Below are 72,089 nucleotides of genomic sequence, written 5' to 3' on the forward strand. Positions count from 1 at the left end.
CACATCACAGGGAGCAGGTCTAGCACCCAGACTGCTGTCACCATAGAGAACAGGCGCCGCAACCCCTGCCCCCGGGCCTGCACCCCCGCGACCCCCGCCACCATTGGGAACAAATACCGCCCCCAGCATTCTATCACCATGGGGAACAGGCCCCGCCCCATAATACCACCATAAAGGCCAGCCCCGCTTAGTCATCACAGGCCCACCCCCAAACTGCTGGGAATAGTCAGTGATTCAGCTGCTTTCATCGTGAAGTTAATTTAAGAATTGGAGTAAAGGGATATTTCAGCACATTGCTCAACTGCTCTCTAAACTGAGTCTGCGTCACGGCGTAAATCGCACTGTTGATGCAGCAACTCATGAGCTGCAGCATGAAGCCCACTTCCTTCAAATAAGCATGTAAATAAACAGACCGATATCCTAAATCAAATATTCGGCCCCAAATTGAATATACCATTAAAACTGCCCATAACAGGATGAAATTTGCCGAGATCACGAACAGTAAAATGATGGATTTCCTTCGACTCTCCATTTCTGGGTCTCTGCGAATCTCCCCACTGCTGTGAGCCCGGAGTCTCCTGCGTCCTCTGTTGCTCACTAAAATGTGTCTGACTGTGGCAGCATTGAGCAGCAGAATCACCACAAATGGAACAATCGGAGTTAGAATGTGATGGAGAAACTGGACTGATGCCCAAACAACAGAGTACCAAACAATGGATGTTACAGAACAAAACCAGGGTTCATTCCACAGCCAATACTGACCAGTTAACATAAAATACCAGGTGATGTTATTTAAACAGCTCAGCACTGTCACTGTTACCAAAACCGCAGCCGCCGTTTTCTCACTGCAATATTTACATTTCAGTTTCTGGCAACAAATGGCCACAAATCGATCAAAGGTAAATGTGACGGTGAACCAGACGGAACAGTCTGTAGCTGCATAAAGCAGGACGGCGTGGATATTACAAACGGATATGGACTGCAGGAACTGGAACTGTTCCTGATAAACAATGGGAATGTGCCTCAATATCAGGTCGAGGATAATGACCAGTAGATCCGCCACTGATATGGCCACCAGGTAGCGAGTAACACATTTGGAGAGACCGCACTTTCCCCGAGAAAGGATCCCAATCGTTAGCAAGTTAACTGTGAGGAAGGGAAATAAACAGAAAAAAATATACATCAGGCTAACAGCAAATTTATCAGTTTGATTGATGACTTATTGAGATTTACAAATATGTTCCTGTATCCCGTGTTGTGAGGAAACGATTGGACCTGAAAAAACGAACTGGAAATGATGCATCAGGTTCGGAGTAAAAAAAAGACAGTTTAAAGCAGTTTGGGGTGTCATTTGTGCATTTGTTATCACATGCAGTCTGTAACTAATTATGGTACCAGTGGCAGGAATTTATGCCGCAGCCAGTGAGTTGAACTCAGTAGAGACTGCGGGAGGCTCGATGGCGGGCCGAAAATATGAAGGGAACCCTGTCTTGGCAATTTGCAGCCCACACCTGGCGCAACTCAGTGGAGCTCGGGAAATTCACTGCCCGGTTTCGTGGCCCGTGTCCCTTAAAGATAAGGATCCAGCCTACAAAAACTGCAGAAACAATCAAGGGGGCAGCAGCTCAGTATCGGCAACACGACCGGGATCAGTGGAACTATGAGTCCTTGACCGGGCCTGGGTGCGGGACCATCTCTTGAGCCCTAACACCAAGTAAGTGTGGCAAAGACACAAGGTCCAGTTAGCTAGTGATGGCTATTGCCTGTCACACACCAGACCTGGGACCTGCACATACGCTGCTGCCCTGAACGCAGGTAAAGATGGCAATGATAGGAGGACCAGTCAGCTAGCGGGGGTCACTACCAGTAATAATCCAGTCCTGGGACCAGGACCATTACTGGAGACTGTGGACCCCAGCTAAGAGTTTTGATGACATCGGGGCCCATCAAGGAGCTGGGCCTGTGCCAGAACTGCTCCCATTCTGGGAACTGTGCCATCGCTGCAATTCATGCTGGATGCTTTGCTGGAGCCCCACACCTCAGGTGAGTGTGGTGGGTGCTTGCGGCCAGTGAGTGACCAGGTCCAAATGCTTTTGAGGCATCAGGCTTGGAAGCATGCCCATTGCAGGAACCCTGCAACTCACGTAAGTGTGTCGAGGACATCGGGGCCAGTCACGGAGCAGGGGACATTGTTGGAACTACATACTTCCTGAGTCAAGGATCATCATTGAGACCCAGACCTCAGGTCAGTGTGGTGGGGCCGCCAGTGTCTGTCAAGCAATTGTGCCTCTGCATGTACCACACCAGGCCTGGCACCAGGACCATCACTGCAGATTGGACACAAGTTAAGCGGGATGTGGCCGGGATCAGTCAGAGACCGGGTACCCTGCTGGAACTGCAGCAGGCCTGGGAGCAGTACCTTAACAGGAGGTTCGACCCCAGATAGGATTGTCAGTCTAGCTGGGATCATTCAGGGACCGCGGCCACTGCCGCTATTCCAGCTGACTAGGACCATTGCTAGAGACCCATAAGCAATGTAAGAGTGGCAGAGTCGCCTGGGCCAGTAAGGAAGTGGGGGCCAAGGCCAGAACGACAGCAGGCCTGGGACCAGACCCATCATTGGATAATTGTCCCCCTGTATTGTGTGCCGGTATGACCACCTCCATATTGAAACAGAGTCCCCTCACACACTACTCCTGGGTTAGATGGAGATAGCAAAAGTGCTCTTGGAAAACCCGGGGTGGGTAGGGCAGAGTCTCCTCCTCCTCCCTTTTTACAGACCTTCACCTCCTGAAGCCTCTGCTCCATTTGTTGGCTATGTTACAGAATCAGAATCACTGTAACTACAGTCCCCATACCTCGTCCAGAGTTGGGTCACCAAATCATCTGTCTGCCCTGAATGTCTGAAGCAGCTCAGATCACAACCACCAGAAAATCATCCACAGCATCTCCACTAACGTTACAATATCAGAAGTAAGTCAAAGGTCCCAGACCTGTAAATTGGATGCCTGGTCCTTTTAAATAACACTAGAGGGGTTTCCTCGTGCTGCTGAATGTATGTTCAGCCGGGAGTGACTAATACAGGCGGTCAGTGGACATGCACAGACCAAGCTTCAAAGACGCACATCAAAGCAGTTGGAATAGCAGTTAGACTTCATATTCCAGAACCCTACATGCTGCTCGAACACACAATGTTCAGCCGCCCTAGAGCACTGAACAGCATGAGACAGTGTGCAGGCCACGATGCAGGTGGCTGGTAGCTCAGCTCGCACCCTTTTACGGATCCAGGCTTGCATAGCATGAGCAATAGTGGTGCCGTGGAACGGAAAATCACGGCCAGGGAGAGATACAGAGGGAAGAAGGAAATTCAGTTTAAATGAGGAAATGGAAATAAACTTGAAGGCAAAAGATTTGCTGCAATATGGGAAATGGACAAATGCAATGGAGGTGTGAGGCCATTGAGAAATTCAAACACAAGAATGAGAATATTAAAATTAAGGTACTGCCAGACAGGGAGCCAATGTAGATCAGTGAGCACAGGGGTGATGGAAGATTGGGATTTCGTGTGCATTGGAATACAGGCAGCAGAGTTCTGGACGGTTTGCAGTTTATGGAGGTTTTTGACTTGGAGGGGTTGCGGGTTATAATTGGCATAAGCAAATGTGGATTTAACGAAAGCATGGATGAGGGTTTATGCAGCAGATGGGCTGAGGCAGAGGTGGAGACGGGTGATATTTCAGAGGTGGTAGTGGGCAGGGTTGGTGATGGAGAGAATATAGAGTTGAACTCAGCTCAGGTTTAAATAGAACACCGAGGTTGCATACAGTCTGGTTCAGCCACAGAAATTGGCCACGGTGGGGTATGTGTTTCACAGAGAGGGGATGGAGTTTGCAATGGAGACAAATGACACTGAGTTCAGTCTTCCAAAAATTTACATTACTGAACAGTATTCCAGTTAAACAGGGTTTGCACATCTCCTAGCTGTAAATTGAGACTTACCATGGACGTAAACAGCAATAAACATGAGGGAGTAAATTACAAGAACAATATTGCAGATTAGTAATGGTTTCGAGAGCGAATAGCTGGAGGATGAGATTCACCTGGAATAACAGCAGCAGCAAGGAGGGCAGAGTTAATTACAGGAGTAGCAATAAAGTAAATATGGTTTATATAATTAATAGCTGTTTCAGGAGTCTTACAAGGGCACCAACAATGGCATGGATGGGCTAGTAAATGCATTGAATAATCTCACATACATATAGGATCCACATTTCTAATGATATCCAGTCATAATACGTCGAGAGATTCCATCCGACACGGGATGGAAAGCCATTCCCACCTGTCGCAGATCAGACCACAGAGACCGGGCCATTCTATCCATCTGATCTGGGATAGTAAAACATGCTGACAAGTCACAGATCAGACAACAGAGACCAGGCCATTCCATCCACCTGATCCAGGATAGAAAATCATTCTCACCTGTCATAGGCCAGACAGCAGAGACCAGGTCATTCAATCCATCTGATCCGGGATAGAATACCATTCTCACCTGTCATAGGTCAGTCAGCAGAGACCCGGCCATTCCATCCATCTGATCCAGGATAGAAAAATATTCTCACTTGTCACGGGTCAGAGAGTAGAGACCAAACCATCCGCATCCCTCAAATCCAAGATAAAAACATTAGTTCCAAATGTGACAAGTAAGACAGCAGAGACAAGGCCATTCCATCCATTCGAACCGGGAAAGAGAACTATTCTCATCTGTCACTGGGCAGACAGCAGAGACCAGGCCATTCCATCCATCTGATCCATGATATAAAATCATTCTCAACTGTCACAGGTCGGACAGAAGAAACCAGGCCATTCCATAAACCCAGTCCAGGATTTAAATAATTCTCACCAGTCATTACGCAGATAGCAGAAACCAGGCCATTCCATCCATCCGATCCAGGATATAAAATCATTCTCACATGTCACTGGTCAGAAAATAAGGGCCAGCCCATTTCACACATCTGATCCGGGAGTGAAAACCATTATCACCTGACACTGGTCAGACAGCAGAGACCAGGCCATTCCAGCCATCCGATCCAGGATATATGATCATTCTCAATTGTCACAGTTCAGACAGCAGAGTTCAAGCTATTCCATCCAATCGAACAGGGATAGATACTATTCTGAGCCGTCACCTGTCCGTCACCTGTCAGACAGCAGTGATCAGTCCATTCCATCCATCTGTTACGTGGTGCGAAAACCATTCTCACCTGCCACAGGTCAGACAGCAGAGACCCGGCCATTCCATGCATCCAATCCGGGACTGAAAACCATTCTTACCTGCCACAGGTCAGACAGCAGAGTCCCGGCCATTCCATACATCCAATCCGGGACCGAAACCCATTCTCACCTGTCAATGGTCATACCACAGTGACCAGGCTATTCGATCCATCTGATCAGGGATAGAGAACCATACTGATTTGTCACAGGTCAGGTAGCAGAGACCAGGCTATTCGATTCATCCGATCAGGGATAGAGAACCATTCTGATTTATCACGGGTCAGATAGCAGAGACCAGGCTGTTCGATCCATCTGATCAGGGATAGAGAACCATTCTGATCTGTCACAGGTCACATAGCAGATATTAGGCTATTCAATCCATCTGATCAGGGATAGAGAACCATTCTGATCTGCCACAGGTCAGATAGCAGAGACCCGGCCATTCCATACATGCGATCCGGGACTGAAAGCCATTCTCAACTGTCACAGGTCAGACAGCAAAGACCATGCCATTGCTTCCATCTCACCTAGGATAGAAAACCATACTCAGCTATCGCAGGTCAGACAGCAAAGACCAGGCCATTCCATGCATCCGATCCAGGACATTAAATCATTCACACCTGTCACTTGTCAGACAGCAGAGAGAAGGCAATTACATTCATCCGATTCGGGATGTAAATGCATTCTCACGTGTCACAGGTCAGATATAAGAGACCAGGCCATTCCACTGATGCAATCCGGGTTAGAAAGTCATTCTCACCTGTCACAGGTCAGACTGGTGAGACCAGGCAATTCCATCCATCCACTCCAGGTTGACATTTATTCTCACCACTCACAGGTCAGAGAGCAGAGACCAGGCCATTCCAGCCATCCGATCCGGGAAAAGGAATATCCTCACCTGTCACTGGTCAGACGGCAGAGACCAGGCCATTCCAGCCAGCCGATCTTGGATGGAAAACTATTCTCACCTGTCTCAGGTCAGACAGCAGAGACCAGGCCATTTCATCGATCGATCCGGGATAGTAAACCATTCCCACCTGTCACAGGTCATCCAGCAGTGACCAGGCCATTCCATCCATCTATCTGGGATAGTAAACAATTCCCACCTGTCTCAGGTCAGACAGCAGAGACCAGGCCATTTCATCGATCGATCCGGGATAGTAAACCATTCCCACCTGTCACAGGTCATCCAGCAGTGACCAGGCCATTCCATCCATCTATCTGGGATAGTAAACAATTCCCACCTGTCACAGGTCAGACAGCAGAGATCAGGCCATTCCATCCATCCGATCTGGGATGCATAACCATTCTCACCTGTCACAGGTCAGACAGCAGCGATCAGGCCATTCCATCCATTCGATTCGGGCTAGACCATCATTCCCTCCTGTCACAGTTCAGAGAGCAGAGGACAGGCCATTTCATCCATCCAATCCAGGAAAAAAAACATTCTTACCTGTCACAGGTCAGACAGCAGAGACCAGGCATTCCAAGCATCCAATCCGGGTAGAAAACTATTCCCATATGTCTCAGGTCAGACAGTAGAGACCAGACCATTCCACCCAGCCGATTCGGAAAAGAAAACACTTCCCACCTATCACAGAGCAGAAAACAGTGACCAGGCCATTCCATCCATCCGATCCAGGATATAAACCATTCTCACCTATCACAGGTCAGATAGCGGAGGCCAGACCAATCCGTCCATCCGATCAGGATTCTGATAGCCATGCACACCTTTCACAGGTCAGACTGTAGAGACCAGGCCATTTTATCCATCCAATCCAGGGTAGAAAAACATTCCCACCTGCAACAGGTCTGACAGCAGAGACCAAGCCGTTCCATAGAAACAGAGAAAATAGGTGCAGGAGTCGGCCATTGGGGCCTTCGATCCTGCTCCGCCATTCATTATGATCATGGCTGATCGTCCAACTCGGTAGCCTGTTCCAGCTTTCGTCCCATACCGTTTGATCACTTAAATCCAAGAGCTATATCTAACCCTTTTTTGAAAACATACAATGTTTTCGCCTCAACTGCTTTCATAGTAGCGAATTCTACAGGCTCACCACTCTCTGGCTGAAGAAATATCTCCTCATCTCAGTCTTGAAAGGTTTACCCCGTATCCTTAGAATATGACCCCTGCATCTGACTCCCCCACTATCGGGAACATCCTTCCTGCCTTGACTACCCTGTCAAGTCCTGTTGGAATTTTATAGCTTTCGATGAAATCCCCCCTCACTCTTTTGAATGCAAGCGAATATAATCCGAACCGACTCAATCTCTCCTCATACGTCAGTCCTGCCATCCCAGGAATCAGTCTGGTAAACCCGATTCTACGACTGTTCTCTAAGTGCTCTGCTATAAAATTTTTGATAATGGACTCTAAAATTTTCCCCACTACCGACGTCAGGCTGACTGGTCTAGAATTCCCTGATTTCTGTCTACCTCCTTTTTAAAATACTGGGGTTGCATTAGCTACCCTCCAATCTATAGGAACTGTCCAAGAGTCAAGAGAATCTTGGAATATGACCACCAATGCATTATCGGCCCTCAATCCCGTCAATTTCCGCAGCACCATTTCTCTACTAATACTGATTTATTTTAGTTCCTCTCTCTCACTAAGCCCTGTGTTCCCCAACATTTTTGGTATGATATTTTTGTCATCCTTTGTGAAGACAGAACCAAAGTATGCATTTAGTTGGTCAGCCATTTCTTTATTCACCATAATAAAGTCCCATGTTGCTGATGGTAAGGGACCTACATTTGTTTTCACCAATCTTTTTTCTCTTCACATACCTATAGAAACTGTTACAGTCAGTTTTTAGGTTCTGCGCAAGCTTGCTCTAGTACTCTATTTTCCCCTTCTTAATCAATCCATTGTTCCTCCTTTGCTGAATTCTAAACTGCTCCCAATCCTCAGGTCTGTTGTTTATCCTGGCAAATTTATATGCCTCTTCCTTGAATCTAATGCTATCTGTAATTTTCCTTGTAAGCCATGATTTGGCTACCTTTCCTGTTTTACTTTTGCGCCAGACAAGTATAAACAATTGTTGCAGTTCATCCATGCTCTCCTTAAATGTTTGCCATTGCCTAACCACCGTCATCCCTTTAAGTGACAATCCGTCATGGCCAACTCGTGCCTCATGCCGTCGTAGTTTCCTTTACTATGATTCGGGACCCTTGTCTCATAATCAAATCTGTCACTCTCCATCTTGATGAAGAATTCTATCATATTATAGTCACTCATCCTGAACGTGTCTCGCACCACTAGATTGTCAATTATTCCTCTTTCATTACACAATACCCAGTCAAGGATGGCCTGTTCTCTGGTTGGTTTCTCAAGGTATTGGTCCGGAAAACCGTCCTGTATATACTCCAAGAATTCCTCCTCTGCGGTACTGTGATTAATTTGATTTGCACAATCTATATGCAAATTAAAGTCACCCATAATTACAGATGTTATTTTATCGTATGCATCCCTAATTTCCTGTTTAATGTCAGTCCCAACATCAGGAGTCTATATAGAATCTCCACTAGCGTTTTTGCCCCTTAATGTTTCTAAGCTCTGCCCATACAGATTCCACACCGTCAGAGCTTATATCTTTCATTACTATTGCGTTAATTTCCTCTTTTACCAGCAATACATCTCCACCATCTTTTGGTTTTGTCTGTGCATCCTAAATACTGAATACCCTTGGATGTTCATTTCTCCTTCCTGGTCACCTTGCAGCCATGTCTCCGTAATCCCAACTATATCATACCCGTTCACATCTATTTCCACGATTAATTCATCCACTTTATTGCTGACGCTCCACGTGTTAATTCTAATTCAGCCGATCCAGGAATGAAAACTATTCTCACCTGTCACAGGTCAGACAGCAGAGACCAGGCCATTCAATCCAACCGATTCAGGATCGAAAACCATTCTCACCTGTCACAGGTCAGGCAGTTGAGACGAGGCCATTCAATCCAACCGATTCAGGCTCGAAAACCATTCTCACCTGTCACAGGTCAGACAGCAGAGACCAGGCCATTCAATCCAACGATTCAGGATCGAAAACCATTCTCACCTGTCACAGGTCAGGCAGCAGAGACCAGGCCATTCCATCCATCCGATCCGGGATAGAAAACCATTCTCACCTGTCACAGGTCAGGCAGCAGAGACGAGACCATTCAATCCAACCGATTCAGGATCGAAAACCATTCTCACCTGTCACAGGTCAGGCAGCAGAGACGAGGCCATTCAATCCAACCGATTCAGGATCGAAAACCATTCTCACCTGTCACAGGTCAGACAGCAGAGACCAGGCCATTCAATCCAACCGATTCAGGATCGAAAACCATTCTCACCTGTCACAGGTCAGACAGCAGAGACGAGGCCATTCAATCCAACCGATTCAGGATCTAAAACCATTCTCACCTGTCACAGGTCAGACAGCAGAGACCAGGCCATTCAATCCAACCGATTCAGGATCGAAAACCATTCTCACCTGTCACAGGTCAGACAGCAGAGACCAGGCCATTCAATCCAACCGATTCAGGATCGAAAACCATTCTCACCTGTCACAGGTCAGACAGCAGAGACCAGGCCATTCAATCCAACCGATTCAGGATCGAAAACCATTCTCACCTGTCACAGGTCAGACAGCAGAGACCAGGCCATTCCATCCATCTGATCCGGGATAGAAAACCATTCTCACCTGTCACAGGTCAGGCAGCAGAGACGAGACCATTCAATCCAACCGATTCAGGATCGAAAACCATTCTCACCTGTCACAGGTCAGGCAGCAGAGACGAGGCCATTCAATCCAACCGATTCAGGATCGAAAACCATTCTCACCTGTCACAGGTCAGACAGCAGAGACCAGGCCATTCAATCCAACCGATTCAGGATCGAAAACCATTCTCACCTGTCACAGGTCAGACAGCAGAGACGAGGCCATTCAATCCAACCGATTCAGGATCTAAAACCATTCTCACCTGTCACAGGTCAGACAGCAGAGACCAGGCCATTCAATCCAACCGATTCAGGATCGAAAACCATTCTCACCTGTCACAGGTCAGACAGCAGAGACGAGGCCATTCAATCCAACCGATTCAGGATCGAAAACCATTCTCACCTGTCACAGGTCAGACAGCAGAGACCAGGCCATTCAATCCAACCGATTCAGGATCGAAAACCATTCTCACCTGTCACAGGTCAGACAGCAGAGACCAGGCCATTCAATCCAACCGATTCAGGATCGAAAACCATTCTCACCTGTCACAGGTCAGACAGCAGAGACCAGGCCATTCCATCCATCTGATCCGTGATAGAAAACCATTCTCACCTGTCACAGATCAGGCAGCAGAGACCAGGCCATTCCATCCATCCGATCCGGGATAGAAAACCATTCTCACCTGTCACAGATCAGGCAGCAGAGACCAGGCCATTCCATCCATCTGATCCAGAACAGAAAAACCTCCTCACCTGTCACAGGTCAGAGAGCAGGAACTAATCCATTCAACACACCCAATCCGGATAGAGTATCATTCTCACCTGTCACAGATCAGATAGCATGGACAACATAGACAGCAGAGACCAGGCCATTCCATCCATTTGATCCTGGATGGAAAACCATTCTCACCTGTCACAGCTGGGATGTCTACATTGTCTATTATGAGTTTGTGTTGTATTTGTACTGTCACTCCTCAATAAACTATTTGTGACTCCTTAACCGTCTTTTGGTCATCTCTGACACTCGTTCAGATCTTAAAATGATGGCGGAGAGAGATCACAGTGGTTGGAACCATCGGCTTGCTTTTCTTGGTTTGCAAGAAATGACAAACTCAGTTAGACATGTGTGATCATAGTTGGGACAGTGCTGGAAACTTGGAGACAGACAGAAAGAATTTACACTTGTTCAAGCATGTGTGATTATTGCTGAGAAAGATAGGAAATGTCGAGATAGCGAGAGTTTACACACGGTAAAACACGTTTCATCATTGCTTGAACGGATAGGAAATATTGAGACAGAGAGAGTTTACACTTGGTCAAACATGCCTGATCATCAGTGGCAATGCCACGGAAATGTCCAGACAAAGAGATAGGGTTTAATTCTTGTCAAACGCTTGTGATAATCACTTAGTACGGGTACGTCTAAAGCCAGAAGTACAATGTTGTAAGTATATCACAGGAAATAGTTGATACAGAACCTGCCTGAGGCAAACATGTGTCCATGGGGTGATGGACATCCGAAGGATTTTAGAGTGTGATGCGAATTACAATTACATTCTTTGTAGAATCTCTGAGGACGTCCAGAAATGCAATTTTAAGTAAAAATATAGACGGAGATAAGTTGGGCTATAGGAAACACTTATGTGACTAACAGGCAAATAATAAAAAAAAACACAAAAAATGGAAGGAACAGGTAGACAAGGCAAAATGAAAAGGGAAGGTTAGCAAGACAGCATTTGCATCATGAACTATCGGTTACTCTGAAAGCAGGAGCCATATGACAGAATACATTACCTGAGAAAATTGGAACAAATACTGGACTAAAACATTGAGTAATAAACAGAAAATACCAGACTAGGTGAAGTGTTGGAAGATGTGAGGAGGGGTTTCGAGAGAATATGACCAATGTCAAAGTCCCGTCTCCACTGAAGCTGAACTGTGCCCCGTGTTTTGATAACATCAAACACCTTCAGATGCAATGAGTCAACAGTGGGTACAAGTGGCCGCTCTCTGCAAACACAAAGCCAGATTTCCCAGTTCTTGTTGGGACAACATATTTCAGGTAAATCACAGCTTCAGCTCTGCCTCCTTACAAGGGCGGCAAGATAACTGGAAAATACCGGTGTGTGCGTAACCCGAGCCTAAACTGCGTGCCAGCCTAAGAACAAGCCTGACATAGATGGAGTCAGTGACCGGCCATCCACAGTCACTGACGGTAAGGGACATGTCACCACCAAAACCACACTTAGATCCCTTACCCCTGTTGCGGCCAGGGCTCTAAAGCAGAAACTGGGAGTGGTGTATATGAGCAGCAGCTCCCTCGATCTCCTACCGAGGTGGGATATTTTTAAAGTCATTTACCAAGAATTAGAAGGTTAAACAGGTTCCCTTGAGTTAAAACAAGAGATGGATCAGATTATTCTGGTCGAGGGCACGATAGAGGATACAGAGACTGACCTGTGGAGGGCACTGGGGGCAGGAAACATTGACGTTCATCAGGTCCTGGCCAATACCAAGCAGGATCTTACCGAGCGCCCGAGTGTCTTCACAGATAGGCTCCATGTCATCTTGAGGCACAATAGCGAGGATGGGGTAAACCATTTTAATTCTCCAGGTTTGAACCCCCTCTTTCTGAGTGCCCTCCAACCATGAGTCAATTTAGCTCTGGTATTGAAATCACCTAAAACACATCTTGTCACCATCTGTGTATCCAATGCGCAACAGCTTGGGAGCATATCAATGCCAATATTCCCTGAGCACGCATCAAACTTAAGGCAGTGGCTGTCCAGGTTCCACTACCCAATCAGAGATCAGTTGACTTAAGTCAATAAGCGTGCCACAGTGTGCTGTTCTAATTCTTACTGCCTCGGCCACTATGCTGCTGCTATAGTTGCGTTGTTGATTGTGATAGTAACAGTGATTCCTGCTATCCCCCAGGCTGGGGCATTGTGCATGTGACTGCTGCAATAGCGGCATTCGTGAGACTGACAGTAACTGTTATTCCTGCTATCCTCCAGACTGGGCCATTGTGCCTGAGATTGCCGCAATAGGGAGATTAGTCAGACTGACAGAAAGTTTGATTCTCGCCATCCTCCAGGCTAGATCACTGTGCCAATGACAGCTGCAATAGGGTATTGGTGAGACTGATAGTAACTGTGATTTCCCCTATCCTCCAGGCTGGGCCACTGTGCCTGTGACTGCTGCAATATGTACATTGGCGATACTGACCGGAACTGTGATTCCCGCTATCCTCCATGCAGGCCCACACTGCCTGCGACTGCTGCCAGAGGCATATTGCTGAGACTGACAGTAACTATCCCGCTATCCTCCAGTTTGAGTCACTGTGCCTGTGAGTGCTGAAATCGAGACATTGACGAGTCTGACAGCAACAGTGATTCTCGCTATGCCCTGGGACTGACGGCTGCCAACACTGTTGAGCAGCGGCAGGAGCGGATGGACGCAGCAATTGAAGTCATGTAGATTAGTAACAGAGGTTTGTAAGTTCCCATAGTGCATCAGATACCCGAGCAAATGGTACAATAACATCAGCGATAAAGGCCCATTAGCTGCTAATTCCCCCATTTTGCTGGTTAGAAAACCGGATGGCAGCTGGTGACTGAATATTGACCAGGACAAACTCAATTCACTCACCCTTGTGTGAACCCGTTTGAAGGAGAGACACCACCATCCTGTTCTCCAGGATGCCCAGCGGCAGGGCTGTATACTCCACCCTTGATATCTCTAATGGTTATTGGAATATCTCAGCAAAACTGGAGAAACAATTTAAATTCTCATTCACTTCTGAGGACAGCGACACCTCTGGACAGGTCTGCCACAAGTGGTTCCAAAATAGCCCACTATTTTCCACAAATGTATGGCCGGGGCCCTTATGAGATTTTCACAGCCTTCCTGCTTGTTGCAATATGCCAATGATCTCTTCGGCATCACCACAGACCGTGTCCACACATTTAATCCTTTTACAGGAACTACTGCAACTACTTTGGGAGCTGGACTAAAATACCATCCACGGAAAACCCAGCTAGTGTAAGATCGTGTCACCTTTCTAACTGTCCAGATTGGATCATCCAGCATCCACCCAGAACAACATCAGATCAAGACCATCCAGTGTCTATCCCTGCCCTCTCAAAGACTGCCCCGTGGCCTATCCTCAAGCTGGTGGGGTATCAGCGGACCCTCATCACGTGTCTGCCCCTGCCCATCTCAAAGACTGACCTCTGTTCTATTCTCAGGCTAGTGAGGTATCAGTGGACCCTAATCGTTCGATTAGCAAAGACTGCTGCCCCTCTTTATGAACTACCTAATGATGATAATGACCAGGTGTAACCCTGTTGGACTGAAGGGAGCATGGAAGCAGTAACACATTTGAAGAAAACTGTCGCCCAGACAACATGTCTTATCACACCTAACCCTGACAAGACATTCCACACGGAGGTGGGGGACGCAGAGACAAGCCTGGCTGCTGTCCTATGTAGGGAAAACCAGTAGAAACTGCTCCCCATTGTCAATGTCTTTAGAATTATGAACTGGGATGGACTGATGTACTCTGTTTGAGAAGGACACTCGTTAACCACGTTCTGGGGAATCACACATTTCACTTACATCAAGGGGTTCAACAGGTGATACTGTCCATTCTATTGTAAACTTTCCCAGTCGGTAGGCAGTAGTAATAGTCTGTCCCTGTCATAGAGTTGTAGAGTCACAGTCATGTCGGCACAGAATGAGACTATTCGGCCAATCGAGTCCATGTGAGCTCTTTGTAGATAAATCCAGGCAGTCTCATTCTCCAGCTCTGTCTCCATATTCCTGCAAGTTTATTTCCCTCAAGTGTTCATACAATATCCTTTCGAAATCATTCATGATCTCTGCTTCTACCAGTCCAGTAGGCAATGATTTCCAGGCCATTCCCACTCGCTGTGTAAAAAAGTGTTTCCCCACATCCCTCTGCATCTCTTGCCCACAACCTTCACTCTGGTCCTTGCACCAATAACGAATGGGAACATCTTTTCCTGTCTACCTTATCCAAACATATCATCATCTTGTATACCTCTATCAAATCTCCCCTCAGTGTCCTTTGCTACAAACACCCACACACAGTGAAACACAATCACTGACTTTCTACCCTCTCTCTTACAAGGCAACATGGCCCTTAATCACAGGGAGGGGCAGTGAACCGTCAGGGGCCAGGCATACGTTCATCCCCTGAGCCTGTGCAGCAGATCGTTCTCTACATCATGGGATTGGCTATGACAGAGCCCGAAGCATTCGGCATCTCTGCGAAAATTCAGAATTATGTTATGTTCCTGCCTTCTGTCCCTTCTTACTTCCCACCTCCCCCTCATCCTGCTGGCTGGAATGATGCACAAGCTACAGATGATGGGAGCATGGACCTCATGCCTTCCATCCCACCATTGTCCCTCACCCCAGCCCTCCCCTTCTGATTTTATTCGTTCCAATGTTAACCTAAAACTGCCAGCTTCGCAGTGACAGCTGCTCCAGGAAACAGAAAGAGAGAGAGATAGCGAGAGAGAGAGAGAGAGAGCGGCAGCACAGCACTGATGGTGAAGCCCCATCACATGGTCTGATGCTCACAGCCACCAGCACAAATACTTACACTGCGTGTACCTTAGAGGCTGGTATCGAGTCGGAATCTGCACGTGGTGAGTCACCGAGCATAAGTGAGCTGCAGCCAGACCAGGGGGAAAGGTTCGTTCATGTGTCAGATCACCAGAGGGCGAAGTCACAAACGAGTTATAATACACAGGACTCAGATGTGAATATTGCTGGAGCAGCATACAGGAGAATGCTGATGGACATGTGCACTGAGATACAGGCCTGTAAGCCTGTCACTGTCAAGAAACATGGAGTAGTCCAGCTCCAATATGGCACACGACATTGCACAAAACTTGAAGCCCATTATTTTCCCTGTGTAAGTGGTCACTAACTCCATGAGAGCAATCGGGGACCCTGCTGTGATGCGGTGTCTTGTGACCATTGTCTTAGCTTCCACTGCAGCACAGGCGGCAGCCACCCAGCGTCTCAGTGCTGCATTGGAAGCACAGACAGTGTTCATGAGATCCATGCTTGATGCCATGCAGAATCAGAATCAACCCGACTGCTGCCATAATGGCTGTTTATCTCAGTGCTCAAAGGGATTTGCTGGCTTTTACAGCTGCCCAGCAATCTGTAATCCAGTAGATTACTAGGATTGTTGAGGTGTCGCTTTGTGGGACTAGCAGCGGCTAACTGGAGCAGGAACCTGCTGTCCTCTCTCTCAGTATGACAGCATTTGTTCTCCCTTCACTGCCATTCCACCAGTCTCCTTGCTGTTACCCAACAGCCAGCCCAAGCTTCTGCAGCCCATGTTTCGGTGGTCCAGTACGGATCCGAGCCCTCAAGGCCCAGCACTGCCCGAGGACGTGCTGCAAGGCCATCTGCAGTCTTCCCAGTAAAAGCCAGCAGCCTTCCACTCGCCATGCTGCAGCCACTGGGCAAAAACTGAGTAGGAACACTACACAAGTTGCGGTAAACCCCAAAACAGGCACGAAGGGGATACACAAGGTTAAATAGTTCAGTTGTGTTTGTATAATTTGAAGTATTGTTGGATAAAGATGTTGATGGAAATGTTTTTGTTGGTGTTTATTTTTTGCAGGATGATGACAAAGGGGACGCTGTGATGGGGCATCTCAGATGGGTATAATGGTGGAGAATGGGGGATCCATGGTTGGAAAGGGAACTTGTCCTCTGGGAACCAGAATCTTAGCAGGGCCTCTTCGCCAGCCTGCATGGGTGGAAGGCATCCAAGAAATATCCTGCCTGCCTCCTCCTCCTCCTCCACAGATGGCTTCCCGATTCCTCGTGGCAATGTCCGTGCTGTCATGATGGTGATGATATGAAGGGGGCAGCATTACATCCTGAACTTGGACACTCGCTCCAGTGTGCACTGAAGGGCTCCCCCCTGGCGGTTCAGACATCGGAAACATTGCTTCATCACATCGATGGTCTGTTCCACGATGTTCCTCGTGGTGTGCTTGATTGTCAGTGGGGCGTGGGTTTGGGTGTGTGGAATTATTAGCCATGGATAGAGAGACATATCCATTGTCTGTGAGGATTCACATTCTGGCTCTCCTCGTTGTCCTGAAGATTATGGGAACAGCTGACTGATTCAGAATGAAGGTGGACATTCACATAGAAACATGGAAAAACATAGGAGCAGGAGTAGGCCATTCGGCCCTTCGAGCCTGCACCGCCATTCAATACGATTATGGCTGATCAACCAAAACTCAGTACCCTGTTCCCGCTTTCTCCCGTATCCCTTGATCCCTTCAGCCCTAGGAGCTGCATCTAACTCTTTCTTGAATATGTTTAATGATTTGACCTCAACTGCTTTCTGTGGTAGAGAATTCCACAAGTTCACCACTTTCTGGGTGAAGATAATCCACCTCCTGTCAGCCCTGATGACTTTCCCTGTATGCTTAGACAGTACCCCTTGGTCCTGGACTTCCCCAATATCCTTCCTGCATCTAATCTGTCCAGTCCTATTAGAATTGTACAGGTTTCTATGAGATCCCCTCATTCTTCTAAACCCTAGCGAATACAAGCTTAATCGACCTCTCTTCACGCGTCAGTCCTTCCATTCCAGGAATCCGTCAGCTGAACCTTCGCTGCACTCATTCCATAGCAAGAATATCCTTCCTCAGATAATATTCGCCAACATGATGTGCAGGACATGGCCAGACACCAGCTGCACATTAATGGAGTGAGAGTTTCTTTTTTCTGTTCCTTAACCTTGCTTCGTTGAAATGGGGGCACCGCAGAGCCACGTACACCATCAGGAATCCCACTATCCTGAAAAAGACACGGGACCTCTCAACCTGCTTCTCTCTGCTGAGGGAGCATTCAGTATAATTCACCACACCCGGCATAGCTGGCCTCTGTCACTTATCGGATACATCAATAATCTGCCTGTTGGGAGATTGAGGCTCAGGCAGAGGAGGGTCAGTAATCAATTGGATAACATTCTTCATCAGGGTTGAAAACACCAAGCTGCAGTAAATGGTCGTTTTCCAGACTGGAGAATGGGAGATGGTGGTTTTCCAAAAGGGTCAGTGTTGGGACCACTGCTTTTTGCCATATATAAATGCCTTGGATTTTGGAATACGGAGTAGGATCTCAAAATTTTCTGATGCTACCAATCCTGGAGGAGTGGTAACAGTAAGGATGATACAAAGCACCTTAAACAGGACATCGATAATCTATCAGAATGGGCAGACAAGTGGCAGATCGAATTTAATACAGACAAGTGTGAGGTGATGCATCTTGGAAGAAGGAATTGGGAGAGGCAATATAGAGTTAATGACACAGTTCAAAAGCGTGTTCAGGAACTGAGGGAGTTGGATGTGCATGTGCATCCATCTTTGAAGGTGACAGGACGTATTGAGAGAGTGGTCAGTAAAGCATGTGGGATCTTGGGCTTCATAAAAGAGGGATTGAGTACAAAATCAGGGAAGTTATTCTGAACATTTATAAAGCTCCTATTAGGCCCCAACTACAGTATTGCGTGCATTTCTGGTCACCAGACTTTCGGATGAATGTAAGGGTCTTTATGAGTGTGCAGAGGAGATTTACGAGAATGACACCAGAGATAGGAATATTTGTTACAACGTTAGGCGAGTAATACTCGGTTTGTTCTCCTTAGAACAAAGGAGATTGAGGGAGATTTGAAAAAATGTTTAAAATTATGTCAGGTTTAGATAAGTTAGACAAGGAAAAATGTATCTCTTAACTAATGGTATTCGGACTGGGGGATACAGATTGAGGATTTTGGGCAAGAGAGGCAAGGGGACTGTGACGAAGTAAATTGGTTTATGCAGCAGTTGGTAATGACCTGTATCACGAATGGATGGAAACCAACTGCAAATTTTATTTTTGTGCACTTGGGTATTATTGTTAGCTGCCATTATAAACAGATTTTGAAAATTATGTTACTGCTGTGTTCAACTTGTTTAGACATAGAAGGGGATGAGATCCCTTCAACAACAGGGGGTTGGACAGTTACTTGAAGAGGTCCAGTCACATGACCTGGAAGCTAGACTTTTTAGCCTGTCTGGTTTTGAAACAGTTTTAATGGGAGTCACTAGCTTGTATAGGAAAGCGGCTACCTGGAAGCTACCCCTGGGGCCTGCCTGCAAAGAGGAAATAAGAATCCACATTCTGCAAAACAGCAACAAAATATGTCTGTTCTCTGGCAGTTTTTCTTCAGCAGAAAAGGGGTGAAATCAGAAACGAAGTTTTCTCATTTTATCTACGAAAGTGCAAGAAGAGGAAATTATAAGAACATAGATTTCATCTGACTGCTACTCCACTCGGCATTTCCAGTTGGTTAATTCCAGCTTTATGTTAGTAAAAAAACGGACTGTAGTTTCAACTGGAACCTTCGTCAGTTTGCAATTAAGTTACTTTTCTACTTGTTAAATGTCCTTAACCTTTCGATGTTTTTACTTTTCCTTGTATGTTTGTGAGCATTTATTGCAAAGTTAATCCCCTCCCGAATGTACGATCATGTGTTAATAAATCCTACATCTATTTTAAACTTTAACAACAGTGTTGTTGCGCGCCTTTAAATGTCAAGCATTACAAACTGAGGGAGAGGCGAAATACATATTGAGGATTTTCCTTATTATTTTTAGAGAAGGGAAAAAATAAGCCACAATCTGCTTGAGAACAGGTTGCTGAACATATAGAGACATGTGTCCTCAAAATTAACTGCATCTGTGTAACACCTGGAACTCGCTGCCCACGAGGATTGTGGAAGTGGAGACAATCAACGACTTCAAAAGGAAATTGGTGGGCATTTGTTGAAATGAAATTGCAGGGCTATGGGGACCGAGTAAGGAAAAGGAACTGACCGCGTAGCTCAGTGGACAGCCGGCATAGATTCGTTGGGCCGAATGGACTCCTTCTGTGCCGTCAGTGACTCTAAGATTCTATGGTGTGTGTGTCACATTCTGCTGTCTAGAAAGATCCAGATACATAGGAGTTCAATCAAACTGTGAACTTAACGGCCACTGACAGTTCCGTCTTTACCCTGGTGTGAAGCTCCAGGTCATGTTACACAGATGATACAGCTCTATGACAACCTCCTATTGAATCAGAGTCACCTCATACACTGCTCCTGGGTTACGTGTAGGTAGTAAACGTGCTCTTGGAAAACCCGGGGTCTGTAGGGCATAGACCCCACCTCCTGCCTCATTACAGAGTTTCCCATCCCTACAGCCTCTGCTTCATTTGTTGGTCATGTTACAGACCCAGAGACACTGTAACTACAGTCCCCAGACCACGTCCAGAATTGGGTCGCCAAATCCTCCGTCCTCCCTGAATGTCTGCACCAGCTCACAACACAACCTCCAGCACCTCCACCAACGTTACAGTAGCAGAAGCAAGTAAAAAGCCCCTCACCTGTACGTTCGATGCCCGGTCCAATTAAATAGCACTGGAGGAGGTTCCTCGTGCTGATGAATGTCTGTTCAGCTGAGAGTGACTAACACAGGCTGTCAGTGGACAAGCACAGACTAAGTTTCAAAGATGTACATCAAAGCTGCTGGAATGGCTTATTGATGTCACTTCAAACCCCTCGCCACACTAAAATCAGATGCTTAATGAACTGAGTCTGGAGCCCTGTCCAGCATAAAGCACTGGAAGTGACCGGCAGCTCAACTCAAACCATTTAATGGATCCAAGCGTCCATGGCCTTGGGCCCGGTGACGCTGTGGAGCTGGAAATTATGGCCAGGATTAGATACAGTGAGAAAGACCATCCGGCCGCACCACCATATGAATTAGGAGCACAAGTAGGCCAATGTGCCGCCGAGTCTGTTGCACCAGCGGCGGCACAGTGGTGCAGTGGTTAGCACCGCAGTCTTACAGCGCCAGGGACGCGGGTTCGATTCTGGGTGCTGCCTGTGCGGAGTTTGCAAGTTCTCCTTGTGTCTGCGTCGGTTTCCTGCGGGTGCACCGGTTTTCTCCCACATGCCAAAGACTTGCAGGTTGATACGTTAACTGCCCCTAGTAGAAGTAGGTGGTAGGGAAATATATAGGGACAGGTGGGGATGTGGTAGGAATATGGGATTAGTGTAGGATTAGTATAAATGGGTGGTTGATGGTCGGCACAGACTTGGTGGGCCGAAGGGCCTGTTTCAGTGCTGTATCTCGAAAACCATTTAATAAGTTCATGGTTATTCTGTTTCTGTCTCGAATTCCACACTGCCATCTACCCCGATAATCTTTGATTCTATTGCCTAACAAGAATCTATCAATCTCGACCTTAAAAATATTCAGTGATCCCGCTCCCATCACCTTCTGAAGCAGAGAATTCCAAATTCGCACAACTCTCTGAGGGAAAAACAAAACCTGGTCGCCTCTGAGCTAAAAGGGCGACCACTAATTTTAAAAAGTACCTTTTCAAACTGTTACTTTTAAAGGGGAATTGCAGAAAAGACTTTCAGGCAAACGCTTTGCAGGGATATGGGAATGGAAAGTGGAATGGGACTAATTGGAGGGGTGAGGCCATGGAGGGATGCAAACACAAGAATGAGAATATTAAAGTTGAGGTCCTGACAGACCGGGAGCCAATGTAGATCAGTGAGCACAGGGGTGAAGGGTGACAAGGATTTGGTGTGAGATAGGATACAGGCAGCAGAGTTCTGGATGTGTTGAGGCTTATGAAGGTTTACAACTGGGAGGGATCGCAGGATAGAATTGGAACAGTTAAGTGTGGATTTAAGAAAGGCATAGATAAGGGTTTATGCAGCAGATGGGCTGAGGCAGAGCTGGAGACGGGTGACATTATAAAGATGATAATAGGCAGGCTTGGTGATTGACAGAATATGGAGATGAACTCAACTGAAGTTTAAATAGAACACAGAGATTGCAAATTGTCTGGTTTAGCCTCAGACATTGGCCAGTAAGTGGTACATGGACATTGGACGGAATTGCTTCTGGAGGTTGATTACACTAGCTCAACTCTTCCCAAAATTAAAATTGCAAGATGATTATTTCAGTGAAACAGGTCTTGCAGATTTCATAGCCGGAAGTAGAGACCTACCAGGGACAGCAACAGCAGCAAAGTTGAGAGACTAAATTACAAGAACTCTGATATAAGGAGGGCAGAACGGTAATGCAGTTAAACATGCTTTATAGAATTAGTAGCTGAATAGCGAGACTTACCAGGGACACCAATAATAGCCAGGGTTGGATAGTAAATGTACTGAATAATCCTCAATGCGAGATACATCCGATAGTCTAATGAGTACCAATCGTAATTTGTAGAAAGAATGTCAAACTCCCAAATGAAATTCCTGCCCATTGTTGTAACATTCCCATCGACTGCTGTCAGATTCTGATCCATTGTTGTAACCTTGCAAACTACTGCTGTCAGATTATGATCTATTCTCTCCCTCTCTCTAGAGCTGCTAAACCCTAATGGTGCCGGGGGTGATCCTGCCGCTGACACTATGTGATAACACATTGAAAGGAGTCCCTGTATTAATAGAAGAGGGGAACCCTCCAGAGGCACAATTAGAGTCCATGGAGATTGGCATTAATTACAGGAACTGAACAAACAACTTCAGTTGATCACTTTCAATCCAACACTTTTTGTACCACAATAAACTAGACCATTTACCCGGTCTGGATGGCATGTCTGAGGGTTGGTGAGGCAAAGGATGGTGCAAAGAGAAGAGGCACTGGCTAGAATCTTTCAATTCTCTTTGGAGTTGGGAGTGATGACAGAGGAGTGGAGTGTTGTAAATGTTAAACTCTGTTTACAAAATTGAGAGATGGGGAAAACACTGTACAGGCTAGTCATTCTGACGTCAGTCGGGAAGAAATTTTGGTAAATGATAGAAATGTAACAGTCTTTGAGCAAGTGAAATATGGGAAGAGGAAAGAAGAACAAGAAGGAAGGTCTGTGATGGGACTTCGAGGAGAGAGATTAAATGGCAAACTGTTATATTTCCAACGTTTACCAGTTCTGATGAAGGGTCACGGAACTGAAACTTAAACTCTGTTTCTCTCTGCACAGATGCGGCCAGACCTGTTCCGTATTTCCAGCACATTCTGTTCTCATTAAGATATATGTATATATTAGATGAAAATAGACTGAACCAGATATCATGCAGAAAGAAATTGAAACTTTCCAGATATAAGTTGCCTAACTGTCACACTGGTGAAAACTGCACAGCGCATTATTTACATTGATTCAATAATGTCCACATCTGCCTACGGATTCTGTTCACAGCAATGTTGGCATTTTAACAATAATGTCTCCCTCTGTTCGTAAATATTGCACAGTTCAATGGTTGCATAAAAGCAGGAATATGCCCCTCTACTTGTGCGTACACAGTTCAATATTTACAGTTTAAGTGATGATGAATGCTGAAGACCGCAAGGCGTAATTTGATGCATTAATATCTCCCTCCATTGATGACTACTGGTTTATACCTCTGTTGTGGAATTCCTCACAGTGCACAGTTACATATGCACAGTGATATCCTCATCATCTTTTGTACTGGGCAGTAATTGGTTATACTTACACCATAATGCCTGCATGCACCTGTAGATTCTAAAGCATAAACTGTGCCAATGGCTCCAACTGATGCAATATGTGCTTTCTCGACTTGGAACTGGACACCCATCCAGTACCTCCAAGCTTCTTCAAGATCAAGAAAAGAAATGCGCACAACACCCAGAGAGTGAAGCATAAACCAACTAGTCTCCCACTAACCGTAAGCTTATAGTTTTCACGAATTGATCTCCTTATGTACAAACTCAATTAGTTGATAATAACTGATCCAAGCCAAAACTCGAATCTATATATTAAATGACCTGTGACTCATCAGCTGAAGACCTCTCCAAAGATAACACATCGGCAATGAAGTACGTAACCGTCGAAACTGATCTGATTTGAGATGGGCTCTCTTCTATCTGTCTTGGATGCGGATCTCTTTCAGGATGATTCCCAAGATTTGGATGCCTCACCACTCCCAGGTGGAGCAAGCGGTACAACCTCCCCATTATTTTCCATTGGTCCATCGTTTCTTTATTTCCACTTCTTCGGCCCTTCAGAAGATGGCGGGCCCGACCAATAACACCAATATGTACCGTCACCCCCTCAGTCTTCAGTGCGCACCAGCTCAGACATTAGCATCTTGCGTGGGAATGGGAGTGAGACGGAGGAGTCAGATCAGGGTGAAGTTTACATCACAGTCGCACAGTACCGACAGCAGTGGAAGGTACAACAGAGGACTGATGTAACTGGAAGGTAAGCCTGGGCCCAAGCATGAATGAAGAGAGCTGGGTAAACAGTTCATTTACCCAGTCCTTAACATAAGGGTATTGCGGTTACACCAGTAGATCATAGATACATGAACTACCAGCCAAGGAACACTGATTCATGGCACAGGTTATGAAGGCAGCCATATGTGCGTTTATAGTGCAAGGATTGAGTTTTCTGTGATCTACTATCGAGCATGCATATACTTAATATATACTTAATATACGTAATGAATACTTAATATCAATGTTCATTCAGGAAGTGGAACCTGACAAAATATCTGCAGAAGCATGGAGAGTAGAGGCAATGGATAAGATAATCATTGAGAGGGAGAGGTACTGGAAAGGTTGGCTAAGCTTAGGTTCGATAAGACACCTGGTCTAGATGATTAGATTCCCAGGCTGGTATTGGAAATGGGGATGGTTGTAATGGAAGGGATTGCTATAATCTTCAATTATTCCCTGCAAATGGGGAAGGGGGAGGTGCCAGATGATTAAAGAGTGGCAAATATAAAGACAGCCATCACAACTACAGGCCAGGTAACTTAACATCAGTGATGGGTAAGGTTTTACAAACAATATCAGGGGGGAAGATCTACACACACTTGGAGAGGTTCTAATTAATTAAGGATAGCCAACAGAAATTTGTAAAATGCAGATTTTACTTGGCTAATTGAATTACTTTTTTTGATTAAAAAACGGAGAACGTTGATGAAGGAAGTGTGGTTGCTGTTGTTTATATGGATTTGAAGAAAACGTTTGCGTTTGATAATGCACCACATAAAGGTTGGTGAACAAAATTGAGGTTCACGGAATAGGAGGGTCAGTGTTCAATTGGACCAAACATTGGCGTCAGGAAAGAAAACACCGACCTCATAGTAAATGATTGTTTTTCAGACTGGAGAGTGGTCGACAGTGATGTTCCCCAAGAGTCAGTGGGGAGCAATATTTTCCTGTTTTGATATATATATTATTCGGATCTTAGAATACAGAGTAGAATCTCAGAATCTGCCTACGGCACCAAACTTGAAGAGATGGTAAATCGTGAGGATGATATGAACCGCATGCAGCAGGACATAGATAGGCTAGCAGAATGGGCAGACAGGTGACAGATGGAATTCAAGACTGACAAGTGTTAGTTGATGCATTTTGGCAGAAGGAATAGGGAGAGTCAATATATACTTAATGACACAGTTCTAAAGAGTAACCTGTGGGTTCATGTGCATCGATCTTTGAAAGTAGCAGAACATATTGAGAGAGTTGTCAGTTAAGCAGATGGGATGTCAGGCTTCCTGAACAGAGGCATTGAGTAAAAAAGCAGGGATGTTATGCTGAACCTTTAGAAAGCTCTTTTTAGGCTCCAACTGGAACATTGTGTCCAATTCTGGTCAGTACACCTCAGGAAGGATGTGACAGTTTTTGAGAGGATGCAGAGGAGATTGACCATTTTGGTTGCAGGGATGGAGGATGTTAGTTATAAGGTCAGGTTGGAAAAGGTGGGCTGTTCTCCTTCGAAAAACGAAATTGAGGGGAGACTATTCGAAATGTATAAGGTTATGACAGGCTTAGATAAGTTAAACAAGGAAAAACTGTCCCCAACAACTAATGGTACAAGGACGAGGGGACACAGATCGAAGGTTTTGGGCAAGAGATACAGGCCAAATATGAATAGGACTTTTTTTTACGCAGTGGGTGGTAATGATCTGGATCCTGCTGGGGCCACTGCTGTTTGTCATTTTTATAAATGACCTGGATGAGGGTGTAGAAGGGTGGGTTAGTAAATTTGCGGATGACACGAAGGTCGGTGGAGTGGTGGATAGAGTCGAAGGGTGTTGTAGGGTACAGAGGGACATAGACAGGCTGCAGAGCTGGGTTGAGAGATGGCAAATGGAGTTTAATGCGGAGACGTGTGAGGTGATTCACTTTGGAAGGAGTAACAGCAATGCAGAGTACTGGGAAGATTCTTGGTAGTGTAGATGAGCAGAGAGATCTTGGTGTCCAGGTACATAAATCCCTGAAAGTTGCTACCCAGGTTAATAGGGCTGTTAAGAAGGCATATGGTGTGTTAGCTTTTATTAGTAGGGGGATCGAGTTTCGGAGCCACGAGGTCATGATGCAGCTGTACAAAACTCTGGTGAGGCCGCACCTTGAGTATTGCGTGCAGTTCTGGTCACCGCATTATAGGAAGGATGTGGAAGCTTTGGAAAGGGTGCAGTGGAGATTTACTAGGATGTTGCCTGGTATGGACGGAAGGTCTTACGAGGAAAGGCTGAGGGACTTGGGGTTGTTTTCTTTAGAGAGAAGGAGGAGGAGAGGTGACTTAATAGAGACATACAATATAATCAGAGGGTTAGATAGGATGGATAGTGAGAGCCTTTTTCCTCGGATGATGATGGCAAACACGAGGGGATATAGCTTTAAGTTGAGGGGTGAAAGATATAGGACAGATGTCAGAGGTAGTTTCTTTACGCAGAGAGTAGTAGGGGCGTGGAACGCCCTGCTTGCAACAGTAGTAGACTCGCCAATTTTAAGGGCATTTAAGTGGTCATTGGATAGACATATGGATGAAAATGGAATAGTGTAGGTCAGATGGTCGGCGCAACATCGAGGGCCAAAGGGCCTGCACTGCGCTGTAATGTTCTAATGTTCTAATCCTGCTTCCCACAAGGGTGGTGGAAGCAAAGGAAATCAATGACTTTAAATTGAAATTGTGCAGCAACGTACAGGAAATAAACTTGCAAGGCTATGGGGATTGAGTGCGAGGAGTGGGAATGACTGGATAGCTCCTGCAGAAGCAACATGGATGCGATGAGCCGATAGACCATCTTTAAACTGCTTCACTCTCTGTGCTACGTTTAATACACTCCTTAAAACCTCCCTCTTTCATCATGCTTTTGGTCATTCGCTCTAATATCTCCTTTGGTCATTTGATCTAAATATCCCCCTTCTTAATGCCACATTTTCGTTGGTGCCGTGGCGCAGTGGTTAGCACCGCAGCCTCACAGCTCCAGCGACCAGGGTTCAATTCTGGGTACTGCCTGTGCGGAGTTTGCACGTTCTCCCTGTGACTGCGTGGATTTCGCAGGGTGCTCCGGTTTCCTCCCACAGCCAAAGACTTGCAGGCTGATAGTTAAATTAGCCATTATAAATTGCTCCTAGTAAAGGTAGGTGGTAGGGTAATTGAGGGAAGGTGGGGATGTGGTGGGAATATGGGATTAATGTAGGATTACCATAAAAGGGTGGTCGATGTTCGGCACAGACTCGGTGGGCTGAGGGACCTGTTTCAGTGCTGTACCTCTAAATAAATAAAATAAAAATAAAAATGCTCCTGTGAAGTGCCTGGGGACATTTTACTACCTTAAAACTACTGTATAAATAAAAGCCAGTGTACTGTGCAATGGCTGCTCCGGACTTGTCTTCTGATGACGCCTGTAATTCCACTGAATTCCAATTTGACATGTGTTAGTTTTTCCCCACTGCCTTGCCCAAGTAAATGTTCTTCATATGGGATCCTTAGAAATGCGTGGTTGCAGGCTGTTCAACTACGTATGGATTTACTGCTCATTTTGCATCTGAAACCCACACATGACCACCTACTGTGCTGCAAGGCTTGTATCACATGATCTGTTTCGCCAGTGTCGAAGATGTGTAAACTGCAAGCTGTTGGTTGTGGGATCAATATGAGGGTATCGCATTTGGGTTGGTGTCTACACCGTGACAGGCATATCACCAGTACCCAGCGACCCCACGTCGGGCATCCACTTCTCCACTTAGAGTACTGTACATGTGCTGAGGGTAGAGAGACGTTGGGGTGGGTTCGGAGCGATGGTTGGGTGGTGGCTGCTGATGCAACTTACTTTGCTTTTAAAAGCCAGGAGCCTGCTTCTTTGTGAGTCAATTGGCTCACAACCGGAGGCCTGGACAGCTTATATCTCTCAGTGCAGTGGCCTTCTGTTCTAGCCTGCTGAGCTTGGGCAGCATCGCAGGGAGGCCAAACTCTGACCCTCTTGGCATCATTTGCTTTGAAAAGTATAGAACGTGGTTCAACTCCACTGTGTGAGCAAACTGTTCACCTCCAGAGTTGGTGTAACTGAACCAATCCAGTAGCTCCTATCAGAATTAGAGCCCAACTCTTGGCCATCATATTTGCTAGAGAGACAATGGTCGTATGCTGCAGCTGGTTTCTGTTCCAGATTCCGGACTGCATTCTGCCATGTTTTCCACTGGTGCCCATTTAGAAAAACAAACTATTATGAGGGATTGGGGATTAAATCGACCAAGTATTTTCAAACCCAAAGCAGCATATCCAAGGTCAACCATATGGAGACCACCGTATGTGCATTCAATGACGACCAGGCCAATGTGACCGATAAGGAAGCATATTTGGCGCTGGACCTGACCTCCAATAGGATGGCAAATGGAGTTTAATGCGGAAAAGGGTGAGGTGATTCACTTTGGAAGGAGTAACAGGAATGCAGAGTACTGGGCTAATGTGAAGATTATTGGTAGTGTAGATGTGCAGAGAGATCTTGGTGTCCAGGTACATAAATCCCTGAAAGTTGCCACCCAGGTTAATAGGGCTGTTAAGAAGGCATATGGTGTGTTAGCTTTCATTAGTAGGGGGATCGAGTTTCGGAGCCACGAGGTCATGCTGCAGCTGTACAAAACTCTGGTGAGACCGCACCTGGAGTATTGCGTGCAGTTCTGGTCACCGCATTATAGGAAGGATGTGGAAGCTTTGGAAAGCGTGCAGTGGAGATTTACTCGGATGTTGCCTGGTATGGAGGGAAGGCCTGACGAGGAAAGGCTGAGGGACTGAGGTTGTTATCGTTAGAGAGAAGGAGGAGGAGAGGTGACTTAATAGAGACATATAAGATAATCAGAGGGTTAGATAGGGTGGATAGTGAGAGTCTTTTTCCACGGATGGTGATGGCAAACACGAGGGGACATAGCTTTAAGTTGAGGGTGATAGATATAGGACAGATGTCAGAGGTAGTTTCTTTACTCAGAGAGTAGTAGGGGCATGGAACGCCCTGCCTGCAACAGTAGTAGACTCGCCAACTTTAAGGGAATTTAACTGGTCATTGGATAGACATATGGATGAAAATGGAATAGTTTAAGTCAGATGGTTTCACAGGTCGGCGCAACATCGAGGGCCGAAGGGCCTGTACTGCGCTGTAATGTTCTATGTTCTGCGTTCTATCTCAAAAACTGGGCCTGAATCCTCCAGTAAGGCATAGGGGATGTGAGATATGGGGAATATGTGACATCAAGAAACGTAAGACATGTGAGGTGTGAAATAAGGGGGATGTGCGATAAGAAGGAAGTGAGTTCAGGGGTTGTGAGATATGGGGGATGTGTGATAAGGGGGATGTGAGATAAGGGGGATGTGTGATCAGGGGGAAGTGAGATAAGGGGGATGTGTGATAAGGGGGCTGTGTAATAAGGGGATGTGAGATAAGGGGGATGTGTGATAAGGGGGATGTGTCATAAGGGGAAGTGAGATATTGGGGATGTGTGATAAGGGGGCTGTGTGATAAGGGAGATGTGAGATAATGGGGATGTGTGATTCGGGGGTTGTGTGTTCAGGGGGTTGTGCGATAAGGGGGATGTCTGATCGGGGGAAGTGTGATAAGGTGGAAGTGAGATAAGGGGGATGTGTGGAAAGCGGGTTGTGTGATAAGGGCGATGTGAGATAAGGGGAATGTGTGACAAAGGGGTTGCGTGTTAAGGGGATGGGAGATAAGGGGATGTGTGTAAGGGGGATGTGTGTAAGGGGGATGTGTGGGATAAGGGGGATGTGTGATAAGGGGGATGTGTGATAAGGGGGTTGTGTGATAAGGGAGATGTGAGATGGGGGTGTGTAATAAGGGGGAAGTGAGATAATGGGGATGTGTGATCCGGGGGTTGTGTGATCAGGGGGATGTGAGATAGTGGGGGTGTCTGATCGGGAGAAGTGTGATAAGGTGGAAGTGAGATAAGGGGGATGTGTGATAAGCGGGTTGTGTGATAAGGGGGATGTGAGATAAGAGGAATGTGTGACAAAGGGGTTGTGTGATAAGGCCTATGTGAGATAAGGGGTATGTGTGGGAAGCGGGATGTGTGATAAGGGGTATGTGAGATAAGGGGAATTTGGGATAAGGGGGATGTGTGATAAGGGGCATGCGAGATAAGGGGGATGTGTGATAAGGGGGTTGTGTGCAAAGGGGGATGTGAGATCAGGGAATTTATAATAAGGTGGATGTGAGATGAGGGGGATGTAAGGTTAGGGGATCTGAAACGCGAGGTAAGACCATCACAAGCAGTCTCAGTCTTCCAATATGCACAAACTGTATGAACTTGAACTCCTTAATCCTCAAATTGAAGTTCGTAATTAGCACTTTCTCTTGCTGGAGACTGACAGAGTAGGTAGACCCGATAACCCAGTACCTGGTGTAGGTTGCTGTGAACAATGAATCAGATTAACCATCTCCAAATGTCTGTTGTCAACTACTTGTATTTATTTAACGCTTTTATATCGAAAAAATGCATCAACATGTTTCACTGAGGTGGAATAAAATGGCTGTCTAATCAAAGGAAATCGTAGATGGGGTCAGGAAAGTTTGCAATTGTGGTGTTTTTTAACAAGAGTATTTATATAGGTGGGTAGAGAGGTGGTGGGTTTAGGGAGGTTGGCAGCTAAGTGAAAGCAAAGTCGACAATGACCTACAATATAAATTAACAGTTCAGCAACATTATAACACTATTGGTACACTCAGATAGACACATGACACAGACTATCAGGTATGAGTGAACTTCCATCTTATCAGAGAGAACAGTCCAGATATGTTGCTTGAATACAATGAGGGGGTCAGACTAAATCTACTCCTGTAACTTAATCCTGCAAGGGCCAAGTTTCTGACAACTTGGCTTTGTTCGATAATTCATCTACACCTAGATGTGATTGCAAAATCTTTCCAACCTGTTTATCTGCGAAAGATTAAATTCAGCTACAAGCTCTCATGTCCCTGTTGCACGGTGGGGTACAGAATGGTGCAGTAACAGGACTTTCTCTTGGAGTCATCTACGGGTACACTTATCAGAGTGACAGCGGGAGATATCTCCGTAACGAGGGAGTCCAGGAATTTGACCCAGCGACATGAAGGACGGCGATACAGTTCCAAGTCAGGATGGTTTAGATTAGAGATACAGCACTGAAACAGGCCCTTCGGCCCACCGAGTCTGTACCGACCATCAACCACCCATTTTTACTAATCCTACACTAATTCCATATTCCTACCAAATCCCCACATGTCCCTATATTTCCCTGCCACCTACCTATACTAGTGACAATTTATAATGGCCAATTTACCTATCAACCTGCAAGTCTTTTGGCATGTGGGAGGAAACCGGAGCACCCGGAGAAAACCCGCGCAGACACAGGGAGAACTTGCAAGCTCCACACAGGCAGTACCCGGAATCGAACCCGGGTCCCTGGAGCTGTGAGGCTGCGGTGCTAACCACTGCGTGACTAGACAGGGATATTGCAGGTGGTGGTGTTCCCATGTATTTGCTGCCCTTGTCCTTCCAGTTGGTAGAGGTCACCGGTTTGGAAGGTGCTGTTTAAGGAGCCTTGGCGCATTGCTGCGGTGCATCATGCAGATGGTACACACTGCTGCCACTGTGTGTCGGTGGTGGAGGGAGTGAATGTTTGTAGATGGTGTGCCAATCAAGCGGGCTGCTTTGTCCAGGAGGTGAGTTACTTGCCTCAGAATTCCAAGCCTCTGACCTACTCTTGCAGCCACGGTATTTATATGGCTACTCCAGTTCAGTTTCCGGTTCATGGTAGCCCCTAGGATGTTGATGGTGGATGATTCAGCGATGGTAATGCCATTGAAAGTCAATGGGAGATGGTTAGATTCTCTCTTGTTGGAGATGGTCATTGCCTGACAGCTGTATGGCCAAAATTTTACTTGCCACTTATCAGCCCAAGCCTGGATATTGTCCAGGTCTTTTTGCATTTCTACACGGACTTCTTCAGTATTTGAGGAGTCACGAATGGTGCTGAACATGCTGCAACCTGATGACTGAAGGAAGGTCATTGATGAAGGAGCTGAAGATGTTTGAGCCTCGGACACTACCCTTTGCTCCATCACCTTCTGGTCAGCTATTCTGTGAGCTTGTCCTATCAACACTTTCTCTTTTGTTATCTCTTGCCCGCCAACGCTTCACTTGCTTAAAATTTTTCACATTTCTTATATCTGCCAGTTCTGAAGAAGGGTCACTAACTGAAACGTTAACTCCGCTTCTCTCCCCACAGGTGCTGCAAGACCTGCTATTTCCCGCGATTCTTTTCTTTGTATCAGATTTCCAGCATCCCCAGCACTTTGCTTATATTATGTAAAGCTACAGTTAATTGTTAAATAGAGGTCCACAACCAATACACCGAGTAAAATTCGACTGTTGTTTCTTTCTTCAATAAAGGCCCACAACCAATAGGGGATAAATTTACATTTTATGTTAAATAGAGGTCTACAACCAAGAAACAGGGGATAAATCTATATTCAATTTTCGAATTGACGTCCAGAACCAATATGCATGCAGACAAATCTACATTTAATTGTTAAATAGAGGTTCACAACTAATACACAGGGCGATAAATCTACAGTTAATTATATGTCTCTGTCTCGCTGCAGCTACTGACCACCCCACCCTCCTCACCATCGCACAGTGGCGCAGTGGTTAGCACCGCAGCCTCACAGCTCCAGGGACCCGGGTTCGATTCCGGGTACTGCCTGTGTGGAGTTTGCAAGTTCTCCCTGTGTCTGCGCGGGTTTTCTCCGGGTGCTCCGGTTTCCTCCCACATGCCAAAAGACTTGCAGGTTGATCGGTAAATTGGCCATGATAAATTACCCCTAGGATAGGTAGGTGGTAGGGAAATATAGGGACTGGTGGGGATGTGGTAGGAATATAGGATTAGTATAAATGGGTGGTCGATGGTCGGCACAGACTCGGTGGGCCGAAGGGCCTGTTTCAGTGCTGTATCTCGAAAAAAAAATGCTGGTGTCCCTGTCTTACTGCAGTTACTGACCCCCTCACCATCTCCATTGGGGCGGCACTGTGGCGCAGTGGTTAGCACCGCAGCCTCACAGCTCCAGCGACCCGGGTTCAATTCTGGGTACTGCCTGTGTGGAGTTTACAAGTTCTCTCTGTGTCTGCGTGGGTTTCCTCCGGGTGCTCCGGTTTCCTCCCACATGCCAAAGACTTGCAGATTGATAGGTTAATTGGCCATTAGCAATTGCCCTTAGTATAGGTAGATGGTAGGGAAATATAGGGACATGTGGGGATTTGGTAGGAATATGGAATTAGTGTAGGATTAGTAAAAATGGGTGGTTGATGGTCGGCACAGACTCGGTGGGCCGAAGGGCCTGTTTCAGTACTGTATCTCTAAACTAAACTCCATCGGCTGTTCTCCCTGTCCACTGCAGTTACTGACCCCACCCTCATCATCGCCATTTAATGGTCTACCTGTCTCACGACAGTTGCTGCCCCCTCTCACCAGCTCCATCTGCTGGTGTCCCTGTCTCACTGCAGCTACTGCCCCCACTCACCATCTCCATCTGCTGGTATCCCTGTGTCACTGCAGTTACTGACCCCCTTCACCATCTCCATCTACTGGTATCACTGTCTCACTGCAGTTACTGACCCCCCTCTCACCATCTCCATCTTCTGGTGTCCCTGACACACTGCAGTTACTATCTCCCTCTCAACACGTCTCAATCGCTGTGATTTGCAGCTTTGTCCGCCAGCTGCCTTTGTTGACAACGCAACCAGTGTGCACTGGCACATGCGCAAATGCAGTCTGTTCCGCTTAAACGTCATGGTCTGTCACGTTCAGGCAGCTGCCAGGACTAAAGATGGCGCTGCTCAAATAATCACAAAGGCGGGCGGGGGGAGGGTGGTGGAGCAGGACGTGGGGGCGCAGAATGGGATTTCGTTCCAGTGGTGAAACCCTTCAGCTCTTTCTATGATTTCACTAATTTAACAATGAGATTGAGAGGGTATTTCACCGCCTTCTTCAGCTCCTGTCTGAATTTACTCTGGGTCACAGTGTAAATACATGTGTTGGTGCAGGAACTGAGAAGCTGCAGCATCTTTGATGTGTGATCTGTGATAAAAAGAGGGTCAGTGCCGGAGGAATAATACTGAATATCTGTAAATCGCCTATAAATGTTAAACACAACCCAGGTCATCCATAACAGTATAAAACTGCCGGATATACTGAAGAGTAAAATAATTGATTTCCTGCGATTCTCCATCTCTATGTCCCTGTGATTCTCTCCATTGCTGTGGCGCCGGAGTCCCCTGCGGACTTTACTAGAGAATAAAATCCGTCTGACAGTCAGAACATTAAGCAGCAACATCAGAAAAACCGGGACACAAGGGGTTAAAATGCGGTCAAACAATTGAAATGCCTCCCATATGGGGGAAGTAAGGAAGCTCAGTTTATAAACACAACCCATGTGAACATTATCAATAATGTAATATTGCTCCAGTGCAAAGTACCAGGGGACAGACTCTAAAAGGCCCAGCACACTCACTGTTCCTGCAACCACAGCCGCCGTTTTCTCGCTGCAATATTTTGTTTTCAGCTTCCCACAACAAATGGCCACAAATCGATCAAAGGTGAAAGTGACTGTGAGCCAGACAGAAACATCTGTGGATGCAGAAAGCAGAACGATAATGAGAGAACACACAGGAGTAATTCTCAGGAATGAATATGGGAAATAAAGTAAAGCAATCCATCTCAATATTGGATCAGTGATAACGACCAGGAGATCAGACACTGCCATTCCCACCAGGTAGACAGTGATACATTTGGAGAGACCGCACTTTCCTCGATACAGGATCACAATCGCCACCAAGTTAACTGGAAGAGAGAGAAAAGGAAGCAGGGAAATTACTGATCAGACCTGGAGAAAAAGCAGCAGTTTGACAGGATCTGGGCTGAAATTTCCAGCTTTGTTGCTGCATCGAGCAGTGAAAACTGATTCATTGACCTGGGCAGTGCTTTGTCAAGAGAAATGTTATTAATAATGAATTGGGAAATTGATACAGAAAGTGAATAACGTCAGCACGGGATCTACTGGAAATACTGCAGTGCCTGTGGGGAAATGAGAAGGAGTTTTACAGAGATGGCATCCAATGGATTAATTGAGAATTTGTCTCCAGACTGTTGTTTGGGAAGGTTTGGGGAGAGCGGGATGTGTAGCTGGTTTTTTGCTCAGGGTTCGGAGATCCGACAGAGACTGTTACCTAATGGGAAAAGACTGAAAAATGCAGAGCTGAGTTTGAGTATCAGCCATGATCTAGAATGGCGGAGCAGGCTCGTCGGTTGAATGGCCTCCTCCTGCTCCTAAGTTCCTGTATTCCTATCAGGTTGGACGAGGAAGCTGGAGGTTTAGACAGTGAGTCAGATTGGGAGGGAGAGAAGGAAAAGGAAAAGGAGGGGAAACTGGAGGAGATGGTTTGGAAAAGTGGATAAACTGAAGCAATGGATGAGGAGACTGAGGATTCAATACTGTGAGAGGAGAGGCTGAGATTCACAGAGAGAGACTGCAGCAGAGTGTTAGAGGAAATCTAATCTATAGATCCCAGTAATACAACTCAATTCATGCATTCAAACAATAATCCCTGTGGTTATTGGTGTTGGAGAACAGTTCATTGTTTATAGAATATCGTCAATATATTTAGTTTGTACAGGCTATTAAATATAAATTTAAATATATTTCTGACAGTAGCCGCGCTCTTTATTGAATTTAGCAGTCACAGAGATTTTAAAGTGCAGTATTTAAATAATGAATTACCATCAGTGAAGAACTGATACTAATCTGTTTATTCAATGACTAAGTAAGGAATAGGGAATTTCTAAAAAACAAAATGAGGACCTGACAGAAATCAACACAGAGGATCAAGTCCAACAGGAAAATGAACACAATCTGGCAACAGACAACTTCAGCACCCAGTTTCTCTCTTTAATTGTTCTGGACATTCCAGCGCTTTATGACAGTGAATTATTCACACTGCTGCTTCTTTCTATTTCTCTTTACTTCTGCTTATCTCTTTCCCTCGGTTTCATAATCGCTGCTTCTTTTCTCCTTCCCTATCTCTCTGGAGTACTCACACCCTGCAAACTGTTACTTAATGCTACTTTTCACACATGATTCATTCCTAACATTCTGCGGCTGTGTTCTGATCACCTGTCCCAGGTTCAGTGATTCTATTCTCAGAGTCAGTTTATTCAGTGGTGAAACTTCTGTGAATAATTTAATGTGTCTACAGAACATCCAATTCTCCACCTGTTCACGTGCACTCTTCACTTCATCTACGATACGTGGAATAAACAGGATCGAAAGCTTCTTCAAGACAAACCTCACAATCATTGAAATTGCTTCTTCTGGAATGATAAAGTAATCCGTTAGAATGTGGGATTGTTTAATTAATAAAACACCAACATCAGCGCTGCAGCTGATAAATGGAAAGACTTTTGATTCCAACTGATAGAGTTCAAACCAATGAAACATCACATCAATACTTTCCATTTTAGAATGTAGTCCAGTCAGAGTGAAGGGTCCATAGTGAAGCTGAGAAGGAGATGTGAAAGTATCAGCAACAAACTCAGTTCATTAGCTGACCTCTGAAGCAGTGTCAGACACTCACAGAGTGAAATAATATTTGATAACAGTGATAACCAATAAGTACATTGAAATCCCAGTTAAACTGAGCCATGTTATTGGGGAGGGAGGACATTGTGCTGTCCCCTTGTAACACTGAGACCGTGAGATGTCTCATCATAAATCACTGAAAAAAGGTCATAAATATATTACAGGACCGGTTAGATCCACATCATGAAACTGTTAAAAGCTCCTTTTGGTCTGATTCTTGATCCCAATCGAGACATCTCATTCAAATACATTCAAAACACAGAATAATCCAGTAGCAATGTCACGGTTACTTTAAACAATACCATTAAAGAAATAATACAACTCCTGCATGACTGAAAGAGTACACAATGACGAGATTCCATCAGTAAATTTCTGGGAAGAACAGGTAATACACACAGTGATAAATAATACCGAGTACAGTAGCACAGTTAATATCGATTTACACCATTAACAGCTGAGATACTGGCTTACCAGGAACTCCAATTGCTGCAAGTACGGGATAATAACTGCGTTCTATATGATAAATCAGTGGATATCCCATTTCTGTGAGAAGAAGAGAATTCTGTTAACCTGGATTCCACATCTCCACCATGCACTCTGAGCTGATCCATTCCAATGGATCCTGATTTATACAGGGGATAAGTCTCCAATGACACTCTTATACCCATGATCATTGCTATTAGTTACACTCACCTGAACAAACGCATTACATCAGCAGCTTTGACTCTTATGTAAATAATGTGGTGGATAAAACACCATCATTTCAATGTCAATGACATTTTCTTCGTAAGACCTCTCTCGGAAATCAACCTGAAATCTGTACTCATACTGGACGGATTTTGCAATTATGAGTGGCGTCATTTACATTTTCCATATTATTGTATTGACCTTGTTCATTCCTGGCATTTCTATTATAAATGTAACTGATCTGTATGCAGTGGACGGTGAATCTGGGGTCAAAAACAATCACATTTCACTCTTTTCCTGCCTTCTCCCAGTTAAAATGTGAACTTTGGGTCTCTGAATCGGGACCATGATGAGGGTTACAGTGAAAAAACTACTGAGAGTGATATTAAGGGACAGACACTGTACACATCCATTTGGGAGGCAGTCGCATAGTGATAACATCACTGGGCAAGTAATTCAGCGGCCCAACCTGATAGCCAGAGGACAGGGGTTTAAATCCCACCATAGCCGCTGTATATATCTGAAAGAACTGAAATAAAGACACAGAGAGAGAGAGGGACAGAGAGAGAGAGACAGAGCGATATAGAGAGGGGGTGGGGGAGAGACTGAACGACAGAGAGATAGGGCGAGAGAGAGTTAGAGAGAGGGAGGGGGAGAGAGAGAGTGGGAGGGAGGGAGGGAGCCAAGTGAGGGGGTAGGGTGGGAGAGACAGGAAGAGAGAGTGGGAAGGAGGGGGTGGGAGAGAGTGGGGGTGTGGGAGAGAGAGAGAAGGAGAGAGAGAATTAAAGAGAGGGTGCGAGGGAGAGAGGGTTAGTGGGGGAGAGAGAGAGTGGCAAAGAAACGGGGAGAGAGAGAGGGAGAGGGGCCACCTGGGCCCCAAATTCAACTCCATTTATCCCTCTCTCCTGATGTTTCTCTCTCCATACATATCTCTAATGTGTTTGTGCACACACCAGTAAAGGATTAAATCAAATTAATATATCTTACATTCTCCCTTTCAGTCCACCCCAACAATCTCTCTCTCTCCAACCTTGTCCCTCTCTACAGCCCTCTCTCTGCCTGCATATCTAACCCTTCTCCCTCTGTCTCCCTCTTAGTGTCAGAGTTGCAGGAGGGAGAGATCGAGAGAGAGACACAACGAACAACCTCAGCTTCTCCAATCTATCGTTGTAACTGAAGACCCTCATCCCTGGAACCAGGCTTGTGAATCTTTTCTGCACCCTCTATCATGCCTCCAAATCCTTACTCAAGTGCGTTGTGCAGAATCGGATACAATACTCCAGTTGATTCCAAATCAGTGTTTTGAACAGGTCTGTCAGAACGTCCATTCTTTTGTACTCTGTGTCTCTATTTATAAAGCCCGGGACTCCTTATGCCTTTTAACCACTTTCTCAACCTGCCCTGCCGTTTTCAGTGATGTGTGGCCAAATGCCCCTCAGATCTGTCTGTTCCTGCACCTCCTTTATTTTATGTCGTCTCTCCTCCTTTTTCCGACCCGTGAAGGCGGGTGATGCCGGCATGGTTCTTAATGAACACATTGAGAGAATGTCTTCACAAAAGAGGGTCGACGCAGACATTGTTGTCAATGAGGAGGGGTTTGAAATATTGAATGAGATAAACAGTGAGAGTGGAAATATTCAGGGGTTTAGCATCTTTGACAGATGATAATGCAGATGTGTCAAGTGGTGCAAGGGAGGAAATAGTGGCGGCTCTGACCATCATTTTCCAAACCTCTCTGGTTGCAGTCGTGCTGCCAGAGGACTGGAGGACTGCGCATGTTGTACTGTTGATTTACAAGGGAGAAAGTAATAGACTGAGTAATTACAGGCCACCCAGCCTAATCACAGTGGAGGGAAAATTATTGGGTATAAGGGAATGATTCACTCCTTTCTAGTACGGTGTGTCTCAGTGTCTCCCTGTCTGTGTATCTGTCATATTTTAAGCACTGACCTTACATTAGTCAGGCGTCAGTCTCTGAAATCAATGCCCAGTGTTGTGGTAACATAAAATGGCCACTGAGAACCAGCATAAAATGGCTGACTGATGTGTGTGGATTTCCACAGATGTTTGAGTGAGGAGAGAAAGAGAGAAAGAGACTGAAAGAGAGACAAATAGGGAGACACAGGCCGAGACACAGAGAGTGATAGCAGGATATTGGTCGTTGGACAGAGGAAGAGGAGGAGGCCATTTGGCCCCTCGCCCCTCCTCTGTCATTCAATGTGCTCATGGCTGATGCATGATCTAACTCCATTTACCTATCTTTGCCCCTTAATATCTTTGGTTCACAAAAATCTATCAAACTCAGATTTAAAAATTAACAAGTGTCGAAGCATCAATTGCCGTTTGTGGAAGAGAGTTCCAAATTGATACCACACCTGGTGTGTTGAAGTATTTCTTCATTTCACTCCTGAAACGTTTTTAGACTATGTTTAGATTTTTAGACTATGCCCCCAAGTTCCAGACTCCGCAGCCAGTGGGAAAAGTTACTGTCTGTCCACCCTGCCAATTTCCCTTATTATTTGGAAAACGTTCATCAAATCACTCCACAACCTTCAAACTTCCAGGGGTACACAGTAAAGTTCCTGCTACACTGTCCCATTCAACATTCCCAAGCCAAGCACAATGTTGGGTTTGATACAGAGCAAATTTCCCTCTGCCTTGTCCCATCACACACTCCGAGAGCAGGAACATCATGGGGTAGATACAGAGTGAATCTCACTCCACACTGTCCGAAACAGACAGAGAGAGAGAGACAGAAAGAGAGAAACAGAGAGACACAGACTGACAGGGTGACTGACAGAGAAAGAAGGATATTTAACAGGGGATATTGATCCGGCATTCAATGAGATCAGGGCTGATCTGTGATCTAACTTGCACTATATATCCTGCCTTTGCCCCTTATCTGTTAATACCTTTGGTTAACAAGAATCTATCAATCACAGGTTTAAAAATTAACCAATAAGCCAGCATGAAATTTAAACAACCAATATCATGAGGGTGTGATGGCTCCCACACTGGAATAGCGTGTTGGATGTTTAAAATGTCTTCTGGATCATCAAAAGTGTCCACCTGGGCCCCAACTTCATCTACATTTCTCCCTGTCCCTATGTTTTTTCTCTCCAAACCTATCTCTTAAACGTTTGTGTACGCAGCAATGCAGGATTACATCAAATAAATGTATCTTACATTATCCTTTTCAATGCACTCCAACAATCTCTCTGTCTCCAACCTTGTCCCGATCTACAGCCCTCTCTCTGTTTGCATATCTAATCCTCGCTCCCTCTGTCTCTCTCCTAGTGTCAGAGATAGCAGGAGGGAAAGACAGCGAGAGAATGTTAAAGGAACTGTGCTCTGTTCCTAAGCTGTGCTGAACCCGCTCTCGGAGTGTTTGATGGGCTACATTAATCGGCCATGTACAGTCCTGTATCAGGCTGTGAAGAAGCAGAGCATGTTCCGTACACAACAGGTCAAAGGGAATGATTCACTCCTGTTTGCTACTTTGAAGAGAGACTGACCTTAACATCAAGGCAGCGTTTGACTGAGTGTGGTATCGAGGAGCCCGAATAAAATTGAAGTCGGTGGAAATCAGGGGAAAAGCTCTCCACTGGTTGGAATCATACCGAGCACAAAGGAAGATGTCTGAGGTTGTTGGAAGTCAATCATATAAGTCCCTGGCCTTCACTGCAGGAGTTTATCAGGCTAGTATCCTCAGCCCAACAATCTTCAGCTGAGATCTCAGCAGAAAATGCTGGATTTACTGATCAGGTCAGACAGCATCTGTGGAGAGAGAAACAGAGTTTGTGATTCAGCACGATGGATTCACGATTTCCAGCATCCACAGTATTTTGTCTCAGATAATGAAGCAATCCAGAGCCGCATGCACCAAGACCCGGAAAACATTCAGGCTTGGGCCGACCAGTGGCAAGTAATAATCACCTCACACAAGTGCCAGGCAATGACCATCTGCAACGAGAGAGAATCCAACCACCTCCCTTTGGCATTTAAAGCATTATCCCATCGCTGAATCTCCCAGTAACAACATCCTGGGGAAACATTGACATCAAACTTAACTAAACGAAACACATCAATAGTTTTTTCACCATCTGTCTGAGACAGAGACACAGATAAAGAATGTGAGGGGACCTTGACAGAACCTCAGTAAATTGTTCCAACCGTTGCTTATGGTAGAAATCAAGGATTATATTAGAGCAAAGGAAGAGGCATATAATGTTAGCCCCTTATTAACTGTATCCTTTTGTTCAGACTGCCTCTCCTCCTTCTTCCTACCTGTGGAGTTGGATGATGTGGGCATGTTTCTTAATGAATACTTGCGCTTGTCGTCATAAAAGAGGGGAATGATGCAGACATTGTAGTTAAAGAGGAGGGTGAGAAATATTGAATGGGATAAACTGAGTCAGAGGGAAATATGAAGGTGTTTAGCAGTTTTGAAAGTGGATAAAAGGTCAAGCCAGGATACATTGGAACCAGTTCACAGAAGGTTCACTGGGCTGATTCCTGGGATGAAGAGGTTGTGTTATGAGGAATGGTTGAACAGGTTGGGTCGATACACATTGGAATGTGGATGAATGAGAGGTGATCTTATTGAAACATACAAAATACTTAAAGGGATAGACAGGTTAGATGCAGGTAAGATTTCTCCTTTGGTTCGGGAGTCTAGAACCAGGGGACATAATTTCAAAATAAGGGGGAAGCCACTTAGGACAATGATGAGGAGAATTTCTTTGCTCAGAGGGTTATGAATCTTCGGAATTCTTTCCCGCAGTGGGCTGTGGAAGCTCAAAGAACAAAGAACAGTACAGCACAGGAACAGGCCATTCGGCCCTCCAAAGCTGTGCCGCTCTTGATGCCTGCCTAAATTAATACTTTCTGCACTCCCGGGGCCCATAACCCTCTATTCCCTTCCTATTCATGCATTTGTTAAGATGTCTCTTAAACATCGGTATCGCATATGCTTCCACCACCTCCCCTGGCAGCACGTTCCAGGCACTCAACGCCCTCTGTGTAAAAAACTTGCCTCGCACATCCCCTCTAAACTTTGCCCCTCGCACCTTAAACCTATGCTCCCTAGTAACTGACTTTTCCACCCTGAGAAAAAGCTTCTGACTATCCACTCTGTCCATGCCACTCATAACTTTGTAAACCTATATCATGTCGCCCCTCCACCACCGTCGTTCCAGTGAAAATTATCCGAGTTTTTCCAGCCTCTCCTCATAGCTACTGCCCTCCAGACCAGGCAGCATCCTGGTAAACCTCCTCTGTAACCTCGCCAAAGCCTCCACGTCCTTCTGGTAGTGTGGTGACCAGAATTGCACGTAATATTCTAAGTGTTGCCTAACTAAGGTTCTGTACAGCTGCAACATGACTTGCCAATTTTTATAATCTGTGCCCCGACCGATGATAGCAAGCAAGCCGTATGCCTTCTTGACTACCTTATCCACCTGCGTTGCCACTTTCAGTGACCTGTTGACTTGTACGTCCAGATCCCTCTGCCTGTCAATACTCCGAAGTGTTCTGCCATTTACTGTATACCTCCCACCTGCATTAGACCTTCCAAATGCATTACCTCACATTTGTCCGGATTAAACTCCATCTGCCATTTCTCCACCCAAGTCTCCAACCGATCTATATCCTGCTGTATCCTCTGACAATCCTCACCATTATCTGCAACTCCACCAACCTTTGTGTCATCCGCAAACTTACTAATCAGACCAGCTACATTTTCCTCCAAATCATTTATATATAATACAAACATCAAAGGTCCCAGCACTGATCCCTGCGGAACACCACTAGTCACATCCCTCCATTCAGAAAAACACTCATCCACGGATGCCCTCTGTCTTCTATGACAGAGCCAGTTCTGTATCCATCTTGCCACCCCACCTCTGATCCCGTGTGACTTCACCTTTTATACCAGTCTGCAATGCAGGACCTTGTCAAAGGCTTTACTAAAGTCCATACAGATAACATCCACTGCCCTTCCTTCATCAATCATCTTCGTCACTTCCTCAAAAAGCTCAATAAAATTAGTAAGACACGACCTCCCCTTCACAAAACCATGCTGTCTCTCGCTAATAAGTTTGTTTCTTTCCAAATGGGAGTAGAGCTGTGCCGAATATTCCCCTCTAATAGTTTCCCGACCTCTGACGTAAGGCTCACCGGCCTATAATTTCCTGGATTATCCTTGCCACCCATCTTACACAAAGTAACAACACTGGTTATTCTCCAGTCCTCTGGGACCTCACCTGTAACCAATGAGGACGCAAAGATTTGTGTCAAGGCCCCAGCAATTTCCTCCCTTGCCACCCTCAGGATTCTAGGGTAGATCCCACCAGGCCCTGGGGACGTATCTACCTTAATGCTTTGCAAGACTCCCAACACCACCTCCTTTTTGATAAGCAGATGACTGAGACTATCTGCGCTCCCTTCCCAAGGCTCATCATCCACCCAGTCCTTCTCTTTGGTGAATACTGATGAAAAGTACTCATTTAGCACCTCGCCCATTTCCTCTGGCTCCACACATAGATTCCCATCTCTGTCCTTGAGTGGGTCAACCCTTTCCCTGGTTACCCACTTGCTCTTTATAAACGTATAAAAAGCCTTGGGATTTTCCTTAAACCTGTTTGCCAATGACTTTTCATAACCCCCTTTAGCCCTCCTAACTCCTTGCTTAAGTTCCTTACTACTGTCTTTATATTCCTCAAGTGCTTCATTTTTTCCTAGCCTTCCAGCCCTTACAAATGCTTCCTTTTTCTTCTTGACTAGGCTCACAATATCCCGCGTTATCCAAGCTTCCCAAAACTTGCCAAACTTGTCTTTCTTCCTCACAGGAACATGCTGGTCCTGGATTCTAATCAGCTGACGTTTGAAAGACTCCCACATGTCAGATGTTGATGTACCTTCAAACAGCCGCCCAAATCCAAATTCTTCAGTTCCTGCCTAATATTGTTATAATTAGCCTTCCCCCAATTTAGCACCTTCTTCCGAGGACTACTCTTATCCTTATCCACAAGTACCTTAAAACTGATGGAATTATGGTCACTGCTCCCGAAATGCTCCCCCACTGAAACTTCGACCTAATGGCCGGGCCCATTCCCAAATACCAGGTCCAGAATGGCCCCATCCATAGTTGGACTATCTATATACTGTTTCAAGAAGCCCTCCTCAGTCTGGTAAAAAGGCATTGAAGTGGATGATCAGCCATGATGCTATTGAATGGCGGAGCAGGTTCGATGGGCTGAATGGCAGACTCCAATTCCTATGTTCCCAATCTGCTTAAATCTTTCTCCCAAACTACCCTATCAGTTCCCCTTAATATCGCAACATCTTTGAACAAATCACCTTGATCCTCCTAAATTCCAGGGAATAAATCCCTCGTTTGTGTAATATCACCTCGTCATTTAAACCTTGGAGCCCAGTTATCATTCTGGCGAATCTACACTGCACTGAAATGGACATAGACCCCACAAGTCTCTTTGGACCTCCGATGTTTCTATCTTTTCACCATTTATAAAGTACTCTGTTCTGGACTTTTTTGCTGACATTGAAATCTATCTACCACAGTTTTGCCCACTCATTTAATATATTAATATCTCTTTGTAATTTGATGCTTCCAGCTACACTGCTTACAATGCTGCCTATGTGTGTGTCATTTGTAAACTTGGGTATGTGGCATTCTACCCCATCATCTTAAAACGTTAATAAATGCAGAAAAACTGAGACACACACGGGCTTTGCAATAGTAGACAGGAGTTAATCATTCCATCCGAGAGGTTTTTTAAAATGCAGATTTAAGATTTTTTTGAAGAAAATACAGAATACAAATTCACAACAGACCAGTGTGGGATTTGAACTCCTGCTTTTGCAATCATTAGCTCAGGCCTTCAAATTAAAACCCAGAAAAAGAAATTCATTTTGCTACTGCTGTTGTTTGACTGTCTCAGGTTTTGTATATTGTTCCCTTCTCCTCTTCTTCCATGTGTCTGAAGTCTTTGAAGTTTGTCAAACATTGGTAAACCACTTCATGTGGTGTTCTGTAAATACCTTCAATCTGTGTATCTGCAAGGGACACAATTCAAATTTTGAACTTATTGCATCAACCAAAACCTGCAGGTCCATTCAAACCGACCTATTTCCTGTCTCTGCAAAGATAGCTCACACTTGCACAATGCAGGAATGTCTGAATGGAAACAGCTTTTGACACATTTCCCAACACTTTTACGAACACTTTTCAGGATTAAGCTAAATTCAACTTAGAGATTGCAAGCCCCAAATTGAATCTTTCAGATATAAAATGTGACTCAACATAAATCCCAGATCTCTCTGTCCCTGCACCCATTTCAACATTGTATCATTTCGTTTATATCGTTTCTCCTCAGCCTTCCTTCCAAAATGCATCATTTCACATTTCTCAGTCTTGATGTTAACCTGCCATGTGTCTGACCCTTTCACCAGACTGCCTCGCTCCTCCTGAAGTCTACTACTATTCCCTTCCCTGTTTATTACATTGCAGATGGCACAATGTTGAAGATATGCCCTGTAAACCAAGTACAAGTCATTAATATATATCAAAAAGATCAATTGTCCTCATCCAAAGCCCTGGGGAATACCCCTGTACCACAATGTACACTGTATAAAGTGAGTACAAAAGCAGGGAGGTTATGCTGAACATTTATAAATCTCTAGTTAGGCCCCAACTGGAGAACTGTGTCCAGTTCTGGACACACTTTCGGAAGGATGTGAGGTTCCTTGAGAGGGTGCAGAGGAAATTTACCAGAATGGTTTCAGAGATGGGGGATTTTAGTGACAAAGTTAGGTTGGAAAAGCTGGGTTTAGTCTCCTTAGAACAAAGAGATTGAGGGGAGATTTAATAGAAGTGTATAAGATTACATCAGGCAAAGATACCGCCCTCCAGTCTGAAGCAACCATTCACCAATACTCTCTGTGTTCTGTCCCTTAGCCAATGTCGTATCCACTCTGTCCCTGTCCCGTTAATTCCATGAGCATTCATTTTGCGAACTGGTCAATTATGACAAAGCATTACGACCTGCCCATGATGAAATTTGTCCCAGAGCACAGAAAAACACACACAGACTTGCAAAGACCATCTGCAACAAGAGAGAATCCAAGCACCTCCCCTTGGCATTCAAAGCATTATCCCATCGCTGAGTCCCCCAGCATCAATATCCTGGGGAAACATTCACCAGGAGGTGATCTGATGAAATCACATCAATACTGTGGCGACAAGCGACTCATCCCCTGACTCCCCAAAGCCGTTCAACCACCTACAAGACATAAGTCAGGTGTGTGATGGTATCTCTCCACTTGCCTGGATGAGTGCAGCAGCTACAACACTCCAGATGCTCGGCACCATCTAGGACAAAGCAGCCTACTTGATTGGCACCCCATCCAAAACTTTAAACTTTGATCAGATCACCCCTTAACATTCTAAATTCCAGGGAGACAGAGTAAATCTCCGTCTACACTGTCCCATCAAATGCTGCCAAGCTATTAGTAAATCTCTGTCTTCTCTGTAATATCAAACACACCCAGGACACTTGGAAAATATTGGCTGGATTGGTCAGAGTAAACATGGATTTATGAAAGGGAAATCATCTTTAGCAAACCTGTTGGAGTTTTTTGAGGATGAAGCTAGCGAAATAGATAAGGGGAAACCGGTGGATGTGGTACATAACCATTTTAAGAAAGCTTTTGTTAAGGACCCACACAAGAGGTTAGTAAACAAAATTAGAGCACGTGGGATTGGGGGGAATGTACTGGCATGGATCGAGAACTGGTTAATGGACAGGAAACAGAGAGTAGGAATAAATGGGCAATTTTCAGCTTGGTCGGCTGTGACCAGTGGGGTACTGCAAAGAGAGAGAGAGATAGGGGGAGGGGAGAGAGACAGAGGGAGAGAGAGAGAGACAGAGAGACAAAGACAGTAGAATAGGGACAGACAGCGACACAGGGAGACAGAGAGAGGGGGAGAGAGTGATGTAAAGGGAGAGAGACAGACAGAGAGGGAGAGAGAGACAACGAGAGAGGCAGAGAGAGAGAGAGGCAGAGAGAGAGAAAGTCAGAGAGAGACGGTCAATGAGAAAAGACAGAGAGGCAGAGATGGTGTTAGAGAGAGACAAACTGAGTCATGGACAGAGGGAGAGAAAGAGATCTGGAGAAACAGAGTAAAAGAAGGAGAGAGAGACATAGACAGAGAGTCAGAGAGAGAGAGAGAGAGAGAGAGACAGCGAGGGAGCAAAAGAGAGAGAGAAGGAGAGGCAGAGAGAGATGGAGAGACAGACAGAGAGGGAGAAAGGGATAGACTGAATGAATACAGGCCACTCAGCCTCGCCTCAGTGGAGGGCAAATGATTGGGATAAATTCTGATAAACAGTAGTAATGGTCATTTCGAAAGGTGCAGATTAATCAAGCACAGTCAGCATGGATTTGGCAAGTGAAGCTCGTGTCAGACTAGCTTGAATGTATTTATTGTGTATTTCCCTCGATGAGGGAAGCAGCTCATCACCACCTTCTCAGGGAAATTAGGCAAGAAATGCTGGTCTTGTCAGTGATGCCCAGATACCGGGAATGAATTTAATACAGAGTCAGCGCCTGTACACATACAGTGCACAATGGGTACAAGGGAATGATTCACTCATGTCTGGTACTGTGTGTCTCAGTGTCTCCATCTCTATGTCTCTGTCACGTTTAAAGCACTAACAGTACATTAGTGAGGAGTCAGTCTCTGAAATAAATGTCCCAGTGTTGTGGTAACATAAAATGGCCATCGTGAACAGACCCACAATGGTTGACTGATGTTTGTGGATATCCACAGATATTCAGAGAGAGGAGGGAGAAAGAGACAGACAGACGGAAAGAGAGACAAAGAGGGAGACACAGACCGAGAGGGTGACCCAGACACAGAGAATGATAGCAGGATGTTTGTCGGAGGACTTTGGATGAGGATGAGGCCATTTAGCCCCTCAACCCTGTTCTGTGATTCAAAAAGATCATGGCTGATCTGTGATCTAACTCCATGCACCCGTCTTGGCCCCATATCTCATCTACCTTTTACAACAAAAAGCTATCAATCTCAGATTTAAAAATTAACAAGTGTTTCAGCATCAATTGCTGTTTGTGGAAGAGAGTTCCAAACTGATACCACACCTGGCGTGTTGAAGTGTTTCTTCATCTCACTCCTGGATGGTTTTAGACGATGTTGAGATTTTTAGACTATGCCCACAATTCCTAGACTCCGCAGCCAGTGTGAATTGTGTCTCTCTGTCTTCCCGATCAGTTACCCTAATTATTCTGAAATCTTTGATCAAATCACATCACCCCTTAACCTTCTAAATTCCAAGGATACACAGTAAAACTGCATCGACACTCTCCCATTAAACACTTCCAAGCCAAGCACAATGTGGGGTTAGACACAGAGTAAATTTCCCTCTGCACTGTCACATCACACAGTCCCAGGACAGGGGCAGCATGGGGTTAGATACAGAGTAAAGACAGGACCATTTATATAATAAACAGAGAAATAGACTTGTGCAGCACAAACTGAGATCGGGGAAACCCAGCAGAAGAAGAGACGACTCCCAGGGCAGGAACATCTTGTGGTGGATACAGAGTGAATCTCGCTCTACCCTGTCCGAAACAGAGAGAGATAGATAGAGCGAGAGACAGACAGGATGACTGACAGTGAAAGAAGGATGTTTAACATAGGACATAGGAAGAGGAGGAGGCAGATTAATACCTCAACCCTGTTCCAGCATTCAATGAGATCAGGGCTGAGTACTGTGTGCCTCAGTGTCTCCATGTCTGTGTTTCTGTCACATTTTAACCACCACACTTACATTAGTGAGGAGTCAGTATCTGAAATAAATGTCCCAGTGTTGTGGGAACATAAAATTGCCACCGAGAACTAGCCCAAAATGGCTGACTGATGCGTGTGGATTTCCACACTGTGGAGAGAGAAATCCACACTCAGAAGCTTGGCAAACTGAATTTTGAAGTGTCACAATTGCTGGGATCTTGCTGTACACAGCTTGCCCGCAGAGTCCGCTGCATTGTAACAATGACTGAATTTTGGAAGTAAATTTGTTGTGTGTAAATCTGTATGGAAGGCCTGGAATTAAAGTCCTGAGCCTGTGTCGGTATCATTCCCGAATAATGCTGCTGTTTGAGGCTGTGGCCTGAATTTCCCGGAAAGAATTAACACCTGTGGTTGGTTGGGGTGGGGGGGGGGGGGGGTGTGGGTGTGGTCATTTGAATTCAGATTTTCGCGGTTCAGAATGTGGATTTCTCTCTATCCTTTCTACGGGAAATGCTCAGTATTTCCAGCCCGGGTTTTATTTCAGATTGATTTTGTGTTTTCGGGGATCTATGCATTTTTAACATGGGAGGGGGCTGGAGGGTACTCTAATGCAAATAGTTTGGAAAGCTCCAGAACAGTCAATGTAATCCCATAGATTTCCCTCTCTCCATCTCATGCTGCAACTTGTTCCCTGCACCTTCCTCCTTGTTCCAAGCTCTGTTTTCTCACATCTTAAAATCCCTATCTCTGTATCTCTCAACATCCGTTTTATGTCTGCCTCTCTCTGGAGTTCCACATGTTTCCATTTTCAATCTCTTTCTGCGACTTTCTGCATCTTTATTTGTCTCTCTCAGTCCATTTATTTTCTCACTTACTTCCAAATCCCTGAATCTTTCCATCTCTGCTCCTTCTTCCCTGCAAGATTATCTCTGCAATTCGCCCTGTCCCGGGAGAACCCTCTCTATTCTGTAAACACATCTTAATTTGTATCCCTGCCCCTCCATATATTTCTGTCTCTGCATCTCTCTCTTTGTCTGGGATCTTTCTCAATATCTCTCTGTGTATGTCTCCATTTCTCTCTCTCTCCCGGCCCTTATCAGTCTTTCTGCCCTCTATTCTCAGTTTCTGTCTCACTGGTTTGTGATCCCCTTCCTGTCATTCTCCATCTCCCTTTCCATTTATTTCTCTCTCTCTGTTCTATCCTAATCCCGGGATCTGTTTTCTGTGTCTCTGTCCCTCTGTCTGGGAGTGAATTTGAACGAGCTGCCTTGGTGTTGTACAGGGTGATTGTGAACGGGGATCCTGCTTTTCACCACTTCCCAGTTTTGCTCCCATTGAAGTAAAAACAGGGGAGAGATGCTGAACGGGCAGCCGATTCACAACCACCCTCCTTCCCTTCACCCTGATTTTCACCATCGGCACCAAGTCCAAGTCCAGCTCAGTGTTTCTTTTCCTCTCTGTATATCTGCTCCCCGACTGTCTCTGCCTATCTGCTTATGGCTCAATGGGAGAAGGGACAGATCAGTCATGATCTAACATGGGTGGGACAGGCTCAAAGTGCTGAATGACCTCCTCCTGTCACTGTGTCAGTTAGTGTGTGTGTGTTTGTGTGTGTCTCCCTCTGTTTCATTTCCTGAATCCGATGGGGAGAACAGGTGAAACACCATTCTGCAGAGAGGGATGTGTCTGGGGCTGGGTTTTCCTGTGCGTTAAAGGCTCAGAATGCCAGTTTGCCTCTGGAGGTCCTTGCTCTATGCCTGGCCCTGTGTTTCGCCGGGCAGGAGTTAAAGGTGCCGGGGATCTTGGACCCAGTTGATGGAATTCCAGTGGCTTATATGGACAAAGAATTAAAGTGAATTAAAGATTGTCGGGAGTTGGAGTCACACCCAGGAAAGTGATGGAGATTGGAATTACACGGGGGGGACGGCGGGAGAAGGGGGCGGTGTTCACGGGGGAGATGCAACAGGGTGGGAATTAGTGGAGTGGAGGCTTTTCCAGGACAGGGAGTGTATTTAGAAAGGGGGAGTGTTCACAGTGCGGGCAGGGGGAGAATTAGAGGGCAATATTCACAGAGAGAATGAGTTATGTTACAAATGGGAAGGTGCAGTGGGGATTCTCCAGTTTTAAAAGGGGTGGGGCAGTGGGGATTCTCCAGGATGAAAAGGGGAGAGGGCAGTGAGGATTCTCCAGGTTTAAACCGGGAGGGGACAGTGGGGATTCTCCAGGTTTAAAATGGAAAGGGGCAGTGCGGATTCTCCAGTCTGTTCATGAGAGGGGTTTATATGTGGTACTGTTCATGGGTAGGATGGAGGTTAATTGCTTGGGGTGCCGTTCACAGGAGCAGTATTAGATGGGAGTCTGTTCATAGTAGGATATTTAGATGGGACTCTGTACATAAGACGGGTATTGAGATAGGGGTCTGTTCCCGGGTGTATTTAGTTGGGGATCTGTTCACAGGAGAGGTATTTAGATGGGCGTCTATTCCAGGGGGTACATAGAAGTGGGGGGGCTCTGTTCTCAGGAATGGTATTGGATGGGGTTCTGATTGTGGGGTTAGTTAGATTTGAGTCCGTTCACAAGAGTGATATTTAGATGGGAGTCTGTTCATGGGAAGGGTATATCGATGGGAGTCTGTTCCAGGGGCTATATAGAAGGGGGGCTCTGGTCACAGGAATGGTATTGGATGGGGGTCTGATTGTGGGTTTATTTAGATGTGAGTCCGTTCACAGGAGTGGTATTTAGATGGGGGTCTGTTCACAGCAGGGGTATTTAGATGTGAGTCTGTTTGCGGGAAGGGTATATAGATGGGAGTCTGATCCAGGGGCTATACAGAAGGGGGGGCTCTGGTCACAGGAATGGTATTGGATGGGGGTCTGATTGTGCGTTTATTTAGATGTGAGTCCATTCACAGGAGTGGTATTTACATCGGGGAGTCCTGTTCCTCAGGTATTTAGATGGGGGTCTGTCCGTGGCGGTATATAGTTGGGGGTCTGCTCACAGGAGGGGTATTTAGATGGGAGTCTGTTCACAGGAGGGGTATTTAGATGGGAGTCTGCTCACAGAAAGGGTATTTAGATGGGAGTCCGTTCACAGGAGGGGTATTTAGAATGGAGTCTGTTTACAGGAGGGGTATTTAGATTGGGGTCAGTTAACAGGGCGATATCAGATAGGGGTCTGTAGACCAGGGGTATTTAGATGGGGAGAGTATGTTCACCGGGGGGTGGGAGGGGGGGATATCGCAGTGCAAAAAATTGCTTGGGGGATAAAAATTGCGAGGGAGTATTGTTGGGGGATAATTTGAGGGAGGGGGATATTTGCTGGGGGGGGGGAATTAATTGCGGGGGTGATATAAATTGCGGGGGGATATAAATAGTGGGCGAGATAAACTGCAGGGGGTGGTGTTAGGGTTAGAAAAATAAAAAGGGAAAGAAAGTCAGAAAGAGAGATAAAGAAAGTGAAAAGACAGAGAGGGACAAAGAAAGGGAGAGAAAAAGAAAGAGATAAAAGACAGTAAGAGACAGTGATACAGAAAAGAGAGAGAAAGTTACAAAATAGAGAAAAGAAATAAAGGGACAGATAAATAGAGAAAAGACAGAAAGTCAGAAATAGAGAAAAGACAAAGTCAGAGAAATAGAGAAAAGACAGAAAGAGATAGAGAAATAGAGAAAAGACAGAAAGTCAGAAGTAGAGAAAAGACAAAATAAGAAATAGAGTAAAGACAAAGTCAGAGAAATAGAGAAAAGACAGAAAGTCAGAGAAATAGAGAAAGGACAGAAAGTCAGAGAAATAGAGAAAAGACAGGTCGGAGAAATAGAGAAAAGACAAAGTCAGAGAAATAGAGAAAGGACAGAAAGTGAGAGAAATAGAGAAAAGACAAAGTCAGAGAAATAGAGAAATGACAGAAAGCCAGAGAAATAGAGAAAATACACGTTCAGAGTAATAGAGAAAAGACAGAAAGGGACAGAGAAATAGGGAAAAGACGAAGTCAGAAATAGAGAAAAGGCAGAAAGTAAGAAATAGAGAAAAGACAAAGTCAGAGAAATAGAGAAAAGACAGAAAGCCAGAGAAATAGAGAAAAGATAAAGTCAGAAATAGGGAACAGACGGAAAGTCAGAGAACTTGAGAAAAGACAAAGTCAGAGAAATGGAGAAAATACAGTAAGTCAGAGATATAGAGAAAAGGTCGAAAGAGACATAGAAATAGAGAAAAACACAAAGTCAGAAATAGAGAAAAGACAGAACGTCAGAGAACTAGAGAAAAGACAAAATCAGAGAAATAGAGAAAAGGCAGAAAGCCAGAGAACGAGAGAAAAGACAAAGCCAGAAAGAGAGAAAAGACAGAAAGTTAGAGAAATAGGGTAATGACAGAAAGAGACAGAGAAAAAGAGAACAGACAGAAAGTCAGAGAAATAGGAAAATGACAGAAAGAGACAGAGAAATAGGAAAATGACAGAAAGAGGCTGAGAAATAGAGAACAGACAGAAAGTCAGCGAAATAGAGAACAGACAGAAAGTCCGCGAAACAGAGAAAAAACAAAGTCACAGAAATAGAGAACAGACTGGGCCATTCCTGGCCCTGAAATTGCGGGGTGGGTGGTGGGAGGGGGACTAAAATGCGGCGGGGGGATAGGGTCAGAAAATGAAAGAGCAAGAAAATGTTGGAAAGAGGGAAAAAAAAGAGAAAGGATAGAAAGAGACACAGAAAGAGAAAAGAAAGAAAGAGAGAAAGAAGGAAAAGATAGAAAGAGACAAAGGGAGAAAAGATAGATAGAGACAAAGAAACAGAGAGAAGATAGAAAGAGACAAAGAAAGAGAGAGGGAAAGAAAGAGAGAAAAGATAGAAAGGCATAAAGAAAGAGAGAGAAAAAGAAAGAGAGGGACAAAGAAAGAAAAGATAGAAAGAGACCAAGCAAGAGAGAAAAGATGGAACGAGACAAAGATAGAAAAAGAAAAAGAAAGATAGGAAGAGACAAAAATAGAAAGAGACAAAGATATAAAGCGAAAGAGAGAAGACAGAAAAAGACAAAGAAAGAGAGCGAAAGAAAGAGAGAGAGAAAAAGAAAGAAAAGATAGAAAGAGACAAAGAGAAAAGGAGAAAAAAGATAGAAAGAGGCAAGAAAGAGAGAGAGAAAAGGAAAGAGAGAAAGGATAGAAAGAGACAGAGAAACAGAAGAGAGAGAGACAAAGTCAGAGAAAGAGAGAAAAGACAGAGAGACACACAGAAATAGAGAAAAGACAGAAAGTCAGAAATAGAGAGAAGTCAGAAAGAGACAACGAAAAGGAGGAGGGAAAAAAGTGGATAGAAAGAACAGAGACACAAAGAAATTGCAGACAGCAAAGAACCTGACAGAAAGTCAGTGAGAAAGGCATACAGAGAATCACAGAGAGATTGAGAGAGAAGGACAGAGAAGCACAGAGAGGGAGAGAACAGAGGGAGAGAGAAAAACAGAGAAGCACATACACAGAGAGAGAAGCACAGAGAGAGAGAGAGAGAGAGAAACAGAGAGAGAGAGAAACACAGAGCAAGAGATTGAGGAACAGAGAGAGAGAGAGGGATACAGTGAAACAGAGAGAGAAACAGAGAGAAATAGACACAGAGATAGAGAAAGATTGAGAAATAGATTTTTAGAGAGAGAGATTGAGTGAGGGAGATTGTGTCTGAAGGAGGGAGATAGGCAGAGAGAGACAATAAAGGTGTGATACTCACTATCCCACGCGGTCTGTGCTCCATCGTTGGACTCTAACACCTTCACTCCATCAGCTCGTCCATGGGGAAAAGATCCTGCACAGGGGCATTGGGGTGGGAAATGGAGAAAAGGGTCAGGACTGGGACAGAGATAGGGGGATTCAGACTGGACACACGCACACACACACACAAACTGTAATCAGCTTGCAATTCACCTGGGCACAGAGAGACAGAGACTGAGACACAGAAACTCACCTTCACAAACGAGCTGCATGGAAAGAAAAAATGGAGGCTGATGTTGTCCTAATATATCCCAGAACCAATCACTCAAAACAGCCAGTCTACCCAAAATACAGCTCTTCCAACCAGCTCTCAGCTTCCTCCATCTTTACACTGCATCCCAGATATGGGACAGTCCAAGGTGAGTCCCTGTATCAACAGGGAATGGGGGAGAGAGGGATATTCCAGCCACAGTGGCGCAGTGGTTGGCACTGCAGCCTCGCAGCTCCAGCGGCCCCAGTTCAATTCTGGGTACTGCCTGTGTGGAGTTTGCAATTTCTCCCTGTGTCTGCGTGGGTTTCCTCCGGGTGCTCCGGTTTCCTCCCACATGCCAAAGACTTGCAGGTTGATAGGTAAATTGGCCATTATAAATTGCCCCTAGCATAGGTAGGTGGGAGGGTAATATAGGGACAGGTGGGGATGTGGGAGGAATATGGGACTAGTGTAGGATTAGTATAAATGGGTGGTTGATGGTCGGCACAGACTCGGTGGGCCGAAGGGCCTGTTTCAGTACTGTATCTCTAAACAAAACTAAATATCCCAAAAGTACCATTCCAGTCAGAAACCTGTATGTCTGTCTGTCTCTCCCTCCTCCAAAAACCTCATTAACAGAGCAGAAATGCTGCTGTAATTTAAAACCTGGAGGGACCGGTTTGGATAATGACCATTTAACACTAATTGTATTAAATGTCTTTTACTATTCACCTTCAGTTTACGGAAACTTCAGAAAATGACTTAAAATGTCTCATTGCAGTTGCCTTGAAATTCTGACAAAGAGCTTTTGCTGGAGAGGCCGGTTTGACTGCAATATATTGGTCAATGATTCTTCGTACTTTATTTTCTGCTGCTGTATTTATGCATTAGCCTATAATCAATCGAAAAAACCTTCTTCACATTTATCACTTTAATGTTACAAGGTTTGACAAAGCTGGGAAACGGACACTTATCACAAATTGTATTAAATATCTTCCACTCTTCTCCTCACTGCAGTTGCTCTCCCCCTTTCACCTTCGCCATCTGCTGGTGTCCCTTTCTCACTGCAGTTGCTGCCCCTCTCACCATCTCCATCTGCTGGTTTCCCGGTCTCATTACAAATAATAAAATACAATGGACACATTGATGGACTGGTCATAAAATGCTGCTAATGAGCCAATGTTGTAAAGGATTTGTCAATTGAGTATGCATAGTTGCATGCTATAATTGTGATTAAGAGAAGCTGGTACTCATTGTTGTAAGATCAGGGTACATCTGGAAGAACCAGTTTCCACCTGTGGTGGGGTACGGGGGAGCTGGTCTGCAGAAAGAAAATATAGTCTGCACTTATGTGGCATGGATTATTGTGAATAAACCTATATGGAAAGTAAGACCGGCTCCTGCTTCCTCCTTTGACAGATGCATGTTTACCAAATTAACTTAACAGTCCTGCATTTTGCGCCTTCCCAGGGTCAGATCTTGTAATTGGGATGTTTCATACTCTTTTGTTGATCTCCGTCAGGGCATTGGATTTGCCTGACTTCAGGACATAAACGAAATATTCTATGAGGCTATCAGTCCCTCCCTCAGGGTAATTCAAAGTAACAAGTAACCTACTCACTGCAAAATAAAAATCTACATAATTGCAATTCATGTGAGGGAGAGGCAGAAGGAGGTGGACATTCCTTGACAGATTTTCCTTGAAGATTTTTGGGGGTTTGTTGAATGTCAAGTTAGTAAGTTTAGAACTGATCCAAACTGATATTGTGCGAAGTCGAACATGAAATCACATAACTATCTGGCAACAAAATGTAAAACGGGGATGTAGGGGAGAAATAGTTCATCCCGAGAATGGAAACGAAATTATTGAAATAGGAAAATGTTTGTATTTACAAAGGATTGAATCTGATTCACCAGAGAGTCCGCGTGTTTGATTTCTGTTTGTTATGAATGTGAAATCTGTGCCAGCTTTGCCTTTACAGCTAACTGGCATAGTCGGGGTTCGAGGTTTCTTGTTGCTGTTTTTAAGTAACCCAGAAAATGCAATGAATTCCTGGGGCGGGAATTGTATTACTTACTTTCCGTGGAACTCCTTCAATCTGTTGTCATTCACTTCCAGAAATCTGAGCCAGAGCTGTGCTTCTAACAGCTTTCTCGATCAACTGCCAACTGGACCCTCGAGCAACAGATCCATCAACAGGAAGGTAATGAAAGACCTCCCATTACCCCGACCCTGCACAACCGCATTAACCCGTGTTTCAACGATGTCCGGCCATGTAGTGGGAAGATATGGTTTATCTAATCCCTCAGAGTAAGGTTTGAAAGCCCCATGGTTCGATGGATAGCAGCATAACTCTCCATAGTGTGTCGTCCTCTTTCCAACATGTTACTAAGCATTGACGGGGAATAAAAGAGCCTGTATCAGATCCAATGACCCCTCCTCTTTTCCATACATGATACAACCCTGCGTATTGTCCTTGTTTTCCTGATCATTACAATGTATGTATTCGAAATTATCACAGCCAGTCATGAAAGTCGTGGCTTGTTTCAACAAATCGACCAACGACAGTTTATACTTCCTTCATTTACCTTGTAATTTGCCATTTTCAATTATTCGGTCAAACATTGAAGCCAGGATGGGGTAAAATTTACTCTGGATAAATGGCGGACAGGCTGAACCTGTCTTCTTTCAAAACCAACTAAAAATACCACATCTTTTGCATTGTTTGCATCAGGCTTGTTCTCATAAAGGGAGATTAAAAATCACATCACACATTTGCCAGGAATTTGCCAAGTGCAACAACAGAGAATCTAACCACTTCCCCTTGATATTCATCATCGTGGCCACTTCCCAATTACCACATTATCAATAACCTAGGTGTTTTCTTTAATCAGAAATGTAACTGGGCCAGCCAGATAAATATTGTTGCTCCAACAAAAGATTAAGCACTGGAATTTATGCAACAAATAACTCATCCACTGCCTCTTACGTCCACAATCTATAAGGCATAAGTTAGGAATAATGGAATGCTCTCCATTTTCCAGGATCTGTGCCGCCTCCATCAAAACTCAAGCGTCTCAGTAAGATCCAAGCAAGTGAATTCACTTGATGTACATCTGATGCACCACGTTAACACTTAGCTCCTTCCACCACCAGCACACCGTGGCTACCGTGTGCACCATATGCAATATCATAATGCAGGAAGTTACTACATTTCCATCCACTGCTCCTTTCAAGCACGAGACCTCTAACACCATAAAGGCTAAGGGTTGCAGACGCATGGAAACATGAACACTGGAATGTTCCCTCCAAGCCACAGATTTGTCCAGTCTTGGGGGTGGGGCTGGTCCAATACAATTTCAGTGGAAGATATATTCCATCAACAGAGAATTAACACAGCTGTCGTAATCTGTTTGTTCAAAGATTAAGAAAACTGTTTGAACAATTTAGCAGCCTCAGTATCCCCATGGAGATCCGGGAGCATATAAAGTTAATGCACTTGGAATGTGTCACCTCAGAGTTTATTTCAGAGATATTACCTGCAGCACGAACAGACCGATCACTCCAAGCAGAAAATGCACCGACCAATTCAATGGGTGAGGAACATATTCTATGTGATCGTTGCTATAATTGGCGTTCCTGGTACGTATCTGTAACCAATGAAGTTTTATAAATCTGTGTTTGAGCTGTTTTCTTTCATTACCATGGGAATAATTATATTACATGACATCGAACGGTTGCAGTTACACTGACACACATTTAATAATATAATTGCATTAATGTCCTGAATTATCTGTGCAGTCTTAATCTGTTTTCTCAACTGTTTCTAGCTCAAGGCACTCTGCATTGTAAAGTTATTGAATTATGTGGTATGCTCTGTTCTGTAGAATCACAGCTCAAAGCAAGAAAATCTCAACGGGGAAGGATTACTGGAGTTTTCCGTTAATGTAGAATTATACAGAGTGTGTGCACTAACTGGAGTGGAGCACCTGCCCGCAGCGATCATGTATGACTAGGAGTCTCTGTCACTCAATAATTGCACTGATTGTGTCTGACTTATTGGTGTGAACCACGTAACACGAGGGACCATGTATTTCCTGGAGTATCTGTCATTGAATTCAGTGCGGGTCCCCATTTAATCTTACTCTACGTAAAGTTGTCGACAGCATATCAGGTGCTGATTAATCAACTTCCCGATCGCAGCCCCGAGAAGCGTTTGGTCATACGTGCACTGCAATGATAAATAATCGTCTTCAATATTACAAAAAATACAGTGATGACGATGACTTGTTAATAGACAAGTTACCAATTTTACAGCACATAAACTGGGCATTGGGCACAACTAGATCACGACTGTCTTCCTGCTCTTCACCAGACTCCCTTCATTTCAGCTCATCTAATCCTCTCAGCATATACTTCCAATTCTGTCTCCCTCATGCACTAACCTCGCGTCTTCATTATTTTTTCCCATTACAACTACTCCAAGAGGTCTCCATTCCATGTTCTCAGCAGTGCAAGTAAATAGGTGTCTCTTGAATTCCACCGTGAATTTATTGGTAACCGTCTTATTTTCAGGAAATGCAGAATTGGTCACCAGCAAAGGTGGAAATGTCTGGTCCATGTTTTCCCTCTCTAACCCCTATATAATTTGAAAAACTTTATTAGTTCAACTGACATCCTTCTCTTAACGAAAGAACAGAGATACAACATTTCCCAATGATTATAATCTCTCAGTTATGGTATTATTTTTGTAAATAATTTGTGTATCTGCTGCTTAGCCAGGATATTTTAACCATGTGTTGTCCAGAAGAGTACACATTATTTATATGTTCCGTAACCACGTTTCTAACAGGTTATTATAACACTTTTCTTTGAATATTCTTGTAGAAATTAAAACCAGTGCTTTGATCACATTTACATTGACTCGGTAAACTCCCTTTTCAATTTAGCTCATTTAGACAACAGAGGGAGTGGTCCAAGAAGTATGAGTGCCTCCAATCCGAGGGACTGGTTCGAGTCAGGGAGGAATTTCTTCAACCCCAGGGAGTGATTCGAATCCGGGATGGGTTCCGACATTGGGAGTGGTTGGAGACCGCTCTCCAGTCTACCCGTAGTTTAGTTTTCATCACTATATTGAACTGGTTGACCAGTATTCAGTGAGCAGAGCGCTGTACCTCCCCGTCCAGGATTTGTTAAATCTGGAAGTACTGGTGTTGGTGGCAGGTTGGGGTCATGGACCCGATCTGCCCCGATGCCAAACCACACTGTTTTCGTTCTAAAATCCTTCCTTCCTGGATTGAGAAGCGGAGAATGTTTTTCAGTAATTTACAGTCACTTTTCCCCTTCCCCTTTACAGTTACTTTAGTGTCAATTGTGATCCTGTCCAAGAGAAATTGCGGACTCTCCAGCTGCACCACCTGCTGGCAATGGCAACGGCGGATCTACTGGTAATGATCACTGATATCATACTCCGGAGAATCAATAACATTTATTTCCAATTACAGTTCCTGGACCTCACCTCTGTGTGTCGCTCTCGCTATGTCCTGATCCGTGCATCCCTCGACTGTTCCGTCTGGTTCACCATCAATTTCACATTGATCAATTTATCGTGATTTGTTACCAAAAGCTGAAATCAAAATATTGCATCAGGAAAACTGCGACTGTCGTTCTAACAACAACTGGCATACTGCTCTGTCTAAAAATATTCCCATCTACTTCAGAATTAAACCGAGATGGATAATCGACAATGTAGAATGGGGCTGTTCGAACCAGCCAAGCTATTTTACTGACCTTGATGGGCTGGATTTAGAATGTTTGAAAAAGTTTTAACACCATTATTGCCATTCATTTTAATTCTGTTGCTGAATGCTCTGACGTTCAGACACATTTTAGTGACCAGTCGAGTTCGTCAGAGACTGAGGGGTCAGAGCAAGAAAGATAATCACCGTGACTCTGAAATGCAGAGAAGAAGGAAGTCTATGATTTTACTCTTCAGCATATCTGGCAGTTTCATATTTGTGTGGCTGGTGTTTATTTTATATATCTTTGCTGCTCATTATTTCTTAGAAGATGATTCTTACTATACCTTTGAAGCTGTCGCAAATATGCTGTGGGACTTAAGTTGCTGTACAAACACATTTATTTATGTGGTCAGTCAGTCCGAGTTCAGAGAGCAGTTAAAGAGCGCGGTGAAATATGCAGTTACATCAATTATTAAATTAATTAATAAACAAAGCAACTGAGACCAGCTTAAAGATCCAGTGGTTAATAAACGACAGGTAACCGCTGGAGGTCCGGAAGAAAATGGCCTGCAGTAGCAAAGACAAACACTAGAGCTATTAGCAACGGGAAGAGGGGGTCGAGAGCCAAAGGATTGGAAGTGAACTATCAGGAATAAAAAAAAAGAGAAGGAGCAGTGAGCAAAGGGAAAGAGCTGAACTTCGTAAAGGGGTCAGGAGGAGAATGATTGCACTCCCTAAAAGAACTGATGTAAAATAAGCTTGAACTGGATATGACACCTATCATTAAACAAGAATCATGCAGTTTAATAAGTATGCTAACTGAATTGATCAATTAAATATATCTGTAGAAGAAAAACATTATATTTTAATTGCTGTGGCACCCTGGGAAGGTTGAGGTGAATTGTTTACGATAGTTGACATTGCTGTTAAGCAGATGAAACGTTGCTTGTACAACTGCTTTGTATCTACAAGGATGTAATATGTGTTCACACAATGAAATGTTAACTCTTGGAGCCGAGGAAATAAGCAACAGACATGCTTTTAGCATACACCACTGTAACCGCAGAGGTGCTGAGACAGCACGTTAAACTAATGGAAGAGGCAATTCAAAACATTTCATAATAAGGAATCGAAAGCGAATAAGATGTAAACTCAGAGTCTTTGCTGGTACAGTTTACAATGCTGTCTGTGGTGTAATTATTCTGAAACACAGTTCAACATAATGTCAATTCAGAGACAGGTGAACAAAACCATCGCCTGTGCTGGCAACATTCAAGGAATCCTGGCCTTGAAGAATAAGAAACTTTCATGTCGTCTTCAGTGTTTTTTGTTAAGTATTTATACCATCTTGTAAAATAAATGACACTGGATTCATAAGTAGCCGTTATTTATAACTTGTTAGGTCAGGCACAACTGAGAACCCGATTGTAATAAATTGAAAATTCAGAGCTGAGAATTTTTAAATCAAAGTTTATTCAGCTTCAAAATCCCAAAATATGCGATGATGTGACTTTTGCCAGACGTTGGAAAGGCTTAAACGAAATGAATGGTTGTGAAGTTGAGTCGAATCTTGCTCTGATTAGTCTGACCAACTTTTTTTTTCGTTCAAGGAAGGAAATTCCTAAGCGAAACAACCAGACAGAGATCCGCAAGACCTGTGAATAAGATGTCATTTGAATTACGAGGTAAAAAATTGGTCAAAAACATAGAACGAATATCAGCGGAGAAGAGGAATAATTTAGTATTTTAAGCTTCCAAGAATCATAGAACCATAGAAACATAATATGTTTAAGGCACAGAAAGAGGCCACTTTGACCCATCGTGTCTATGCCAGTCGAAAAAGGATCCACCTATTCCAAACCCACCTTCCAACATTTGGTTCATAGCCCTGCAGATCATGGTAGTTGAGGTGCATATCCAGACTCCTTTTCAATGAGTTGAGCGTCTCTGCCTCAACCACCCTTCCAGGCAGTGAGGTCCAGATTCCTACCATCCTCTGGGTGAAAAATGTTTTTCCTCATTTCCCCTCTATTACTCCAGCAATCAGTTTAAAGCCATGCCCTCTCGTCACTGACTTCTCTGCTGAGGCGAATAGATCCTTCACCTCCACTCTTTCGAGGCTCCTCATGATTTTGTACATTTCAGTCAGATCTCCCCTACGCATTTCTGTTCCAAGGAGACTAAACCCAGCCTACCCAATTTTTCATCATACCTGCATTTTTCCTTTCCTAGCAACATCCGCGGAAATCTGCTTTGTACCCTCTGCAGTGCAATTACATCCTTTCTGAGATTGAGAGAGAGAGAGATTGAGGGAGAGAGATTGAGGGGGAGTGATTGAGGGAGAGAGAGATTGATGGAGAGGTGCCCGTATCCCTCTATTCCCTTCCTATTGATATATTTGTCAAGTAGTCTCTTAAACGTTGCTATCGTATCAGCTTCCACCACCTCCCCGGGCAGCAGTTTCCAGGCACTCACCACCTTCTGTGTAAAAAACTTGCCTCGCACGTCATCTCTAAACTTTACCCCTCGCACCTAAAACCTATGACCCCTAGTAACTGACGCTTCCACCCTGGGAAACAGCTTCTGACTATCCACTCGGTCCATGCCACTCATAACTTTGTAAACCTCTATCATGTCGCCCTTCCACCTCCGTCGTTCCAGTGAAAACAATCCGAGTTTTTCCAACCCCTCCTCATAGCTAATGCCCTCCAGACCAGGCAACATTCTGGTAAACCTCCTCTGTACCCTCTCCAAAGCCTCCACGTCCTTCTGGTAGTGTGGCGACCAGAATTGCATGCAATATTCTAAGTGTGGCCAAACTAAGGTTCTGTACAGCTGCAACATGAGTTGCCAATTTTTATACTCTGTGCCCCGACCGATGAACGCAAGCATGCCATATGCCTTCTTGACTACCTTATCCACCTGCGTTGTCACTTTCAGTGACCTGTGGACCTGTACGCACAGATCTTTCTGCCTGTCAATACTCCAAACGGTTCTCCCATTTACTGTATACCTCCCACCTGCATTAGACCTTCCAAAATGCATTACCTGGCATTTTTTCCGGATTAAACTCCATCTGCCATTTCGCCACCCAAGTCTCCAACCGATCTATAGCCTGCTGTATCCTCTGACAATCCTCATTATTATCCACAACTTCACCAACCTTTGTGTGTTCCGCAAATTTACTAATCAGACCAGGTACATTTTCCTCCAAATCATTTATATATACTACAAACAGCAAAAGTCCCAGCACTGATCCCTGCAGAACACCGCTAGTCACATCCCTCCATTCAGAACAACACCCTTTCACTGTTACCCTCTGTCTTCGATGACTGAGCCAGGTCTGTATCCATGTTGCTAGATCACCTCTGATCCCGTGTGACTTCACCTTTTGCACCAGTCTTCCATGCGGGACCTTGTCAAAGGCTTTACTAAAGTCCATATTGACAATATCCACTGCCCTTCCTTCATCAATCATCTTCGTCACTTCCTCAAAAAACTCAATCAAATTAGTAAGATACGCCCTCCCCTTCACAAAGCCATGCCGTCTCTCGCTAATAAGTTTGTTTGTTTCCAAATGGGAGTAAATCCTGTCCCGAAGAATCCTCTCTAATTGTTTCCCTACCACTGATGTAAGGCTCACCGGCCTAAAATTTCCTCGATTATCCTTACCACCCTTCTTAACCAAAGGAACAACATTGGCTATTCTCCAGTCCTCTGGGACATCACCTGTAGCCAATGAGGATGCAAAGATTTCTGTCAAGGCCCCAGCAATTTCTTCCCTTGCCTCCCTCAGTATTCTAGGGTAGATCCCATCAGGCCCTGGGGACTTATCTACCTTAAAGCTTTGCAGGACACACAACACCTCCTCCTTTTTGATAATGGGCTGACTGAGACTATCTGCAATCCCTTCCCTAGGCTCATCATACACCAAGTCCTTTTCCTTGCTGAATACTGATGCAAAGTACTCATTTAGCACCTCACCCATTTCCTCTGCCTCCACGCATAAATTCCCATCTCTGTGCTTGAGTGGGCCAACTCTTTCCCTGGTTACCCTCTTGCTCTTTATATATGTATAAAAGGCATTGGGATTATCCTTAATCCTGTTTGCCAATGCCTTTCCATGACCCTTTTTAACCCTCCAAACTCCTTGCTTAGGTTCCTTCCTACTGTCTTTATATTCAAGTGCTTCATCTGTTCCTAGCATTCCAGCCCTTACAAATGATTCATTTTTCTTTTTGACTAGGCTCATAATATCCCATGTTATCCAAGCTTTCAGAAACTGCCAAACTTGTCTTTCTTCCTCACAGGACCATACAGGTCGTGGATTCTAATCAGCTGACGTTTGAAAGACTCCCACATGTCAGATGTTGATTTACCCTCAAACAGCAGCGCCCAATCTAAATTCTTCAGTTCCTGCCTAGTATTGTTATAATTAGCCTTCCCCCAATTTTGCACGTTCATCCGAGGACTACTCTTATCCTTATCCAAAAGTACATTAAAACTGATGGAATTATAGTAACTGCTCCTGAAATGCTCCCCCACTGAAACCTCAACCACCTGGCCGGGCTCATTCCCCAATACCAGGTCCAGAATGATCCCATCCATAGTTGGACTATCTACATACTGTTTCAAGAAGCCCTCGTGGATGCTCCTCGCAAATTCCGCCCCATCCATGCTCCTGGCACTAAGTGAGTCCCAGTCAATATAGGGGAAATTAAAATCACCCACCCCTACAACCCTGTTACCTTTACATCTTTCCAAATTCTGTCTACATATCTGCTCCTCTACCTCCCGCTGGCTGTTGGGAGGCCTGTAATAAACCCCCAGCATCGTGACTGCACCCTTCCTATTCCTAAGATCCACCCATATTGCCTTGCTGCATGACCTCTCTGAGGTGTCCTCTCGCTGTGCAGCTGTGATATTCTCCTTGACCAGTTATACAATTCCTGCACCCCTTTTACATCTCCCTCTATCCCGCCTGAAGTTTCTAAGGCCTGGAACATTTAGCTGCCACTCCTGCCCTTCCCTCAACAAAGTCTATGTAATAGCAACAACATCATATTTCCAAGTACTAATCCAAACTCTAAGTTGATCTGCCTTTCCTCTTATACTTCTCGCGTTGAAACAAATGCACTTCAGACCACCTGTCCGGCTGTGCTCAGCAACATCTCCCTGCCTGCTCTTCCTCTTAGTCCTACTGGCCTTATTTACTATGCCCTCCTCATTTACTTCACTAGCTGTCCGACTGCTCTGGTTCCCACCCTCCCTCCCACACTAGTTTAAACCCTCCCGAGTGACGCGAGCAAAACCTGCAGCCAGGATATTAGTGCCCTTCCAGTTTAGATGAAACCCGTTCTTCTTGTACAGATCCCATCTGTCCCTGAAGAAAGCTCAATGGTCCAGATATCTGAAACCCTCCTTTCTACACCAGATGCTCAGCCACGTATTTAGCTGCAATATCTTCCTATTTCTAGCCTCACTGGCACGTGGCACAGGGAGTAATCCAGAGATTACAACCCTAGAGGTCCTGTTTTTTAACTTTCTACCCAGCTCCCTGAACTCCCCTGCAAGACTTCATCACTCTTCCTGCCTATTTCATTGGTACCGATGTGAACCACAACCTCTGGCTGTTCATCCTCCCCCTTCAGAATGCCCTCTGTCCTTTCAGAAACATCCTTGACCCTGGCACCAGGGAGGCAACATACCTTCCTGGAGTCTCTTTCACGTCCACACAAGCGCCTACCTGTGCCCCTGACTATAGAGTCCCCTATAACTATTGCTCTTCTGCGCTTTGTCCGCCATGCTGAACAACAGTGCCAGCCGTGATGCCACTGCATTGGCTGCTGCTGTGGTCCCCTGATAAGCTATCTCCCCCAACAGTATCCAAAACGGTATACTAGTTAGAGTGGGGGATAGCCACAGGGGATTCCTGCACTGACTGCCTGCCCCTTCTAGCGGTCACCCATCTATCCTCCTGCATTTTGGGTGTAACCACTTCTTTAAAACTCCTGTCTATGACGCTTTCCGCCACCTGCATGCTCCTAAGTGCATCCAGTTGCCGCTCCAACCGATCCATGCGGTCTGTGAGGAGCTGCAACTGGGTGCACGTCCTGCAGATGTCGTCGCCCGGAACGCTGGAAGCATCACGTACTTCTCACATCTCACAAGTGAATTCATTGTGTAGAAAGTTCCCATGAAAACCATGAATTAAAGTTCTGAGCGTCAAGCTGGTATAATTCCCGAATAAAGCCGGTGTTTTGGGCAGTGCCGTGAATTTGAGGGTGAAATGAAATATGCAGCAGCCTTTTGAATTCGAAGTGTGGTTCTCATAGTGGATTTCTCTGTCTGTCTGTCTGTCTGTCTCTCTCCATCTGTCTCTCTGAATGAGTGTAACAGGAGGGAGAGAGATGCAGGAGAGTGAGGGAAACATGGAGGGAATCAGACGGGGAGAGAGAGCTCGCCGCCTGTTATCCTACTGCTGCTTGTGAGATCTTGCTGTGTCCCAATCGCCAACAGCATTTCCAACATTGCAACAGTGACGGCCACTTTAAAAATTAATTCATTTGATTGTCAAATGCTTCCGTGACTCAACAATTAAATGGCTGAAATGTGAAGGTTTGTAAAGGCTTGTTATCATTCCCAAATAATGCTGGTGTTTTCGGATGTGGGCTGGGGGCCATTTAATTTCCGATTTTCAGGGATGGGAATGTGGATTTCTGTCTGTATCCTTCTACAGGAGACGGGGTGGTGATCGCCAGTGTTTCTGTGTTTTTGCAATGAGGCAGAAACAGATGTAAAGGGACGCACAGAGGAACAGATGGAGAGAGAGAGAGGGAGACAGCAGAAAATGACATGGTAAACACATCCACACTTCCCAGCCTCTGGCCGTGTGTCGGGAGATGTGTTTGCAAGATGGGGAGTCACTGAGAGATTGTTTTACATCAGTGAGTGAGCGTAAGAGCCATGGTCTCCTGCTGTGCTTTATTTCTGTTCAAAAATGCTTTGTTTTGGTTGAATCAATTTTATTTCTCTTATTCCAAGGAGAGTCTTTTCAGAAGCTGCAGCTGTGATGATGCAGATGGAGAATCTTTGGCCACGTGGTATCCACAGGCAACAGCTTTAGCTGATTGGGAAGATTGGGAAGCGCTGCTCCAGAACAGTCAATGTAATCCCGTCGATGTCCCTCTCTCCATCTCCTGCTGCAACTTGTTCCCTGCAACTTTCTCCTTGTTCCTTGCTCGGTTTCCTCACATCTTTAAATCCCTACCTCTGTATCTCTCAACAACCTTTCTATCTCTGCCCCTCTCTAGAGTCTCGCAGGTTTCCATTTTCACTCTCTTTCTGTGACGCTCTGTATCTTTATCTGTCTCTCTCTCTCTCAGTCCATTTCACCTACAAATCCCTGAATCTTTCCATCTCTGCTCCTCCTTTCCTGCAAGATTATTTCTGCATCCCACCCCCACCCCACCCCGTCCCAGGACAACCCTCTCCATTCTGTGAAACACATCTATCACTATACACCCGATCGAAGCCTCTGATTATCTTATATGTCACTATTAAGTCACCTCTCCTCCTCCTTCTCTCTAACGAAAACAACCTCAAGTCCCTCAGCCTTTCCTCGTAAGACCTTCCCTCCATACCAGGAAACACCCCAGTAAATCTCCTCTGCACCCTTTCCAAAGCTTCCACATCCTTCCTATAATGTGGTGACCAGAACTGCACGCAATACTCCAGGTGCGGCTGCACCAGAGTTTTGTACAGCTGCAGCATGACCTCATGGCTCCGAAACTCGATCCCCCTACTAATAAAAGCCAACACACCATATGCCTTCTTAACAGCCCTATTAACCTGGGTGGCAACTTTCAGGGATTTATATACCTGGACACCAAGATTTCTCTGCTCATCTACACTACCAAGAATCTTCCCATTCGCCCAGTACTCTGCATTTCTGTTACTCCTTCCAAAGTGAATCACCTCGCACTTTTCCGCATTAAACTCCATTTGCCATCTCTCAGCCCAGCTCTGCAGCCTATCTATGTCCCTCTGTAACCTCCAACGTCCTTCGGCACTATCCACAACTCCACCGACCTTCGTGTCATCCGCAAATTTACTAACCCACCCTTCTACACCCTCATCCAGGTCATTTATAAAAATGACAAACAGCAGTGGCCCCAAAACAGATCCTTGCGGTACACCACTAGTATCTAAACTCCAGGGTGAACATTTGCCATCAACCACCTTCCTCTGTCTTCTTTCAGCTAGCCAATTTCTGATCCAAAGCACTAAATCACCTTCAATCCCATACTTCCGTATTTTCTGCAATAGCCTACCGTGGGGAACCTTATCAAACGCCTTACTGAAATCCATATACACCACATCCACTGCTTTACCCTCATCTACCTGTTTGGTCACCTTCTCAAAAAACTTAATAAGGTTTGTGAGGCACGACCTACCCTTCACAAAACTGTGCTGACTATCGCTAATGAACTTATTCTTTTCAAGATGATTATAAATCCTATCTCTTATAACCTTTTCCAACATTTTACCCACAACCGAAGTAAGGCTCACAGGTCAATAATTACCAGGGCTGTCTCTACTCCCCTTCTTGAACAAGGGGACAACATTTGCTATCCTCCAGTCTTCTGGCACTATTCCTGTCAACAATGACGACATAACGATCAAGGACAAAGGCTCTGCAATCTCCTCCCTGGCTTCCCAGAGAATCCTAGGATAAATCCCATCTGTCCCAGGAGACTTATCTATTTTCACACTTTCCAAAATGGCCAGCACCTCCTCCTTGTGAACCTCGATCCCATCCAGCCTATTAGTCTGTATCTCAGTAGTGTCCTCGACAACATTTTCTTTCTCTACTGTAAATACTGACGAAAAAAATTCATTTAACGCTTCCCCTATCGCCTCTGTTTCCACACACAACTTCCCGAACTATCCCTGATTATCCCTAATCTAACTCTAGTCATTCTTTTATTCCTGATATACCTATAGAATGCCTTGGGGTTTTCTTGATCATATCCGCCAATGACTTCTCGTGTCCTCTCTCTCGCTCTTCTAAGCTCTCTCTTTAGATCCTTTCTGGCTCGCTTGTAACTCTCAAGCGCCCTAACTGAGCCTTCACGTCTCAACCTAACATAAGCCTTCTTCTTCCTCTTGACAAGCGCTTCAACTTCTTTAGTAAACCACGGCTCCCTCGCTCGACAACTTCCTCCCTGCCTGACAGGTACATACTTATCAAGGTCACGCAGTAGCTGCTCCTTGAATAAGCTCCACATTTCGATTTTGCCCATCCCCTGCAGTTTCATTCCCCATCCTACGCATCCTAAATTTTGCCTAATCGCATCATAATTTCCTTTCCCCCAGCTATAATTCTTGCCCTGCGGTATATACCTGTCCCTGCCCATCGCTAAGGTAAACCTAACCGAATTGTAATCACTATCACCAAAGTGCTCACCTACATCGAAATCTAACACCTGGTCGGGTTCATTACCCACTACCAAATCCAATGTGGCATCGCCCCTGGTTGGCCTGTCTACATCCTGTGTCAGAAAACCCTCCTGCACACACTGGACAAAAACTGACCCATCTAAAGTACTCGAACTATAATATTTCCAGTCGATATTCGGAAAGTTAAAGTCCCCCAGAACAACTACCCTGTTACTCTCGCCCCTGTCCAGAATCATCTTCGCTATCCTTTCCTCTACATCTCTGGAACTATTCTGAGGTCTATAGAAAACTCCCAAAAGGGTGACCTATCCTCACCTGTTTCTAACCTCGGCCCATACTTCCTCAGTAGACGAGTCCTCAAACGTCCTTTCTGCCGCCGAAATACTCTCCTTGATTAACAATGCCACATCCCCCCCCCTTCTTTTACCATCTTCTCTGTTCTTACTGAAACATCTAAATCCCGGAACCTGCAACATCCATTCCTGCCCCTGCTCTACCCATGTCTCCGAAATGGCCACAACATCGAGATCCCAGGTACCAACCCATGCTGCAAGCTCACCCACCTTATTCCGGATGCTCCTGCCGTTGAAGTAGACACACTTTGGCGGCACAGTGGCGCAGTGGTTAGCACCGCAGCCTCACAGCTGCAGGGACACGGGTTCGATTCCGGGTACTGCCTGTGTGGAGTTTGCAAGTTCTCCCTGTGTCTGCGTGGGTTTTCTCCTGGTGTTCCGGATTCCTCCCACAAGCCAAAAGACTTGCAGGTTGATAGGTAAATTGGCCATTATAAATTGTCACTAGTATAGGTAGGTGGTAGGGAAGTATAGGGACAGATGGGGAAGTTTGGTAGGAATGTGGGGTTAGTGTAGGATTGGTATAGATGGGTGGTTGATGTGCGGCGCAGACTCGGTGGGCCGAAGGGCCTGTTTCAGTGCTGTATCTCTAATCTAAACTTTAAACCCAGTTCATGCTTGCCAGTGCCCTTTTGCGTCCCTGTAACCTTATCCCTGACCTCACTACTCTCAACATCCTGTGCTCTGGAACTACAATTTAGGTTCCCATCCCCCTGCTGAATTAATTTAAACCCCCCCCGAAGAGAACTAGCAAATCTCCCTCCCAGGATATTGGTACCCCTCTGGTTCAGGTGAAGACCATCCTGTTTGTAGAGGTCCCACCTACCCCAGAAAGAGCCCAATTATCCAGGAAACCAAAACCCTCCCTCCTACACCATCCCTGCAGCCACGTGTTCAACTCCTCTCTCTCCCTATTCCTCGCTTCGCTCGCACGTGGCACGGGCAACAATACAGAGATACCAACTCTGTTTGTTCTCGCTCTGAGCTTCCACCCTGGCTCCCTGAATTTCTGCCTTAAATCCCCATCTCTCTTCCTACCTAT

At 45.1% G+C, this 72,089-nt stretch overlaps 1 protein-coding gene across 1 annotated transcript; it reads right to left on the minus strand.

The window, feature by feature from the left end:
- Window positions 1-244: 244 nt before the first annotated feature.
- LOC137361382 (probable G-protein coupled receptor 139) lies at window positions 245-22,405 on the minus strand. Its single transcript, XM_068026252.1, has 2 exons — window positions 22,225-22,405; window positions 245-1,146 (listed from the first exon to the last, which is right to left on the minus strand). Exons 1-2 carry the CDS (start codon window positions 22,403-22,405, stop codon window positions 245-247), a joined length of 1,083 nt encoding a protein of 360 aa, XP_067882353.1.
- Between the last annotated feature and the right edge of the window lie 49,684 nt (window positions 22,406-72,089).

This window comes from Heterodontus francisci, unplaced genomic scaffold (genome assembly GCF_036365525.1).
Source record: "Heterodontus francisci isolate sHetFra1 unplaced genomic scaffold, sHetFra1.hap1 HAP1_SCAFFOLD_214, whole genome shotgun sequence".
Classification (NCBI taxonomy): Eukaryota; Metazoa; Chordata; class Chondrichthyes; order Heterodontiformes; family Heterodontidae; genus Heterodontus; species Heterodontus francisci.

Coding starts and splice junctions, on each gene's coding strand:
- LOC137361382 (XM_068026252.1), bottom strand. CDS start 22,405: ATGGATCAGAATCTGACAGCAGTCGATGGGAATGTTACAACAATGGGC. Junction 1,147..22,224: donor GGCTATTATTGGTGTCCCTG/GTAAGTCTCGCT, acceptor CCTTCCTCACAG/TTAACTTGCTAACGATTGGG.